Raw genomic sequence first — 71557 nt, forward strand, 5'->3', positions numbered from 1 at the left:
AAAAGACATCAGAGCAGGGGTTTGTATTCATCCTCTGTTCACACGAAATCTCGTGGGTGGCCTATAAACCTACATCTTAAGTTGAAGAAGCAACTGGTGCAGTTTTAAATTCTTGCACCAGTGGAAACATCTGGACAAGGAACGTGTATAAAAAGTGAATGATGTCTTCTGTTCCCCTTGATTATGGTAATTGCTTTAGTCGGGCTAAATGGTAGCCAGCACCTTAAAAGTATGAATATCTGTTACTGCTCCAACTCTGCAGTCAGGAGAATAACTGTATTTTTAATTCTAGGGGTAAAACACACATTGTCTTGTGGTCTGTGTTGAGGTTTTGAAGCTACTTCACAATTATTCCTTATCATTAGTCCTCCTCAAACTGTTCTACAGTATACTGTCACTTTTCTATTGTTTGTGTGCAGAGCTTTTTATAAAGAGTATATGGTGCTTGCATGTCTTTGTGTTCATCCTACCTGGTTTATCTGCAATCAAATTTTATAGTCAATGTCTTTCATAAAATTTTACTGAAATTGCTTTATGACTTTTCATGTGTGTGGCTCATATATATGATTGACTTGATTGCAGAACATTGGTCACCCTCACATTTGTATTAATGTTATTGCGTGTCCAAATTGCATGCCATGTGTGAAGTAGATGAGCTTTTCGCAAGATATATGTTCTCCATGAGCCGTTTTCAAGAAAAGACCTCCTGAGGAAGTTGAGAGAATTGGGTCTGCACTTTCACACGTTCACATGCAACACTGTTTTTGTTTTCAGCTCACTGACACCGGTTGTCACTGACACTCTGACTTCTATGTGTTTGGTTGCACTTGTTCATCTAAAGATATTTGTTTTCTTTTTCATTTTTACTACTGTCACGAATTAGAAACATCATCAACATGCCCACTTGCTTGCGGCGAGTCCTTTGGAGGATCTCCTGCAGTGTTCTCCCATCGGTGCCATCTCCAATTGGCCCTCTGTATAAAGTCTGCAGAAAGTCCGGAAGCTCTCATTTGGACATTTGCATTCACACATACTCCGGAAACGTCTGGAGGATCTCTTGAGTTCAGTGCAGATCTGAAAGCAGCTACACTTCTTTTTAATTTCCCTGAGGGAGTCTTCCCAAAGGGATCAGTAACGTTCTATCTAATCTAATCTAATCTACACACAGACAGACAAATTACATGAAACACGACTTAAAATCCCATCTCCGATCAAAAACACGGCTGGTATATTTGCAGAATATTGCCTATAACCAAAGTTCACTTGAGGGTAAAGCATGTTTCCAAGCCTTTACTTCTGCTGTACCCACACCACCAGAGGGAGTATTCATCTGAACAAACAAGAGCAGGTTTAACTGTGCAACAACTGGATCCTCACTTTACTTCATTACAGTTCCTGGGCTCAGTTCTCAGTGTTGCTTCACTTTTGTAAACTACGCTCCAAAGTTGTGGAACAGACTCAATATCAGAGAAGCTTCAGTCTTTAAAAGAAAACTTAAAACATGTATCTTTGCTTCAGCCTTACATCTTACACTGTGCTTTTAAATACTTATTTAGAATCATTTTCTTTCTTTTATATTGTTATGCATTTTTTAATTTGTATTTATTTATTTTTTTCTTTCCTTTTCTTTTAAATGTCATTTCCACATGTTCTTGTGTTTCTTAAAATCATTTTAACATGTTTTCATCTTTACTGCATGTAAAGCACTTTGGGCTGAATGTCTATAAAGTTGTATTATTATCATTATCAATCTCATTATGGCTTCTTATTTGAATGTGTCACCACTCAGCCCTCGGTTATAGGATGGCAGCCTGTCAATCAGGAATGGGTTTATAATTTTAAATAAATAATTAAGCTTATCTTCTATTTTATTTATTATTGTCCATTCTAAAGAAAAAGCAGCTTTACTTTGACTGCAGGAGTAATTTGTAATTTCAGAGTCAGATTGTAAAAACAGTATAAATATGCGCAGAGTAAGTGGAGGGATAATAACAACCAGACAGTGACAGATCAGCTCAGTGACATACGGATGCCCGTGTGGCCACACTCATGATTGTCAGCGGCTGGGAGTGAATGGACTCGCGGAGAGAAGCGGCTTCATCTCGACCAGTGGGAGTCATGAACCGCTGCAAGGTGACACGTCCTCTGATTTCCACCCAAACTTCCACCTAGACGAGCCGCGGTGATTTATCGACGAGCCGCCGTCTCCGGCTCAAACCCCCGGGATCGGGACACAGGAACGGGACCGTGTTGCGCAGCGGGGTCGCTGGGAGCGGAGCAAGCGGCGGCGGCGGCGGCCACTCCGGGGAATGTGGACCGGCCGTCAGTCCTGACATCGGCCTCTTGTGATCTCAGCCAAATGGGGTAGAGTACACAGACACACACACACCACACACACACACACACACACAGACACACACACACACACTCTTTTCAAAACACTGTCACCACCGAACCATGCTAGCTGTCTCCCCCCGCAGCTGCCTCATCTCTACGCGGGGACTCGTCTAACTTTCACCGCCTTGTTTTTCACGGAGGTCGCTAGCAAAGCCATCAACAAAGTTCAAATCCCGTTAGCTAGCACTGCTGTGTGGGTGTGTGTGTGTTTGTGTGTACGTGTATCTGTGTGTACGTGTATCTGTGTGTGTATATGTGTGTACGTGTATCTGTGTGTGTATATATGTGTATGTGTGTATGTATGTGTGTGTGTGTGTTACAGCGACGTCGGCAGGCTAGCGCAGACATGAATTAGCATGCTAAGTTAGCCTCGTGGAGTCGGAGCTGGCGCAGCGAGTCTCCGCTCATGAGGTTCACGTCAGGGGCATGTGTCCTCGAATCCTCCCCGCTACTGTGCCGTGCTTTAGCTCCACTCTGCGCCCGGACCCGCTCCTCCTGCCGACCACACCAAGCCCCCGCGTCCAGATGTGCAAATTAGCTGGACGGCTACAGCTATAGCTAATCTGTCAGACTCCAGCAGCAGCGTCTGAATGTTGTTTTCCTGAAGCTGAGCAGCTAAACCGTGTTCAGTCAGAGTGTGTGAGACACCTGTCACTTCAACACAGCACCCAGTGTGTGTTCATGACGGGATCAACATGTTTAACACACTTTACTGTCCCTGTGCTCAGCTGCTGCTCCATGTAAACAAACTATACATACATGTCCTGTCAGGAGACTTTACTTCCATACACACTTCCTGTCCCACTCAGACTTCAGGCTATGGCAGCTCAGCTGTGCTGTCAAATAAAGTTAATTGCCCCATTTAATATATTTGTCAAAACGATTCAATCTAATATCGAATTACTAAATCTCAGCCGATATATCAATTGGCTGATAATATCGCTTAATATAAACCTCTCATACACATGTTGGTAACAGACGTCAGGCTATGACAACCAAACCGTGCTGCTAATTGTAGTTAAATAAAACATATCTTAAAACATATTCAAATTGTAGATCTATATAATTTCATAGCTGAACACTAGACCTCGACATATATCGATCTACCAGTTGGCCGATAATATCGCTTGATGTAAACATCTCACGGCTTACCGAATGAAAACTTTTCTTTTACAGAATAAACAGAGATGTCATGTCAGGGTATTTTACTTTCACAGACATTTCCTGTCCCACTTCACTGTGATTCAGTCCCACACAGACATTGTTCTATCAAAACTAAACTGCGCTGTCAATTAAATAAGTTATCAAATTCAATAAATCTGTCACCACTGTTCAGTTTAAATATCGAATTATTAACTCAGTACGGGCCTGTACCGAAATGAAATGAGGGTGGGTGGGTGGTCTTGGTCCAGTATGATTATGACAACCCATGATCGTGCTAGTTCAGCCTGTTGAATATGGTGTGATAATGCTGCTCTTAAAACCTGTTCACAGGAAGAGATACTGCAGCTTCTCTCTGTTGGTACACACTCAGCCTGTGTGTGTATCTATAATATCTTGGTGAGCTATATATAGCACCTAACAGAGTTTGCAACTTGATCTGAATTGTCTTTCAGGGCTACAGTAGACTGTGCATTGCTTTCCACTGGAAGTGAAGTATCTCCCTCTTCTCTTGCTTTTTATTTAAAAAAAAAGACACTTCTCTGCCTCCCTCTTGTTTTTTGTGCAAACCTGTTTTATTTTGTGTTTCGTCCTCAGGGGGCTCCTGTAAATTAGATTGTTGTGGATAATGATGGAAACTTTGTGCAAAGCAATCGATCCACTATGTCAGGACTTAAAATGCACAATATTATTTTGGTGTTTATTTTAAATACATGTGGTTGGGATAAAACAACTGACAGAAGGGGTGATGATGAAGCAGCCTTCCTGCAACAAGATGACAAGTGCATCAGGCAAAATGTTTATATTGAGATCTTCTAGGCGTGAATGAAAAGTCTATTTCCTGCCTACTTTGCTCAGTCAACATCCGATTTGAACAAAAACGTATGCTGCAGCCGCTGCATGTCCACACAGACTGCTCGAGTGCAAGCAGAGACAGATTTGGTGAGCTGCTGACAAAGTGTTTCTTATCTGGCTAGGTGATCTGAGAACTTTGGGGTGAGTTACAGGGAGCACTCCTAAGGTGAGCTATGAAAGAATAATGTGATACTGAGAACGTTTCCACATAACAGAATACACTAAGACATTTAAGTACTGGACTAGTGAACAAAGCAAGGCCCCAGTCTAACCCTGAATAGAAAGTGTTTGAACTGAGCATTTTTTTCTACAGCACTTGCATTATGGTTCACATAAATGTGAGAGTGTCAGTTGTGGTTCTGTTTCCTCCTACGTACTTTTGCATATTTTTGCATATTTCCCACCACAATGCTACTGGTACTTTGAAATGACATTAAAGGTCCTATATTGTAGAAGTGAGATTTTCACGTCTATTTTTAATATTAAGTAGGTCAAGGTTAGGGCGGGGTAATAAAACGATTAAGATAATTGTTGCGAAATACGTTTTCTTCTGTAGAAATATAGAAATAAGACATGGGCCATACAATGTTGATAGAACTCATTCTATCCATGTTTTGACAGAAAACACAAACAGCCAATGATAATGATAATAGTGCTGCACCGAACCAATCATGTGGCTGGAAGAGAGTTACAGCTACATTGCTTGATTAATCGTGTGCTAACCAGTTAGCAAGTTAGCTGTTTTTTCCTTGCACTGTTTGTATCGGTCACTTGGAATTAGGATTATTCATTGCTGTTTGGTGAAAAACATGAATGAAACTTAAATATATTAACTCATCTGTCAACATGATTTGCACCTGAGTGGTGTCAGGTACATAGTCTTTTATTACTGTTGATTGAGAGAGCTATAGCAGCCAAAGTTACATATTGTACTTTTTAAGACTTTAATTTTGACTCCTCTAACCTCTTGACCAATTTTCGCGAACATTCCGTTATTTATTTTGTCTTGAATATGTTTATATGTTTGAAATGTGAAACAATGTCTTGATTTGAGACGGTACATCCTTTCTAAGTGATAGGGTAGGTTTTGTATCACTTGTGTTAGACACCAGCTTAAACTTAAATTCTTTGCTTCATCACCATAGACCTTGGTTTGACTTCTAATGCCTGATATGTGAATGCACAGGGTCTTATGTAGCACAGTGTGGCTTCAACAGTGTATTCCATTGTTCTCCCTAAGCGGCGTGCATTGCAAACACATACGAACGCAGAAACAGGCTCTAACTGGGATTCTTCATCTGAATGCTGCATCTGTCAACACCTCTATCCCCTTTGGCTTTTCATGTGCCTTTCTCTTTTAAATTATATGATTATTTACCGTGGGTATGTTGTAATGAAGTTTTGAAGACACTTACTATTTTACAGAACAAATATGCTTTAGCTTAACAAGTGCAAACAATGATGATCTGGAGGTAATTTCCCACCTTGTTTATATCAATCTCAGTAATTACAAGTTTTCCTGTCCAATAATCCAGGTGCAATTTCTTCTTGGCATTTATTCATCTCCTTTTCATCTCTAGCTTTTCTCATCTTGCATCACTGCTCCAGTCTACAACACTCGATGATGATCTCAGTTATGACCAGTTTTAACTCCTTGTATTGTCAATTTGGTATGTCTCATTTTTTTCCTTTCCCACAATTTTAGGCTAAATATTTCAGTTGTTTTTCGTTGAAAATGCTGTGTATAACCCCAAATGCTCCTTATTTAACATCAGTTACACTTTCACCTCTACTGTACTGATACAGGGTGAGATGTGAAAATGGTTTGTATGTTAAACTATATGTGGAATGCATTCTTACACTTAACTGTAATGAAGAGGATCAAAAAACTATGAGGGGAAAAAACAAGACACAATATCTGTTGGACGGACCGATTGCAGACTGTGAGTTGTGTATTCAGATTCTGTCCATCAGCTTTCCTTATTCCAATTTGCCTCTGTGCCGTAACGCCTGCCTTCTGTCTGTGCTAAGGTTGCAGTTTGATCTTCTTCCTTAGCTAGTTGGCTTTCATCCCAGAATGTGCTGGAGAGGATACAACCCTTGACCCTCTGTACAAAATGAGCCCATGTGCTTCTCCGTCACTGAGTGGAGGCAAAGCCATGAACTAGTGCCTACAGACTTCTTACCACATTTCCAACCTGTTGTGGAGATCGTCATTTTTCTTTTCTCTGGAACAGCCAACAAAAGCCAAATATCTGTGCCTTCAGTAAATATTCCACTAATCGAGAAGACATATGTCTCGAACATGTCCAACAGAAAGAGTTCATAACTCTGTGAAATCTGTTGAGGAGTGTTTGCATAATCCTGCTCAGAAAAAAAAAATCACAAACAAAAAAAAAAGGTGCGGGTCAAAAAACAGAACCTTTTTGCCTCAAAGGTCCAGTGTGTATGATTTAGTTGAAATGGATCTATTGGCAGAAATTAGATGTAGAATAATCCTTGTGATGTTTTCACTAGTTCATTTCATCTAAATGATATGAATTGTAGTTTTCTTTACCCCAGAAAAGGCCCTTTATATTTAAATACTTTATATTTACATTGAGGGGACCCTCTCTACGGAGGCCGCCATGTTTTTTTACATTAGTCCCGACTGAACAAACTAAACACCTTTTGAGTTTTTATGACAATTAAAGGCTTCCACAGGTTCTTTTTCACTTTTGGAAGGAGAGGGTGAGGTGAGGGGTGTTCAGCTGTAACATGCAATTTCAACACTAGATTTCACTAAATTCTACAAACTGTACCTTTAAGTGAATCAGTTGATCTTTTCCTCCTCCTGTTTAACTCCCTATACTTTGTGAACTATTCATGATACTTTCCCTTGGTGTAAAAAGGAAAGTGCAACTCAGGTCATACCCTGACACCGTTTAGAGAGGCCAGTGACATCAAACGACAGTGGTGCTCTGAGATCTTCAGATTCTTTTTTTTTTTTGTGGCCTTTCCTCTGTGGCAGGCCTCTCTCTCTCTGCACATTGCCTACTGGCTGGACTATATTTACGCAGCCCCGTGACATGTTTTGTTGCCACAGCAACCTGCCACAACCCCCACTGTTGTTTACAGATTTTATTATTTGGCTGTCACCTGTGTGCTGTCCCAAAATGCACTGCAGTTTACCCCCAACAAGAACTAAGAAGAGACTAAGAAGTAGAAAGCTATGCAGATCACAGAATTGTAAACAGAGTTTTTTTATTAAATTATTCCAAAAGTAAAAATAAGTTTTTTTAAATCAAGGCTTCACATAATAGATTTTAGGACTGATTCAAAACCCTCTAATTTTTAGGTGTTTGTTCTAATAGATGTTGACCTGCAGTAACCTTGTGCAGAGTAATACATTCCCACAATACCAGGCTGCGGTAAAACAAACTTGATGCTGCATGGGAGAAATAAAACAGGCAAATGATAGAAGGAAGGACAGTAATTCAAAATGTTATGGCAAGGATTATAAAGAGCAAGCGGAAGATATGGCTATAGGGTTGAATGTGGTCACTAATCCATGTCTGGTACACTCTTTGCAGACCCACTGTGCTGAGTGCTCTGACCGAAAAATGCCAAACACGCAGTCTACTTTCTATTTTTTTCCTCCTACAAAATTTTTGAACAAGTTCCAGTTGTGTCCTTTCCTTGCCTGCAGCCCTGACGGCATTGCAAATGCAGTTTTCTCAAACATAGAGTTCTGAATCCCACTCCCTCTGTGCAGAAAGCTTTCACACTGGCTGCATCAATACCAAATTTATTCATTCGTCCAAGATTAGTAGTAGTTTCTCAGTTCCTAATCTGGAATCAGTTGCTCTATTATCAGACACAGATGGTTTCTGCTTTCCAATTAAGTGACCTTTCAGTGATCACAAGAGACCCGTGATTGAAATATTTTTCTTAGACATTGGTTTGGATTCTAAGCGAAGCATGGAAAATCAGAAACTCAATTTATCAAAGACAGTCTTAAGGCTGTAATTTATTGGGTGCCGGCACCAATAATCACTCCAAATGTCTGGGTGGTTCAGTGTTTCCATAAAGATTCTTTTCACCACCAAAGGGGGATGGGGGGGTTAGAATGAATATCATAATAAAAATTGAACTTGATGTATAATCTTAATGTTGGTGAGTTTAATCTTTTTCTGACCTCGCTCTCTGCCTCTACCCCTGAACTACAGTTGCATACATGTGCATGCCTTGGCTGCTTCATCACATGGCTCGATTCAATTTAAAAGCACTTCGCTGTAGTCATGTACTTTTGGCGTGACAGTGCAGCGGCGGTGATAATTGGAGATAGTTTCACATTATTGGTCCCAGTTGGATTCCCTTGAGTGAAAGTTGGCAGGGGCTTGATGGCTGATTCGACATCTTTACAGCGAGCAAGACTCAATCGTCATCATGTTTGTTGATTTTCTAAAGTTGGGCGGCTTGCAAATCAGTTCAGCTCCAATGACAGAAGAAAAGCTGACAGAACAGTTCAGAGGTTCGCCTTCATTTTCTCTCGAAAACATGATTTTACTCCAGCCCAAACCAGTTCACTACAGATTTCAAATCACAGACGTTAGCTTTACAGTAATTATTACTTGTGGATGTTTTTTATTACATGTTATATTATAGCATTATTTCTAAGGATGGGATTTGCACTACAGGAGACAATGACTGTACTCTGCTGTATTTTGGGTTCACATGTAAAATCTAAAATTGGCTAGTCTTAGCTTTGTTGTCCTTGGCACTGCAGAGAAACTGAGAATCCTCAATTTCAGTTATATCCTTAAGCTGAAAGTTCTGTTGGCTGTGCAATGAAGGATTGCATGTTCAGTTGTTTGTATGTGTTTATCTGTCGCAGATTGTAGTTTGGGAAATTTCAATTTACCAAGCAGCTCGGCCAGTGACTGAAAACATTGTATTAGCAAGACAGTTTGTAAAAATTACAAAAATCTAAATTCCCACAAATTTACGACACCATATTCCACGTTTGATAGTGCTGACCATTTGAACTGTTCTCTGCCGCAGCCTAATGTGATCATGTGATGGTGTGGTTATTTCTAAGTCCCAACATAAGAGTTGAAAGCTGTCCGTGTCACATCACATTTCATAAAATTTGTCACGGTCCACTTTAGAGTTGAATCATTTATTAGAAGGCCCACAGGTAAATTCAGCAGCAGAAACTCTGAAATATGCAGGAAGGAACTCCATGGAAAATGGTCAGTGGTGATAAGGGTGGCAATTTTGGGCTTGTTTGAAACCTTTATGTGCGGACATGAAGGGAGTCATTTCACCAGCCACACAGCCCACATTACAGTGTAACACAAAAGCAGGCGAGCAAAAACCCACAAGAGGTGTTTTGTGTTTTTCATCTTAAGCAGGTTGTGATAAGTTTTGCGCTTGACAAAAATACTGAATTTAAATATCAGTTAATTAAAAATACACTTCATTTATTGGTGTTTATTTGTGGCATTTGGAAATATTGGCCACCTTGACAAATGGTTATAAAGCTTTTATACCGTGATATAGGGTAAAGAAATTTGGATTTGCACCCACTCATAGATTTCAGTCACATAATATGCTAATATAATAAAAAAAAATTCAATCAAGGTCCATGAATTATCCCCTTGGAAACTGATTTTCCCCCGAACTATGCTAAAAAAAAAGGGTTCTTTCACGTTCCATGTGTAATACTGGTGACAAACCAACTGACAAAAGTGAAAACATAACCTCCTTGGTGGAGGTAACACTGACCCATGTGACATGTATGTCATCGGGACTTTGTTACTGTGGCTCCATCTTAATATATGGTCTACGGCCTGTACTCACAACTCTGCTGCTGCAGTAGCTTACACCAGCAGCGTATGTTGGCTAACTAGAATGTAAGCTGAATGTCATTGGGCAATTAATTCAATCTTTACTGTCTTGCTCCCACTTCCATCTTTCTTCCACTTCTCCTCTTTTCCTCGTGTCCCTTGCAAAAGAACGAATGCTCCCTTTTGCTAAGTGGCTGGAATAGTGGGAGTCCCTTTATTTGTTTCCCATTTACAGAGCCCATTTTACTAATTAAAATCTCCTCTGATGAACCTGACATGGACGTTCGTGTTGTTTCTGTGCCAGAGCCACATTATTAGAAATAAACCTGTTTTAGCTTTAATTGTCCTTTATTTTGTTAACAGTCACACATGTTGTGTTTTCCTAAGTTAGAGCGCTGCAGGGCCTGAGCACATTTAAGTAATTTTCCTTAGGCTACATTTCGACTGGCGCCATGTGCAAATGCAGTTTGTTAAATAGCCAATGTCAAAAAAGTCTCAACTGTGCACCTCTGTGTAACGGTGCACTCTCCTGCGTCACACACATTACTCATTCATCAATACTGTTAAACACTTTGGCCTGAGTGTTTACTGGTGTTGATCCACAGAGCAGCACTGTGGCATTTGTGTTTTGGACCAGTGTTCGTATTTTGTTCTCACTGTTGGCCCCGACTTCCCAGGCTTTCTGGGTCTATTAATACCAACTTGCTCTAAAAATACAGAGTACTGTGTGACCCACTGGGACTAAATAGGAGCGCAACCTCTTACCGTAAACTCACACACACACATACGCGCTTACGGACACACAAAGTTATAAATTCTGACCTGTACTACAGTTGCTGTACTGTTATTGTACTGAATCCTGGAAAACAACATTGTATGGTCATCTGAAAAAGAAATAACAGAACAGAATTTTCCACAATTAAAGGCAAATACCTTTTAGTAGCTTGATCATGCATCAAACCCTGAGGCCCTAACTCAGAACAGTGATGTTTGTTTCCAGCGATGTTGAAGGAATGTAAGGGTGTGTGTTTGTGTGTGTTGGCTTGATTTGTGTGTGCATACGGACTTATGGCCCTAACTTTATGGGCTTTATATATAAAGAGCATGTGCTATGGATTTTAAAACTCATTGAATTATTTCCCTAATTTGTTTGTGCAGTGATTGGATGCATCTGGACAACGTCCAACCATCAAATTGAATTTGTTTCCCAAACAACCTGTGAAAATGTCAACTGAGAAAAGGGAGAGGGAGAGCATTTATGCAGTAATGCATTTGTTGATTGGATAATAGCAAACATTAGCATAAACATATGCTCATCTGCTTTAACAGAAGCGTCTCCTGCAGCATATTTCATTAAAGGATTAATAAGAGTCGCACATACCTAATTGAAGTCGATAAGAAAAAAAACCTGCCAGCCCACGTTTTTGTTTTCTCTTTTATCGCTGGATCCCTTGCTGTTTGTGAGTCCGTCAAAATAAATGGTAGAAAAACAATCTGCTAATTTAATGTTATTTGTAATAGTACCTACGAACTGATTATGTCCCCTTGGTGAAACAAACTAAGACAATAACACAAAAAAAAAGTGATAATTAATGTGGTTTGATTTCAGCTCATCTTAAATCAAATCTACATTTGTTTTAGTCGTCATTTGTTTTAACAAGGTTTTGATTGTTATTGCAGGATTGGAACATGCACAGCTTCATACCATAGAGTCCTGGCATAGCGTATATAGTTATACTCTAATTCTAGGAAATAAAGTAGCCATACCACAAACCTTACATTGCAGGCAGTGTGGCCCTACTTACCTTTTGTCCTATCATCACAGATCTTTTGCTGTTATTCTTAACAAGGCTTCTGTAGTAGTGCAGCATCAGCTCTAACAGGCTAAGATCAGACTGAGTCACAGCTTTACCGAGGGCCCATAATGAGGATAGGCCAGCTTGAAGTCAGAGGAAACCTATGAGCAGACATGAGAAGAATGCACAGGTGGAAACCAGTCAGATTGTTAGCACCTGGAGAGAGATCCGAGGAGGGGGTGAGGGGCTGAGGGGCTGAGGGAGCCGAGAGTAAGGCAGGAGGGAAGATAAACACATAACAAGCACTTTGCCCCTGCCTGGCACATAACAGACCACAATCAAGAGAACAGCCAGTACTGGACAACATGTTAATTTGTCCTAAGGCCAGAAAGATTTTTCATGAAATATGACACAATGTTGAACAGATTTTGCAAATAAATGGTCTGCTGCTGCTGTAAGTCAACAGAGAGCTGAAAAAGACAGTGACTAGTGGATATGCCAATATAACAAAGTCATACCATCACAGATATAGATAAAGTATAGAGCCTTAAATGTGTGTTTCTCTAATTCTTGAAGGTGTGTGTGCCTCATACTTGGTGCGATCGCCATAACAACAGCCCATCACAGCTTGTATAATAGCTATTTTCAATAGCTTGAATATTGCCGCCACAACTAAAAAGTTGAGCTTTTCTTCATTTGTAACTCGCAAAGCCCCCAGGAGATTATGGACCATCAAAGTGTTGCACGTTTGAACCTTTAGAAAAGTCCTACACAAACAGTAATTGTCTATTTGACTGAATTCTGTGTTTTATAAATGTTGTTTACATCATGGACATTAGCAGCATTTTCCTCAATCAGATTTTTTAATTGTGGGTATGTTTCTGTGAACTGTACCTGGTTTGTTTGGTGTAAGACAATAACTTGACTGTTACCACAAAAAGCTTCCTTGATTCTATCTGATCCAGCTGCAAACCTCCATTATCTCTCGTGCCTCAGTTGGAGACATATTTTTCAGTAGTTTTGTAAAACAACAAGCTAGAAATATAAGTAACCTGGCAACTATTTTTTTCAGTATCTTTTCTTCCCCACCTGCTGCACGATGAAGGCTGCTCTGGATAATACAGGCGTCAATTTAAGACTTGAAGCTGTCTTTAGTCAGAGTTACTGATACTGATGGCTCATATCTTGTAACTGTGTCCAGTCCAAATATTTTCAGGTGTAGTAACCGAAGCTGAGAGGTTTACGGTTGTTTAGTCCACAGTAGACTAAATAATACATCTCACTATGATGCACTATGGATGTCATTGAATCATCAGCTCTTTAAAACAATTTTAACAGAAACTGAATATTGAATCCATCATAATACTGTGATAGACTGCATCACTGTTGTAATATACCATTATCCTTAGCTACGAGTGTTATTTTCACAGCATCAGTACACGAATGTGTAGTATTTTTAATTGAGACTCATAGTTAGTCACTCTTAGTTTACATATCGTCTCAGAAAAATGTGTTAGTTGATATTCTCAGATGACTGAGCAGATGCTTGAATGACAACTACGATAAATTATCTGGATAATTTGGTTTTATGGAGGTTGGTATAATATTTCTTGTTAAAAAAAAATGTTACCACATAATAACTGTAAAAGGAGTTAGAATTTATATTTAGCACAGTCACTTTTTTTAAAAACACAAACTCAAGTAAACATTTAATTTACTCCCTTTGTCTGTGTCCTTGCCACACTTTCTTTTAATGTTGCACTAGAAGTTTTTCAAATCTGTTTACTTTTGGTTTGACAGTTTTGGCTGCAGGGTGAACATGTACGCAATAACAGTAAAAGCTGTCAAGTCATTGGCAATCTTAGTGGATTAAATACAGTTTTATTTCGCATTGTTCCATGGATACATGAAGGTTACTGGCTATTACACACCCACTGTGTACTCTTTTACATCACTTCCACATATTGCATGACAACACCTTTTTTCTGGAATTGTATTCACATAAGTTATTGATATGAGTGTAGAGATGACTGATTCCTTCTTAAAAACTACCCCACGTCGCTCCATTAAAAACCCATAGTGACTTTATGTTCATTATGTACCAAATATCAGGAGATCTTTGCAAACTCAGTCAAATACACAACACATTCACATTTAATAGTAGCCTTACACATAGCAGTGTTATAACCGGTGTAGCCAGGTACTGTGTCTCTGCCTGTTTTTTCTGGGCATCTCCATGCGCAAACATTACTACAGTCGACTGACAGTCTCTGGTCTGTTCCTGTCCAGACTCCTCTCCTTGTTACAACAAGGTACTTCACAGTCCTGCACCCATCTGTTTGCACTTTATTATAATGTGCTTATTTGTATCCAGCTCCTGTAAACTTGCATGGTTGTGTTATTTACTGAGCAGTGGTCATTGACTAAATCCAAGAGTCAAATGTCATGGTACTTTATTAGCTCTAATTGTTTTTTAAGCTTTTAGCCACGTTATTATTATTAACATGGTTTGTTTTTAGTTTGTCTTGTCAGTAACTGGTCAGCTGCTTGTCAGTATGAGTGACACCATATTGCCTTGATTAGTCAGTCTCTGTGAACACCAGGTATGTTTGATTATTCACAGGAGCCAGTGCCCTTTACTTAAAGGTCCAGTGTGTAAGATTTAGGTGAAAGGGAACTATTGTCAGAAATTTAATGTAGAATAATCCTCATGATGTTTTCACTAATTCATTTCATCTAAATTGTATGAATTATAGTTTTCTTTACCCCAGAAAAGACCCTTTATATTTAGATACTTTATATTTACATCAAGGGGACCCTCTCTATGGAGGCCGCCATGTTTTTTACTTTAGTCCAGACTGAACAAACTAAACACCTTTTGAGTTTTTATGACAACTGAAGCTACCACAGTTTCTTTTTCATGTTTGGAAGGAGAGGGTGAGGTGACGGGTGTTCAGCTGCAACATGACACTTCAACACTAGATATCGCAAAATTCTACACACTGTACCTTTAACAAGCTAAACTTGTGTTTGTACATTTCCAAATGTGTCAGCATGCTCTATCGCACAGTAAGACTTGGGTCTTAATCAGGTTTCATCTATTGATCGATCCATCCATCTATCCATTTCCCCTCCCTGCATGCTTTTCAGGCTTTTGGGGCCTGTTGCCTCAGCTCAACCTTGGTGAGAAAGACTCTAATGCCTGGTCCCAGATGTCTGTCATTTTGCGTCTGGAAATAGGCATTTTGGACCTGCAAACCTATAAAAGCAACACATTTTCCATTGATAAATATGTAAAATGAATGAAAAGAAGAGGAGAATCTTTTTCTCTATGAACAGAAAGAGAGCTGAAACCTTGTCAACATAAAAACAAACAGATGGAGTGAACAGAAATGTTCAAATGTGCTTTTGCAGAAACCGTTTGAGTAGATATGGGGGGACGGAAAAGGGATAGCAATTCCCTTAAGGGACATTAACTTTGATTTTACCACCTTGATTTTATAGTAGATTAATGCCACAGCAGCCGGGGTGATTTGATTTGATTCATCATTCAAATGTCATCATAATTAAGTACTAATCATTTTTCAAGATTAGCTGTTAAATGTCTTGTTGTGTTCATGTGCTGAGGTCAGGATGTAATGAATGCAGATGACATCAATTAAGTTTAGTAATGGCGCTCCAGCTTTGCCTGATTCATTAATGCCTTTTTCTCAGTAAAAATGAAAACCAATTGCACCAAATACGAGACAGATTTTACTTGCATCTGTGCTATTATACTATTGGATTTCATTTGATTTTGATTAACCCTAAAAAAAAAAAGTCAACGGAAAAGTGAAACGAAATAGTCATACATTTATTTGCATGAGAAAACAAACATAGAACAAGTACAAGTAGTTTTATTAATCCTCAAATGAATAATTTGTACCATCCTAAGTTAATTGTTTGTAAACCAGACCTTCCATGTCACAGGTTTAATCTAAAATGAACTATTATAAAATATTATGGCTTATGATATTTAATTGTGATCTCCTGTCTGCCATGCCCGAAGCACTTTTCTCCTAATGTTGTAACACAAACTGGGAGTTTTTCCAAATAAAATAATGTTTCAAGTCTGCAAACAGCACTGCACAAATACACTCTTATTTCTTGGCTTCAATGGTGAAACCTGCTTTTCTCAAACCTGTGACCGCATAACAGTTTTGTTAAACATTAATGTTCCGACTAAAAATGGCTAGTCACAACAGCATCCCATGACGCTACTGCTCCAGAAGGTCAAAGAACAACATCTTATATTATATATTCATTAGGGCAGATTGGTTTGGCCACTTTTATCGGACTGAAAATCCACTATAAAACTCATCCAGTTCTCTTTTCCCAAGTTGCTGTAAGTGTAATGTTCCTTGTGGCTGATTGCATAAATATAGACTCCATACATGTGGCAAGGAGTGTGGATAATGGAGGCGTGACGCTTGTAACTCCTGGTGAAGTAAGACATCCTTTATAAGACCCTTCGATGACTTCTACCTACTGCAAATGTCTGCAGTATTTCTGCTGGGCCTCACCGGACTTCTTCAGGCTTTTCCCTTTTCACCATGTTGATTATGTCGAACACAGCAGAAAGTAGAATGGCACTGAGTAGAACCATTCCTCCGCTAAGGCCCAACAGTCCCCTTAAATTAAGTCAAGCCACTTCACATTGCACACACTCAGTCCCCTCAATATGCCTGATTTTTAAAGATATGCTGGGAAATTGGTCAATGTCTTAAAATGCCCTATCTCGCAATAATTAAGTGATTAGAAAATTAAAGCTAAATTGAAATGGTTCTCTGTCAAGGTCCCATCCTTCTACCAAGTTTCATGGAAATCTGTGTCATTGTCAATGCACAATCCTGCTGACAAACCAACAAATAGATGCGGGTGAAAACAACCTCCTTGGTGGAGGTAATGATTGGGAGTCTCCTTGATATCTACCAGATTGGTATGCTCTTTAGATAGACCTATCTTTGCTTAACTGTCCACTCAAAGGTCAGCGTCTCACCATACCAATAATCTGCCTCCTCTTTGTGTTACACAAAGCAAGTGAGTCACACTTTGTCAACAGGAGTGATGCCTGACTGTCCCTGTTTGAGTTAATGAGTGTTGAGTTCCCCTGCCAGAGAACAAGGCACCTTTCTGTGCTGACTTGAGCCTGCGTTAGTTAATGACTAATTGCAGCAGTGTGTTTACCATTACCCGTCCAAGGTGAGTGAGCAGTACAGATGGATCTGTAAGAGCATGACAGCTGACCTGACTAACTAGGCTATGTGCTGTGCAGGGATGTGTCATCGGCCAAAAATGGAACTCGATGGAAATATTTACATGAGATCTGCTGCTTCACGTCAGCCAAATATCTGGGCTAGATGTCTTTGAGCAGGCCGGGATGAGTGTTTTGACCAACTATTGTTCACCAGCAACAGGTGTGGGGGAGTCGTGTTGAGACCTGCGAATACTGAGAATTGTTTAATACACTGAGCACAACCAGCTCTGAGGGATAGGCATCAAGAAAGGTTGTGTACAACTTGTGTTTGTAGATTGCACATAAATTCTCCAACACAGAGAGAAAGCACACCCCAGTTAGTTAGGGTTAAGGACACAGGCATGTGGTGTCAAGAGGGCGTCAGCTTGCAGCTATGGACTTGAACTCAAGATTGAAGCCTTAAACGCTGAAGAGTGTCCTTCATTCTGAATGCTGAGCTTGAATGCTGCTCGTCTGAAAGCAGTTTTCTCCAGCAAACCATAAAGCAGATATCAGAGGCTTGAGGTGAAGGCCTAATCGTCTGTGCTTTCAGGTCACATTAAAATAGTTTTTAAAAAGCGTATCATTCTAATGAAGTCTTAAGTTAATGGTGTGGCTAACTAACTGTAAAAACTAAAGTCTGTAATAGGCAGCTAATGAGTATTTGCGTGTTCATGCTTGAACTTAAAGTGTGCAACAGAGTGTGTGAGCCTGGGCGGGAGGGAGAGACAGGTATTGCTACAGACAGTGTTGTGGAATGTGTGGTGTCTTTGTGGTTTGTTAAGTGTTTGGCTGGGGGAGGGACCTGAAACACTGCTGAGCTACTTCTGAGTTTCAAGTCACTCCCTACCTCGGTCATTGCCCTCTGTCGCTTAAAGGGACAGTTACCTCACAGTGTCTCTGTGGCCTCACACTCCTCTCCTGACAAACTTATGACTTCTCTCTCTTCTGTCTTTGCTCATGACGTTGATATTGACCCATGGGCTGAACACACACGAGCTGACAGATAGCACTGACTGTAAAAGTTGCTATCTGCCTCCTCTGATGACGTTACTCTCTTGTTGTCCCTCAGGTCCATGTGTTGTAAGTGAGGGGTCCTGCAGTGCAGCATGGCAGTGTGTCAGCTGAACATCTGGGTGAGATGAGGTGAGTGCATGGGCTGAAAAGGTTAAAGATTAAAGCCCTAACCTGAAACTGGAACTAGAGTGTTGCCAAACACAAACTTTGTACAGGGTCAAGATTCAAGCTTTATTTTAAAGGACAAAATAAGCTAAATACTTTACTTTAATGTGTGACAAAATCTCTCCAGTAACAATTTAATGATTTCCAAGTGCTGCTCTGATAGTTGTCAGATTCGAAGCCTTAAATTAGACCATATGAAGAAAACTTAATGAGTTTTATTATGAAACTCTGATGATCATGATTTTATTTTTCTCCACCAGTGTTTGTAAGCAATGTGAGCTCCACTGACAAACTGGCACAGCTATTCTCCATACCGGACCTCCAGCTGATCAAATGCTCCAAGACAGTAAACTGGCCAATCATGGCAAGCAGGCCACCAGTGACACCCGATCCCAGAACCCTGGCGTAAACCCACAGGCACAGCAGCAGGGAGCTGCCGGCCACCTGGGTTCAAAGGGCGTTGGTGCTGGGAGCCATGGAGTCAAAACCAACCAGATTTCCTCTGGCAACCCTGTGCTGAAGGCTGTCAGCCAATCGGTGAGCAGCGTCGGAGGGATGCTGAAAACCAAATCCAAGCGGGAGCGGAGCGTCTCCATTGACTCTAGTGAATCGAGAAATGCCATTCCCCCAGCCCTGGAGACAGATGCCAAAGGAGGTAAGTTATGCATCGCACAGACGGAACTGTGTCAACGTCTGGGATTTATAGACTATAGAGTGTTTCTGTCTGCTAGAAGGTAGCAGTTCACTTCCTTCACATTTTTTATCAGCAGAATCTTTACCCGAAACACCAGATTACGTGAATTCACCGCCTCCTCAGCAGGAAGTGAATATAAGGACTGAGAGGACACGAGCTCTTGTTTTCTCTCTCACTGAAATGCCCTGACCTTTCAGCGAAGCATCAGAATTTCCCCCTGGCTTTTGATAGTTTATGCCATGTGTGCACTGCAGTGACGTGCATCAGATGGCTTTCTGTAGTGCTCCGAGGCAGAGACAGGTCATGAGGTTGTGAAAACCTAGCAAGCCCAGAGAGGTTGTTATTAAAGTAAGATATGACGCGTGGGCGGAAGGACATAAAGCTCCTTTTTGAGAGCGTAAGGGTAATTATTTGTGTTCACGTGGCTCAGTACAAAGTGTTTAATTTGCATTTGATGGTTCTGCTTATTAGACACATGTTCACCTGAGGGTTTAACTGCAGATGAGATGAATTTTATTTCATGAAACTCATCCGAACTGGACACAACTTCAACCTGCTGGTAAACGTCACACACTTAAAAATACACACATACTCACGCTATCAAACACAAACGCACAGACTCATTTGACACACTCACAGGGAGAGGTGTGGTACCAACACAAAGAACGACAGAGGTTGAAAGAGAGGGTCCCCTCTCACACACACACACACACACACACACACACACACACACACACACACACACACACACACACACACACACACACACACACACACACACACACACACACACACACACACACACACGTTCCCTGAGATCTTATTTCTGTGTGTTGAAAAACAAAAGTGCTTTCTAATGAAATACAAGCTTCTCTCCTCTTCACTTCAAACTACTCTGCTACCAAACCTGGAAACCTATAGAGAGGCTGACAAAAATAATCTGATCAGGATGGCAAACATGGTTCAACAGCTGATTTACTTATTAAAACAAATCAGTAACTTGTGGTAACAAAAAACAGAAAACAAGAGGCCGCTCTGTGTTGAGGCAGCAGCCCTCCCTCTGCTATCATCTTCCCTGTATTGTCACTGCAAACTTTCTTCCTTCGTCACTCTTGTGTACATTCATAGTTCATAGCATGTTGAGTATAGGACCTGAAAACTCCAATCTGGGATATTGGAGTTTAAAGCCACGTCAGAAGTTGATCTCTCTCATGCTGCGGGATACCTCGTGGAAATGTTTTTAGGTTGCAGAATGTTTCTTGCAGCTGTTTGCACAAACTGACAGCTTGTATATCCACACAATTATTACTCAGGGTTCCCAAGGGTCTTTTATATCCTTGAAAGTTTGTGAATTTGAGAAATGTCAAATCAAGGCCTTAAATATTTTTGAAAATAGAGATAAATAGTCATGGTTATTTGCAAATGCTTTAATCTTTGGTGGAAGAATACAAAAATAGAGATATATTCGATATATTTTTTACCTTGGGGTAATAGGCTTTGTGCCACTGCCTGCATTTGTCTCCTCTTGCTGTGTGACATTCACACATTCATATGTATTTTTTGTCTTGGAGCCTCTGTGAAGCCTGCTAGATGTCATTGAAAATATTGGTCCTTGAAGTCAAGTGAATTGGGTCTTGAATTCAATGTTTAAGAAGTTGTGGGAACCCTGATTACCCAGATTAGCATGCATTACATAATGTTTATGTCCCACAAAGATATGTTGAAGTGCAAGTGATAATCATGTTTGTTTTTCTAAAAATATTTTTGGCTCATTTAACAATGTTTGTGTATATCTGGCAGAAAAAAGCAACTTTACATGTAAATCATTACTGTTATATGTCCTATGACAGTTGAGTGAGAATGCAGAAAATATGAGTGTACTTATGTTCAAGCCCTGGCAAAAAGAAAATGAGACAGATTATCTATGATTAACTTAACCCATTCTTTGACCATGGTACATTTGACTAACTTGAGTTTTTTATGCTAGAGAACAGGGTCCTATAGATTGCATCAGGTAAGTCGATCTGTATTAGAATAGATAGTATTACATTAGCTTCTGGCTCTTGAAAATACAGTGGTGTGTCAAGACCATTAGTGGTAAAAGTAAAAAAAAAAACTAATACTGGTAAAACCCCTTAAAGGGACAGTACTGTGACAGTTGTTATACAAGTGTTGATGTGTGTGTGTATTATTCTCCAGAGGGTGTTATGCGCAGTAAGCGCCGCTGTGTCCTGGAGAAGAAACAGCCATACAGTGGAGATGAATGGTGCTCTGGACCTGACACAGAGGAAGATGAAGACAAGCCACACACTACGACCCACCGTGAGTCTGTCTACCTCCACTGGAGAGGAAAAACAGTGCCATTTGCTGTTATCTGAATGTACCGCTGGGCTCACAAACAATGGTGTCATTGTGGCCACAACTGTGAAGGCAGGATGAGTTACATGTAGAAATCCCCTGCCATGTCTCAGTTTAATTTGTTCTGAAAACAACAGGTTAAGGCCATAAATTATCCATTGCTGTGTTCAGATCCTGCACATACAGTGAAAGACAGAGGATGTCAGCCTTGAATGCTGTACTATCCCTTTTCACCAAGCTGACTTTACATGTGTCTTAGCTCCATCTAGTGTTAGGATGTAGCTAGAACGATGCACTGATGCAACAATTCTGAACAAGGAGACCTCTTAGGATGAACCAAACAAATGTGCTGCTGGTTTTTCTTCAGGGGAGCGCGGGCTGGCAGGTCCTCTCCAGGGCCTTTCTGATCGCCTGTCAGTAGGGCCCATGCCTGAACCTGGGGGTCCTGTAATGGGATGTGGACTGGGACCAGGGCTAAAAGCAGAACCACCTCAGTCTTCACAGCAAGTGGTGTATGTTTTCACAACCAACCTAGCCAACAGGTGAGAACTGCTTGCAGACCTGTCATGCGGTGAAAAATATCTAGATTGTCTTTATCTATTTTTTTTTTTTTTTTACCTGAACATTGAATCATGCTACATCAGTCCTCATTTAGTTTGTATTTTTCCTCTATATCTTTGACAGTGCTGCAGAGGCAGTAATTAAAGGACAGACGGATTCCATTCTTCTGTTTCACCAGCAAAATGTTCCACGCACCAAGTTGGAGCAGGTCAGACTTCTACAGCTTAGTGGCAAATTAAACTAAATTTCAAGTTTGTATTAAACCTGTTCAACCACAGGAGATTAAAAGTGTTTTCCACAACAAACACCACAGGGGGAAGTATTTGGTAGGGGAATTTATTTAGCTATGTTGGTCTCGGATAACTCTTTGTTCCTGTTTCCATTAGCAAGTGAAATGCACTGTTTTTTTTTTTTTGCAAATTTATATATTATAATATGATACAATATATATATATATAATATAATTAATTCTACTACTATTAGTATTTATGTAATTTGAAGAGTAGCAGTAGCATTTAGGTAGCTTGTTAATAACTTGTTTCTTTCTTTTCTTTTGTTTGCTAAAGGGCCACCCATTAGCAAAGCTTCCTAACATATCTGAGAAGGTGAACTCCAACAGCTCTCCACCAACAGGCACCCCAAAATCCCAAAGTGGAACTCCGCGACCAGCCTCCGCAGGAGTTGGAGGCCCATTGCACCGTGCAGGGACACCATCATCAGCAGGACATTCTGATAATGAATCCTCTCAGATCAGATCAGGCGGTGCCTCCAGCAATAATAGCATCGTCGCCCATAGGTCAGACGGAGGAAACTCGGCCACACCGGCAGGACCAGTTCCAGGTTCTGGAGATGGGGAAACTACAGGGGGTATGCCTCTTCCTGTTGCTACAGTTTATCCCTCAGAGAGTCCCTCCATCCTATCTGCACACTTACAGGGTGATATAGGCCAGAGGAGTGGCCCAGGGAACACAGATGGTCTCTCTAAAGAGCAGCTGGAACATAGGGAACGCTCTTTGCAAACGCTGAGAGACATAGAGAGACTGCTACTGCGCAGTGGGGCAAGTGGAGGCCCTGGAGAGACGGGTGGCTCCAACAACAATGCTACTAATAACTCTTCCAATCTAAATAATAACAACAATACTGACAGAAGTGCTATTCTTGAGCATAGTGATAATGGTACTAATAACCCTGGAAATTGCAGTAGCAGTAATATGCTATCGTCAGCCTTGGCTCCGATGGGAGGGATAAAGAAATATGAAGAACCCCTCCAGTCCATAATTTCTCAAACACACTCCCTTGGTGGACCTGGCCTTGAAAGCCCTCAAATGGACTCTCACCATAACCTACCACAACACCCCCACCACCAGCTGTCTTCACCTGGGGTTGATATGGGTCCGTTACTTGGACCTGAAGGGCTGACCCCTGAGCAAATGGCGTGGAGGAAACTTCAAGAAGAATACTACCAAGAGAAGAGAAGACAACAGGAAATGCAACCCCCCACACATCCACAGCACTTTAGAATGGTGACTGAGATGGGCGTTCATGGAGGTCCCATGATGATGAGAGGACCCCCTCCTCCCTACCACAGCAAGCCTGGAGACCAGCAGTGGGGTCCTGGCAATATGATAGGAGGAGGAATGGGCGGAAATGCACGAATGATAGACATGCACCAAGATGGACCACGTGGCCCGAGGTTCTTGGGACAGATGCAGAGAGGGCCACCTGGGGGAGGGGCCTTTCCTGGTAGTCCAGGGGGAGTTTTATCAATGGAGGGTCTAGGACCCCAAAGGCCCACCAGGCCAGGGATGATTTGGATAGACGACATAGGTGGAGGAGGTCCTTTTCATGGCTGCTATCCTGGTGGGCCTCCTCAGCACTTACAGGGAGAGCAAGAGCATCTGTTAACACGTGAGGAAATGTTTCGCATCATGGAGAAACGGCAAATGCAGGGGCTTCCCCGGTTTGAACTTGACCGATTAACAAAACAGCAGCAACAGGACAACCTGGGCTCAAGAATGATGGATAATCCTGGCGGCCCAGACTTTTCCAATTTGGGAATAGGTCGAGGCCCACCCTCCACCAGAGGAGATCCAATGGACTTTCCTGGCTCACGGGAGATTATGGGCTCTCCTGGTGTGGGTCCTCAGATGAGAGACATGTTGGATTCTCCTCTGGGGAGCAACCTCACAATGAACATGAACCCACAAATCAATGTTCAACAACAGCAGCAGATGATGCTATCTCAGAAGCTCAGAGGAGGAGCTTTGGGCGAGATGTTTAGTCCTGGAGAGATTGCACGAATCAGGGCTTCACAGAATGGAAGAGGAGGAAATAAAGGAATGATCCCAGGACCTGATGGTCCATTCCAGTTTCCCAATCAAGGTCCCTTTACCGGAGGACAGGTGGAAGGATCCTATCTTCAACAACCCGGCCCTGCAATGTTTGGGTCCGACCAGCAAGGACCTAATCATATGGGAGGTACGTCGCGGCTCAGTCACATGCCAATGACTGGAGGCCTTAGGGGAGCAGATCTTGGTCCTAGGCACCCCTCTGACCTATCAATCAATGTTAAGCCTCTGACATCTCCTTCAGTGCCTCCTCCTCATCAGCTTAAGTCACCATCCCTCAATCAAGAGCCATCTCCTCTTCTACTTTCCCCCTCTGCTCCAGGACTGAAGTCACCCTCACAGATCTCCTCTGCAGGCCACCACCCCCCTCTCCCCCCTGCATCTGGTGCTGGGACTCCGTCCTCTTCTTCCATGAAGTCTCCCCAGGTAATGGGTTCTTCCAACCTTGGCTTGCACTCTCCGTCTGCCTCTCCTGGACGTCTTAAGTCCCCAGCAATGGCTGTGGGTTCGCCAGGGTGGTCATCTCCTAAAACAGCTCTTCCAAGTCCAGGTGGTCCAACCAGTGGGAAAGTAGTGGGCAATGGAGGAAGTAGTATTACTGAGACAGGTATGTTTAGAATAGATGACAGTCTAAACACACATCTGTGTTCCCAGCACTGATATCTGATCATAATTCATGCTGTTCCTCATATTACTATTGCTGTAATATTCATTGTTTTTTATGTTCTTTGCAGGGCAATCACTTCACCCCAGAAGTTCCAACTCTACCCCCATTAGCCAGCCAAGCTCTATGAATCCTAGTATGCCATTTACCTCCTCTCCTGATGCCCCTCCATCTCAAAATCCTTTATCCCTTATCATGTCTCAGATGTCCAAGTATGCCATGCCCAGTTCTACTCCTCTCTACCATGAAGCAATCAAAACAATTGCCACTTCCGATGATGAGATGATGCCTGATCGACCTCTTCTATCTGGTGTTAGCATTGGAGGTAAGAAAACAAAGATACGTTGTGAAGCTCCCTACTATTCTGCAGTATGAGGAAATGAAGCAATGCAATAGCTCTGGGTCATTGTGTAATTTGAAAGAATGTTGTGTTCATTCTTAAATCTGTATTTTTCACTTACAAAATCATTCTGTTATTGTAGTAGTACTGTTTAAAAATATGAATAGGCATTCATTTAATATTTCATGAGTGTATCATGTTGAGAAAGTGGAAGTCCATTTTAAATATTTCATGGGATTTTTCATATGCTGGCCTTGTTTAATCAACAGGAAACATTGGAAATCTCCAGACCTCCCAGATACTTGTCTCCCAGGGCTCCATTGGCCCGCACAGTGATCCACAAAGCCCCATGGGTATTGTAAATCAAGGTCAGCAGCACCTGTCCCATGATGCTTCAGGACCTGTTCTCTCTTCTCCAAACCAAATGGGTCTACCTGCCATGAATTCTGCCATGATGGGAGGAGGCGGACGTGATGGAATGGGGCCATGCAATGTTTCCCCCATATCTCAAAACCAGATGGCAGGTTTTCCTCGCATGCAGCCACCATCTCATGGGCCCATGCACTCACCTATTGGAGGAATGTCACATAATTTCTCTCAGTCTAATGAGGATAGTCTGCCACCCCAGCAGTTACACCTGTTGAGCAAAGGTCATCCTCACCAACGACCCTCTCACCCCTCAGACTCTTTTGCCTCTCTGCCCATGGGGGAAGGCCCAGATCTTAGTGAAGTCATACGTCCCACTCATATGGGGATCCCTGAATTTGACCTGTCCCGCATCATTCCTTCTGATAAGCCCAGTAGCACTCTTCAGTATTTCCCAAAGAGTGAGCAACATCAGAATCCACATCAGGGGCCACCATCCCAGCAGCCTACTCCCCAGCAGCTCCTCAAACAACTGTCTTCTTCTGGTCCTTCATCCAACCCCCATTTAGCAAACCTACAGAATATGATGGCTGAACAGCAGCTGCCACTTCACCCTTCACATGGTGGGATACGCCAAAGCATGGGTATTCATCAAGGGGGCTCTAGGGTTATGGTTTCGGGCGGGGGCATGGGCCCCATGTGCCCCCCTGGACATATGATGGGAAGGACAGGCATGGTACCCCAGCAGCAACTCCAGCAACAGCAAGCCATGATGGCCAACAGTCTTCTCCACCATCCTTCCAATCCATATCCTGGCATGATGACCTCTCAGCAGCACCCACACAATCTGATGGCACAGCAAAACATTATGATGATGCAGGCTAAGCAGCGAAGCATGTCAATTCCAGGGGATCCGTTCGGCCCCCAGGGTCCTCTGATGTCCCCTCAGGGTCCCATGATGGCCCCTCCCCATCCACAGTCAGGTATGATGGGCCCCCAGTCTTTAAGACAGCGGGGAATGTCTCTGGACAGTCCTATTGCCTACGGCCCTGGAGGCATGGCCAATATGCCATTCTGATCCAATTTATATAAGCTGTTAAAAAAAAAAAGAAGAAGAAAGTGTCCACAGGTTACGTCCCCCATCGTGTCCAAATTTTTTCATTAATGTTATTCTTGCGGCTGTTTGAAAAGAGGAATGTAAAAATAATGTATCAGTGATAATCTTAAAATTTTGGATAACAGCTGATAAAAAAATGTAATATTTAAAAGCACTGTATCATGGTTTAGTCCCAAATCTGAAGCCATTTTCTAAAATACTGTAACATATGTATATTTATAAGATGTGTGTATTTGTTGTGGGAACAGAATGGCGGTCAGGAGAGGAGTGCCTCAAATTTATATTTGTTTTAATATCATTGATTTATTTTCTCCAACTACCAAACTGTTGTGCAAAGGAGTTATATATGTATATATGTATGTGTGTATGTAAGTATATATACATACATACACATATACACACACATATAATATATACTTGCTGTATATAAGATGCAATTTGTGATTGTTTGCAGTTGGTCTGTATAGCTGTGTTTTAATAGAAGTCTAAAAATAGAATAATACTGATCTCTAAGGTGGTTTCCATTATTGTGTTGTCAGTTACTGTTGTTTGATAACACTGACGAGGGGCAGAGTGGTTGTATAACATATTCAATCTTTATTAAATTCAATTTGCAGCTGCTAAAATACAAGCAAAAACAGATTCAACCATCAAACTTTTTTTTCTTTCTTCATTTCTGGGAAAATAAAACATCTGTAAAATACAATGGGTACTGTATTATCAAAACATCTTGGAATATTTTAACATGATTTATCATTACATGTGAAATATTATCGAAAAGAATCATTGTACAAGAGTTTATTTAGATTTGTTTTGTTCAGATATTTGTGCTGATGGTTGCTGCTCCATCAGAAATGGATGGTCGACTTTGACCCTGACTTCTGATGAACGGAAGACAAACAGGGCTGCAGCCCAGTTGACGCAGTAACCGACTCAACTCTTTTCGAAACTGCACCCCAATGAAGGCATAAAGGAAGGGGTTCAGGCAACAGTGTAAGAATCCCAGACTCAGGGACACATCGAGGGCGGCTCGCAGCAGGGCAAAAGTTTGACAGCTTTCATAGTGGATGACCTCCAGGTCTGACAGAGTTTTTATCAGTAAGGTGATGTTATATGGGAGCCAACAGAGGCAAAAGACAAGAGTGACAAGTAAAGCCAGTCGCATGGCTCCTTGCTTTTGTTGGCTTTTCTGACTGTTGCACAAAGTAACTACCACTGCTGTGTAGCAGTAGCTCATGACAGCCAGAGGTACGAAAAAGGAAATGTGATCGAAGACTCTGTTGGTCAAAACCCAGTTGTGTCCATGGATGTCATGATGATAATAGAGACAGTAGAGGCTGGATGTGTTAGTTTGCTCCTCTCTCACAGAAAGAAACACAAAATTTGGAGCTGATAAACCCAAACAGACAAGCCACAGTAAAATGCAAGTTACATGCACTGCTCTCGGACGCCGATTTCGCATGCTGGGAATGGCATGAACGATAGCCAAATACCGATCAAACCCAATGCAAGCTAAAAGGAAACTCCCACAGAGGAGATTGAGATGTTTCATCAGGCCCATCAGCTTGCAGAGAAAATCCCCAAACAACCAACCAGCGACGAAGTCGACCACATCGAAAGGGAACGTTAAAAGGAGCATGAGGTCAGCCAGGGCGAGGTGAAGTAGGTATATCTCAGTGATGCGCAGGAGACGCCAACGTCTCAGGAGGACTGTTATCATCAGACCGTTCCCTACCACACCCAGCAGGAAGATCAAGCTGTACAACACAGGCTGGAACACAGTGCCGAGGGTCTGCAGGCGCTCCTCTTCTTCTTCACAGATATAGACTGGGAGGTCGGAGACGTTCTGTTGACTATAGTCTGTGTCATTCTCATATTCTCCGTAGTCTGTCGGCTTTAAAATATAAAGGGTGGGTGTTAGTTTTAAGGATCTCATCACATTACACACATTACTTTGAGTGATGTGGGATAATACACAATTGTACATTTGATTGAATTTGGCTAAATTCTAATAAGTAGTTTTGATAACGAAATGAAAAAAAAAATACTTTGAAATGCTTTAGAGAATTACTGCCTTGATGTTTTGGTCTGCCACCTTCAGTATTCTTAGTCAAATTATTCAGGAAACACTGAACAGGACACATTTTTTCACTTCCCCTTCACAGTCACGAAGAGAGCAAAAATAGCAAAACATATTCACTATCTTGTGCAATTTTCTAAAATAAAAAAATCCCTAGTTGATAACCCAGTTAATAATATGTCAGATGGAGAAATCACCACTAGGAACCTGTAACTTTAAATGAAGGGATACAAAAAAATGAGTGTTCTTTCTAAACATCTTTTTTTCATACATAACAAAAGTGTAAAAAAACTAATTAAAATTAATATATAATAATAATAAATATATTGTCCACATATATTCATAATTCCACACATTACACTGAATGCATCCTCATGAACTTCACTGCATTCCAATATAATGTTATAATAGAATAATTAACGTTGTTGCTTTAGAATAAGACAGATGAATAAATATGATATTAAGATATATTCATAAGCCTCTTTTTGTAAACCAGATAAACATCTTATGAGAGAAAAAATAAACATGATATTCCAATAAACGCACTATATGAATTAATTAGAATTAAGAAGTTCATGACTGCTTCATTTTAATGATATCAGAATATTTTACCATATTTTCATCATGTTTTGTCGTCTACAATAAGTAAATGTATACATTGGATTCACTTTGTAATCAATGTATATCATTAGAGATAAGAACATTTTAAAATACTGTATCACCCTTCTCTCAACTCAGGACAAACCGTATAAATAGTATAAACAGTATAAATATATATTTCAGTAATTTTCATCTCACTTATTTCCTTGGAGAGTTGACAGGAAGGCAGCTAAATACACCCAACGTAACTTCCAAACATCTGTTGAGATGCATTTCTTCTTTTTACGGTTCAGTAATTCAGACCAGAGTTGTTTGTGAGTTATGTTTCTCAGCTTTGTGACAATTAAATCCTGAGTTGAAATCTTACTCATAGGAAGAAGCTTCATTTCTCTTGTTACCTAAAAAAAACCTTTTGTTTACAAGGCCAGAGGCTGCAACTGTGACTTTAAAACATTGTTTTGAGGAATCAAAAAAATGCTGTGTTTGAATGTCCAAATTTTAATTTATAGCAGATGTGATAATTCTGAAAAACCCTTATAGCTCTAGAGAAACTAACCACTCACTTTGTCAATTATTAGTCATGTCTTACCGTGGAAAATGCAAAAGTCCTTGTCACTGCCATGTGGATAAATCTTGGTCAATTGAATGTTTACCTCACGCTGCCGTAGTGAAATGTTCCAAACTTCCTGTTAATGCTGGTTCTTATATATTGCTTTGCTATATTTTTGTCTCTAGGGGTTTAGCTGTTACCCGGGGGGCCCAAGCTTTATTGCAGCCTCTCTATAGTAAACATATAGAGCCATAATTCAAGTACAAGTAACTACAGAATATTGTAGCTTTTATATAAGAGACAATTTAACTATCAGGTTTATATTGTTATTTCTCAAATCATATTTGAACACAACATCCAGGCATGTTTTCATTACATTAACTGTAAGAAGAGATACATTATTGATCCCTCAAGGGGAACTTCTTTTTACACGCATTTTTTAAACCCTGGTTTGTGATTTTCTGTGTTTTTGATTGCAACATCATGGAGGTAAGACTTGGCCAAAGCCTATTAATAACTTACCTGCAGTATCTTACATGTCTGTCTGGTTAGTGAAGTGGGCTGATGACCACAGGGTTTAATTATCTGCAGTTGGTTATGCGGGAGATAAGATAACATTTTATTGAGACAGCAGCACAAAGAAATAGAAGTGCAAGGGTAAAATGTAAGAACATTAAATAGGAATACAAAAATAATAAAAATAGAAATATATACAGTAAGAATATGGAATACAGTAGGCTCAGCATGTGCAAAAATACATGGCGCTTATGTATTTGTGCAAAATGTCTCTTTAAGACACTGAAGTGCTTTTGAGCAAAACATCATCGTCATTAAATTCTTTATTATTGTCATTTTCATGTCAAATTTAATAAAACAAAACACCATCTAGCCCTTTAACGATTTGTACAAAGACACAGGTTACTTCTGCAATTGTATCTACACAAATACAACCGAGATATCAGGATCGGAAATCCTTAATTGATCACCGGGATAATAGGGTTTCATAACAGTAAGTAAAACTTATACAGACCTAAAATTATAATAAACAATGATATAAAGCATATATATATATATATATATATATATATATATATATATATTCACCATGAAATATCAAAGGGACAAACAATAGGAAACAATTCGAAGATCACAGAGCAATGGAGCAGAGATGCAGAGAGATTAGAAAAGATATGATAAAATAAAAACATTGTAAACTGATAAAAAAAACTTGATGTCAGTAAAATATGATCTAAAAGAGAAGCCACCTGTAAATGTTTTTCTTTAGTGTCGATTTAAAAGAGGAAATAAAGACTTTTTAGGGAGATAGCATCACGTTAGATACACTTAATGAGTGAACTGTTCTATATATTTACGGTAGATTATTTCCACAGGACACGTTCGAAGTCGGAGCGTTGATTTGAAATGAAATCAGCTGATCATGTGCACGGGGGCGGATTCAAATACGGGTGGAAGCCATCTTGATCCGGCTGGTTGACGTGAGTTTTTCGTAGTCGGCTCTAAATTGATGCCACTTTCCGAACAGCTCTTGTTGACTCCGCCGAAGGTAAATCTGAATTATTTCAGTCAGCGCGGGGCTTGACTCTCCTTTAGCCGAGGCTACTTTCACAATTAACGGCAGCTATCGGTGGGATTTCACCGTCGTTAGCCAGCTTGCTAGCATGCTAGCAGACCTAGCACGACAGCAGGGTAACCGATGTTAATTGGTGGTTTGGTATTGACTCTTATTTAAAAGTGAACCTTGAAAGTGTTAAAACTTTGCCGGCGGCGGTGCAACTTAACAACACACGCGGGTTTAAATGCACTGAATCGTGTGTCGCACCGTCGATTGAAGGAACTGCGATTTAGCACGATGCTAAAGCTAGCGTCGTATGCTAGCCAGTCAGATGTCGGCGTCTAGCAGAGAGGTAGCTTAGCGCTAGTTGTCCTCTAGTAATTCGGGTTAAATTGACAAAGTCCCCCCTTGTTAGCTTCACATTCAGGTGTCTGTGCTTTCAACTCTAAAACTAAAGATGGTTGCTCAGCGGACGGTGGATGTGCTGGGAGACCCCATGTATCTGCGCTGTTTGCACATTGTTAGCAAAGGTTAAGCTAAACGCTATCTCCGTACTTAGGCCAGTCTTAACCGCAGGGCAGCTAAATGTTGACCCGACAGGTGTCACTACCCTCCGTTCACAAGTGTTGCCTTCTCCCCATTCAGTTTGATTGCGTATCTGTGTCTCCTCTTCCTCTCATACGAGTTTTCTAACTGTCACCCTCTTTCTGTTTCAGGGTTGGTAAAAGCGGAGTAAGGACGCGGCGGCTCGGTGAAGCTAATCGGATGGCTAGCTGAGCAGTCGGCTAATGTTTGAAAGATAGTTGAGTCCTCCTGGTGTTTCCCATCGATGCTAAACTCTCATTTTCTAAAGGAATCCATGCCCAGGGGTCCTCTAAACAATTGGACAGAGGATTGAGTTTTTTGACTCACGGTGACAGAAAAACGAACATTATTGAAGAACCTGCTGAGACTGAAGATTTGGACACTTTAACGGTACAGATAGGAAGTCTCCAGAGGGAAGGGCGATCTTTGAGTATTTGTGGGGTCCCAGTGGAGTGGACTCACCATCCAGAGACAGCTGAAGAGGTTTCATTGCTATTGGAGCAGAAAACACTAAACATGAGCACGGCCAGGACGGAGAACCCGGTGATTCTGGGCTTGTCTAACCAGAACGGGCAGCTCAGAGGCTCGGTGAAACCTGCTGGAGCTCCAGGTGGAGGAGGCCCCCAGCAGCAGCAGCAGCAGCAGCTAAACCAGGTGAAAGGCACAATCAACAATGGTAACTCCCAGCCAGCCCCGACAACAAACGCTGTCATCAAGTAAGTTATATGATACTGGACGTACATGATTATGTTTTCAATACTTTTCTGCATTTTGTTTATGAGAACCTCTCCCCCCATCACCACCACCACAGGCCTGGAGATGACTGGAAGAAAAATTTGAAACTGCCCCCAAAAGACACAAGGATGAAAACTTCGGTGGGTACAAGACACATTTCCTGTTATAGGAAGTTGAAATTGCAGATGCCTGTTTACTTGTGGTTTTGATCCGTTTGATAGCACCGCTCACAATGAGCTGTGATTCTGCAAATCTCACAGCCATGCTGATAAATCTTTTCAACATACTGTTATCATAACCAATGGGTTATGCCTTTTGAATATTTATTTTGCAAAGAATCTGTGGCAATATATATGCATCAAGTATTCTCTTGAAACAAAATGTTTCCAGAAGGCTATATCATGATTATGGGGGCTTGACTATAGGTGTGTGATCATTAGCAAATACTGGCAGTACAACAAGAACAGAACCACTGCTGTTTTTCATTCACTACTAATAAAAATAATAAATCATTTTCAAAACATTGTCACCTTCATCTGAATTTTGCTAAGATTTGTGTCATCATTGCTTTGAGAAACGGGCTACTCTTATATCCAATTTGGATGTTTTTGTTTTCAGAAAAGTGATATCTCCATATTCAATGTGAAGCTGGTGACTTTTTATTGTGGATTTGTTTGGATAAAAAAGCCTTTACAGTGGAATTGTGGACACTTTAAAATAGCTTTCTCCCCTTTCATTTTACAGGCTAGTTATCCATTTACATCCTATGAACCAAATGTTGATTAATACACCAATTTTCCTGATTTACAGGATGTGACTGCAACAAAAGGTAACGAATTTGAAGACTATTGCCTCAAGAGGGAGCTGCTCATGGGAATCTTTGAGATGGGCTGGGAAAAGCCATCTCCAATTCAGGTAGACCCAGACACTACTCTGATTTTATCCCCTCTGATAGCTCAATGATTATTAACTATTTAATCAAAGTTTGTTAAAGATGTAAACATTATACCTGCTGAAGATTGCATCATTGAACATTTTTCACACGCTAACATTAGCTTCAAGCTGATGGTCGTGAGAAATAATTTCATCCTGTCACTCCACATTTTATTCTCTTCATCCTACGACATACTCTGTTAGGGCAGACATAATGTGTAGTTGCCAAAGAATGTACTGACTGTATTCTCTCATATAAAGGTGTTGTGTATTAATGTTAGAACTATTTTTTGTAGGAGGAAAGCATTCCCATTGCACTGTCAGGAAGGGATATTTTGGCCAGAGCCAAGAATGGCACAGGGAAGAGTGGAGCCTACCTCATTCCCTTACTTGAACGCATTGACCTGAAGAGGGACTGCATACAAGGTAGATTTTCTCACACAGTTTACTCACTGTAAATGTCAGAAGATTCATCTCGCCTAATTTCAATCAGTCTTTCTAAGATAATGGAATGGAGCAAAAGTAACAGTGAAAATAAAATGATCATAACTAGCTGCTAGTCATCAGTCATGCTGGTATTTGGTACAATATCGTAGCTGACACTTGGTTTATAATTTGATTCAATAGACATAAAATTGTAATCTTGAGAAAATGATTCTTGTCTCTAAAATGTCAGTATTTGTTCTTTTATTTGGTTTCTGTTATAGCAGACTGAACTGAGCTTTAAAATGGACTATGATTGTTAGTAGTTCAAGTAGTTGTTAGTTGTAGAACTATGTGTATGATTAAATGAACAAAAATGATCTTGCACTGTTTGTAAATCACCTTTCTGTTTGTACTGCATGTAGTACCTAATTCAAAACTAATCAAAGAGTAGAATTGCATTTGGATCTTCAGTTTAGATTTGACATCCCAATTTTTGTGTCTAGATTGGTTTTAATGGTTTGGAACAGGTTTATTTATGTGGTGAAAATAAGAATAATAATGTTTAATAAATGTGTATCTCGTTTTTCCAGCTGTGGTCATAGTGCCCACCAGAGAACTGGCTCTTCAAGTCAGCCAAATATGTATCCAGGTCAGCAAACGTATGGGTGGAGTAAAGGTGATGGCAACCACAGGTGGAACCAACTTGCGCGACGACATTTTGAGACTCGATGAAACAGGTAAACATAATGATTTACATAAACAGAGTTTGCCTAACCTTGAGATATGTGATTATTGTCTTTGTTTGTTTCTACATTGAATATTGATTATAGACAAATATTACACTGAATGTGTCTGCGTTTCTTTATTGGTATATGATATTCAGTGCCAGTCTCTTCTCCACAGTCAAAGGGTTTTTTTTTTTCTCTCTGTGATGTGGGCGCAGGATTAAGGTCATACACATACACATAGGAGATGTATTTTGAAGCTCAGAGGATGATTGTTGGTGTGGCACATGTATGAATTGTGTCCGTCTGATCTTGTCTGTGGCATACAGATTATTAAAGGGCAATCTGGCATCGGTTTTATAACCGAATGGTTGGTTCCATCTTAGTCATCATGAATTTGTCCTGATAACTGCGGTTTGTTTTTTAATAATATCTGGTGGTTGTACAGCTACTGTTTTAGTAGGCAAGTTGTTGTGATGTTTTAAGTATGGCAGCCAATACATACACAAGTTCTGGCAGAATTGATATAATAGTTGGTGTATACAGCTTCCTATACTGCACTGTTGCTAGTAATCGCCAATACGATACACTGAAAATAAGTCATTCTGTTATTCAAACCCTGTCTTTATGTTTTCACCAGTATTTTAATTTGTTTTGCAGTACATGTGATCATTGCGACTCCTGGGAGGATTTTAGACCTCATCAAGAAAGGAGTGGCCAAAGTCAATCAAGTGCAGATGATTGTTCTGGATGAAGTGAGTTTAATGGTTCATCGTTGTGTAATGCTTTTTCTTAAAATAATTCTGTTTGATTTTTAAAATGTAACTTGGAGACAACTTAAAGTCAATAATATCCCTTTCCCCTCGTGTCCCTCTGGTCAACAGGCTGACAAACTCTTGTCTCAGGACTTTGTGGTCATGATGGAGGAGGTTCTGGGCTTCCTGTCGAAACAGAGGCAGATTCTTCTTTATTCTGCAACCTTCCCTCTCAGTGTGCAAAAGTTTATGGTACATTTTCTTATTTTTATGTTGGTACATGTCATAGTTTTCCATTAGCTGATGAGAAAACCTTCCTTTCTAACCAGACCATAACAACTCTGTTTTTTTGTATGTTGTAGAATTCCCACTTGCAGAAACCTTATGAGATCAACCTAATGGAGGAGCTGACACTGAAGGGTGTGACTCAGTATTACGCTTATGTAACTGAAAGGCAAAAAGTCCACTGCCTTAACACCTTGTTCTCCAGGGTAAGTGTTGCCTTTGTGTTTCATTAAACCAACTCAGCTGTGTCACTGTAAATCCAAGCAAATGTGAGTGTAAATGCAAATTCAAGTTTTGTTTTCTAGGATTATAGTATGTAGTAAGTAATGTATATAATTGTTTACTGTTCATATACTTGAAACAGATAGCTGAAAACCTCAGTTGAATCAAGGATTTGCTCCTATTCTTTTTTTCAGCTCCAGATCAACCAGTCTATAATCTTCTGCAACTCTTCTCAGAGAGTGGAGCTCCTTGCCAAGAAGATCTCCCAACTCGGTTATTCATGTTTCTACATTCATGCCAAGATGAGACAGGTCAGCTCACAGCACCGCCTCAGAAATACTTGTTTACTAGCTTCAGACCAAATACTCGGGTGGCGATGGATGTTAGATTAGAATAGCAGCTACTATTACTGTCGATGTTTATCCATTAGATGCATCACGTAGATGTCTGTGTGTGCACAGCTACAGTTCACACCAGTACTCTATTTCTGTCGTGCCACTGCCAGTGTTTGTGTTTTTGTCCTAATGAGAAATGGCCATGTTGACCCCTGAGTTATTGAACATGTGCAAACAGACTGTCCTGTGCTATTTGACATCAATTACAGATTGTGTAAAAGGCAAATGTATTCAGCTTACAGCCTTGTCTTGCAGAATGCACCATTTTAAACACTTAAAATGGAGCCACACACAAACAGTTCCCTTCATATGAGGTTTAAATTACATGCTGATGTCTGTCGTTGGCTCTTTTCATACCTGGCATCAACATGCTTCTGAAGTGATGCAATCTTAAGTGGACAGATCCAAGTACATCAGTTTACACATGGTACTGTATATTAAATGTGTCCAGAGTTCCCACTTCCTCACATTTTATGCAAAATATCGGTGCAAGGAATTGTTGCTGTTTGTAGAGAGTGGTGATAGACCGATATGGTTTTTTCAGGGCCGATACCGATTATTAGTAGTCAAGGAGGCCGATAACTGATATTTGGAGCCGATATTCATTTGCAGTAAAAGTGAAAATATTGGCGTCAAAATTTTGAATAATACAAACTCCAACACTTAAATTTGTTTAAATGCCTTTAAAGCATTTTACAGATTTTCAGATAACAGAACATATTAAAGGTTTTTTTTTTTTTCTTAGAATTTTAAAACAAAGATGTCTTGTCTAACAAAAAGTGCAGGGAGTTCCGAGGCTCAGCAGCATGTCTAATAAAGTGAAATGAAAACTTAAACAAATAAATAGCTCCCTGAAGTTTTCAAATGTAAATAAAGTTTACAGTTCAAACAAAAAGAAAAAGTACAGGGAGTTCCAAGGCTCAGCAGCAACTCTCTCACTCACTCACACTGGGGCTATCAACGAATATTCTAAATTCGAATATATATTCAAATCTTTAAAAAAACGGAGATTTGATTGTGAAAATTAATATTCGACTTTGGAAAAAACACATCAGCGGCTGCTTTGTGAGTGGGCGCACTGCATGACGGGACAGGCCACAGGAGTTGCACTTGCACAGCGTCACTCACTGCTGAAAGTGAGACGCGACCAGGGTTTCCAGGCGGGTGGATACAAATCTGGGCTGGTTTCGATCGGTTCATCGGGGTGTTGTAGCCGAAACACGGGCACTTCAAATCCTTCTCCCTGCGACCCTCTCTTCAGCAGGCAGCAGTCTCACTCACTCACTCACATACACACCCACTACAGCTCTGGCTGACGTGCCCCCTAAACTCGTAGCATACACTCCCACTACTTTCAGCTCACGTCAGCCACAGAGACCCGTTATTACCGGACTGGATGTCTAACCCACACACATACGTCTACTATCACAGACTATTTTCATATGGATATGTTCAGCAGCCCGTCTGGAGGGACTGCGAACGAGCAGAGCTGCCACTTAAGTTTATATTACGTTATTGGGCTCACATTAACATTACTGGTAGTTGTTTAGAGGGCTGGATGTTTATTTCATTTTCGGGAGAGTTTTCTGCCTTAACTTACCTTCGAAAAATATATCTGCTCTCCGTAGCTTCTCCTCTCGTCAAAACAGTTTCTCCTCTCTGCCGTGTGTGTGAGCAGTGTGCATGCACAGCTCTCACTGCTGATTGGCTGTTACCTGGCTCTGTGTGTAACCAATCAGATGGTGCTGTGGGTGGGACAATGCTGGAGACAGAGTAGAGACTACAGACAGAGAGGCGTGGCTGCATCAGAGCCAAAACAACCCGGTTTAAAATTAATCTCTTATTGGCCGTCGGATTTAAAAAAAAAAAAAAAAAAAGGCTGATGCCGATAATCGGTCGATCCCTAGTAAAGAGAAAATACATTGTTTTTTGGCAGTGCGTTTTTAGACATCTGTTTGTGCGTGACAGAGATGGTGAGTGGCAGAGAGAATCGATGTGCTATAAACAGCTCTACAGAGAAATATAATTTAAATCATTTCAACTGGTTAAGAAGTAGTCAATTTACTGCTGCGAATGTTGCCACAAATGAATGTGTGGGAAAGTATTTTTGGTTCATTATCAATTGAGTAGGTGGTCTTCAGTGTGGCCCAGTTTATCTCAGATACTGTATATTTGTCACCTGAGACAGATGTTATTGAGTAGTATGAACAAGGCCTTAATGTGATGAGGAAACAGATACAAGATGGTTTCTGAATACATGCTCTCCTTTCTGCTCTCCAGGAGCACCGCAACCGTGTGTTCCACGACTTCAGAAACGGCCTGTGTCGGAATCTTGTCTGCACTGGTAAGTTGTAGCTCTGCATTAATGTTCACCCGCATTCACAAGCAGAATTGTTGAAAATACTTAATAAGGCTGGGTGATTATGATTTCAAATCAATATCACCATTATTTTAAACCTTTACTTTACCTCGATTATTAAAACACCCCCTGTAGAACTGATCTTAATAAAAACCTGCTAAGTTGATGTTCCTGGATAAACAGGGCGTAGCTTCTGCAACAATGAAGTTGAAACCCTGCACTTCATCAAATCTGATTGAACAACGTCTCCTGTCTGCAGAATTGTGTGGGTCACAGTCCTGTGTGTTTGTGTATCCTTGTCCCTGTCACACTTCATACAAACTGACTATCACATTTATTTAGTTATTGATCTATGATGGCGGATCATGACTCCGGATCATTCCGGTCACTTTTACCCTGATGTCCTGGCTTTGCGCGTCATGTTACTTCTCGTGTTGTGTTTGAATTGCGTATGTGCAAAATGTTAAATTAATTATGTCTCCTTTAGAGTGAATCAAACAGGTTGCTCATTGGTTGCAGAAAATTTAAATACTTATTAAAGATTTTACATACCCCATGTGAACAAAATGCATGGTCCAAAAACGGATAACAAGACTTGTGTTTACATCTTTTGTCAGGTTTTAGTGCTTATTGCACATAAATATTACCCTGCTTGTAAGTAATATTTTTGATGTATGGTATGTTGATGTAGGCTTTGATTTCTTGTTTTGTTTCCTTTAGACCTCTTCACAAGAGGAATTGACATTCAAGCTGTGAATGTTGTGATCAATTTTGACTTTCCCAAGCTGGGAGAAACATACCTTCATCGCATTGGTAGATCTGGTAAGAGTCCGTACTGATCAATATTTCTTTTGTATGAAGAATTATTCATCAGCAATTGGTATTGATAGAAAACCAAAAAAACAACACTGTCACCATCCAGGCCGCTTCGGACACTTGGGTCTCGCCATCAACCTCATCACCTACGATGATCGCTTCAACCTGAAAGGGATTGAGGAGCAGCTTGGAACAGAGATCAAGCCCATCCCTGGCATCATCGACAAGAGTTTATATGTGGCAGAGTACCACAGCGAGAGTGGCGAAGAAGTCAAGCCATGAGCCAGTGAGTACACACACACACACACACACACACACACACACACACACACACACACACACACACACACACACACACACACACACACACAGAATTCACCCAAGTCAATATAAAGGATAATGTCGTGGTGATCAGTATAACAACAATAAAAAAAAAATGGCATCATTTGACTTGTTGATGGATGTGCCTGATCTTGGATCTTAATATTGGGTATTTGCAGATACCATGGTTGATCAGATTTTTAATGTCATTGAACATGTATGTTGAAATAACGGGTGTAGCCTGTTTAATTTGACACACTTTTAAGGGGCTTCCTTGTCTAAGTACTGGATTTCCAGATTCCAGAAATATTTTAAATTCGTAGACAAATGAATTGATATCAGTCATTTTCCCAGAGAAGAGTCTGGAAACTGTAGATGCACTTGTTTGCAGTTTTTCAGTGATATTGACACTCGTTTGTATAAAGAAGAGCAGTGCTGCAACACTGATTTGAGGTGGACAAAACTAAAGAGGGTGTCAGTATTTATTTGGGTTAATTTGTCAGTAGTTGAAGAGTATGAGGCCGACTGTAGGCTACATATAATCTATAAACACAAAAGTAATGGTGAGAGTGATTTCACTTTGCTGTAGTTTTAAGTCATCTGTGCATTCATCTGAAACAATAGCCTTGACAAGGGTTGGTGCAGCAGTCATTGTTCAGGCAGACACAGATAACTTCCCTTCTGGCCCCATCGTCTACTTTAGAAAAAATATTATGGACCATATGGTGTTTTTTGTGTGTGTGTGATTTTACCCACATTCAAAAACTCAAGTGAAACAAAAGTTATTAGTCATACAGTGCAATTTAAAAACTACAAAGTAGCAGCATCTGGAGGCTTCTAATCTAAACACACTTTAAGTACAACACTACATCAAGGCTGCTTGCAGCATTGGTTTAAATTAAATGATCCACAAATGTTTTCCAAAAACAACAAATTTATTGTAAAATGTCTGGAGTTTTACAAAAATGTCCACACGTGTCATAGTTACTCTATTAATAATTCGGCATTGTAATCTGGATTAAGTATCTTCAACACCACAGTCTATTCTTACTAAATTGTTCTCTCTCTCTCTTTCCAGATCAGTCCACCCCCCCCTTCCCCTGCATACCTATTTTCACCCCCTCACCCCAGCCAACCCCACACCCCATCTTGGAGTTTTTTCTTTTCTTCCTTTTTTTTTTTTATGTACAGTTTTTGTCTGTCTTCCTTTTTTGGATGCCACAATAAGGAATGTGTATTTCGCTGGATGCATTTCCGAGGAACTCATTTGCCTTTTCATAGGGCTTAAGTGCTGCGCCAACCACACCTGAAGACATAAGCACCGCGGAGGAAAGCACGGGACAAAGTTGAAAATATCGATGCGCATCGTGAAGATTCATATCCACCACTGACACAAAGCCAGCACCGACAGACCCCCCCCCCTAAAAAACGCCACCCTCCCATTCTCCACTTTTAATTTAAGAAGTTTTAAACAATTTGTATCAAGTGCCTTAACAAGCAGTTCAAGTCGTTCTAAAGTAATAACTCTTCATAGTCCTCCATCCTGGTCACTTCATACCACACACTCACCTTCACCCAATTCTCAAGTCGTCACACTAATGTCTGACCACACAGATGAAAGCGTAAATGTTTTTCCGTTGGTTCATCCGTTTGCAAGGAATGGAAATATCTAAATGATCTTTCTGCTGGCTTGGTTGCACTTGAGTCTGGCTGATAAATGAGGACAAACTTGGATATTCCATGGACAGAGATGCTGGATTTTTTCCAAGAGACAGCCAGACTGTCCAGTTGCTTGTGAAGGAGCTTGTGCTTCTAAAAGACCCAGACCCTTTCCTCCGTCTTCAGCATCAGAACACTAAAAATGAACAAGCAGCCTCTTAACACCATGAGACATGAGGATTCCTGTTTTTTGTGGAGTTTAATCGTAGGGAACGCCCTTTTTCTTTTCTCTTGTTGTCCTGTGTTTCACCTCCCTATGGATGGCCATACTTAATTCTGCAAGATGTGCAGTAGACGTGGGGTGCACCATACACCTTTTGTATATACCTTCATTTTAAGATTGTTTTAAACAAGTTCAAAAGGCTGGCTGACGAGCTGCAAAGCTTTTTTTTTTCTCCCCTTTCTCTTGTTAGCACTGGAGACTGTTTCTTTAACTGCCAGTTTGTTTGATCTGCAATATTGGCCTGTGACTTTATTTATAATTTTAAAAATTGCAGAATTTATCGGAATCTAAAACATTTAAATGACCTGTGCGCGCGAAATGTTTTTGGAGGCAGAGTTAATCACTGATAATCTTTTTAGCCCCTCCGAATGTAATGGCTAGTGCAATCCTTTAAAGCGGCACTTATACTAACAACGGTTTCAAACTGTTGCCCTATTCTCCTGCTACCAGTGTTAACAAGTGCTCAGTCTAGGCAGATGGCTTTGTGAAGCTTGTCCATTTGAGTAATGAATTATTTTGTTGTCACCAGCCTTAACTTGTGAAAGTGACTGTCGAGACGCACATGAAGATCTCCAGTTACAGTGAGTCTTGTTGGAAAGAGAAAATATTATTCTATCGTGTAGTCGTACTACTCGCTGCAGTGCAGCTGAATTGGCAGAGAATTCGTTTTCTGGAGGAGGTATTAGCTGTTACGTTGATCTGTGCTCTTTAAGCACAGCTACATTACTTAACAAATGTCGGGTAGGATGCTGTGGTTTTATCCCCCCTTATTATTTGTTTTATTTTATTTTGGGAACAATGTCTGCCCAATGCATCAAAATGAACCATCGGGCCCGAAAATGTAGCAGGAATTCATTCTCTGTGCATTGCAAGTTTAGCTGGCATTCGCTAAAGACCAGTTAACAAAAGAGGCTTTTCTAAAAAACCGACCTGAGCAGGTTGAGCTGCACTTAAACGCACAGAGATGGGTTCCGGCAATAACACTGACTTCACTGTTTTTTGTACACTCATGATGCCCAAAGCAGAGAGAAGTGTTTGTTGGTGCAGAAGATATATAGAAAAAAAAGAATTTGTCATGGAGGGTAATGGGCATGAAGGATAACAAATGCACTATTGTCAGACTGCTTGATTTAAAGAGGAAAAAAAACATGGGCACCTCAGAATTTATGGCTTATTTCCCTGAGCTCTTTTTGCTTTGATGTTTTGTGTGTATGTTTTTGCATTTTCATGCAACAGAACAGCCTCAATTTGCGTTAAAATCTTCTGACCGTTCGTTTGTCCAGTCGGAAGCTTTTTTTGCAAAATGAGATTCCCCTTAATGATGGTGAGATGCTCTCTCGACAGTTCCAATCAATGAGAAGTGTTATTGCACGTTCAATTTAAGCTCTTTTTAAAAGGATAACAAGTGTGATAATGTTAATAAGTTGAAGATTTACCCTTTTATTTCTCATTGGTTAGGACTGTGATCCTTGTTCACTCAATTCTGTTGTCGCCCCAAGATACTTGAACATCTAATTTGGCTGTTAAGAATTTTTTTGGGTGGGTTGGGGGGGGGGTGTGTTTGACTAAAAAGAAAAAAAGTAAATTATTGAAGGCATTAGTTGAGTGAACAGGGATCTAATTGTGCAGGCACTTGGCAGCTGTCTGTTTGTTGTCAACCCACTGTTAGTAACTGCCCAGCGACTGCTTTCAAAGCAGCAGATCAACAATCCTTTGCTGCCTTGTGACAAGACGCTGCTTTACTACCAGTGGCTGACATCGCTGCCTTAAAGACTGAGACAAGAGCATCTTGCCCTGGATCGGGTGACTAATTGGAAAGTTTGTGTAACCAAAATTGTCTCATTCTTTAAGGTAATTTTTCTTTTTAAAATTGCGGGGTGGTTAAATTTGTGCACTCGCTGCCCTGATGCAATCGTTGGTCCTCCCCCGTACACATTTACGAAAACGCAGCTTGCTGCGTACAAATTGGCAACTCCATCACTAATCTGCGGAGGAGGATCTGAGAGGAGTCCCTCAGGGGGTTTCTTTCAAACGGATGCATCAGTAATAACATGGGGAGGAGGAGCCTTTGGTGCTTCACAAAAACAACTCTATGGAACGATCCAAAGGTTAAGACGATGGGTATAAAAATGTTTTGAAAAAAAAAAAAAGTTGCCCTTAGATTTGGATTCTTTTTGTTTGTTTTTCCAAGGAAATGTTCAAGTGGAGTACACCTTATTTCAAATAAGTATCCAAATTTAAGTGAAGATTTAAAGCCTGAGTTCATTTTTTTTTTTTTTTTTGTTGGAAATTTGGTCATTACGTAATTGGCAGATTTATTTTCAGTGGAGCTAATTTTACAGTGGACTTCAGTTCAAAGGATGTCGTGAAAATCATTGGGCACATTTAGTTGGAAATAAAGCTCACTGAAATTTAATGTGTGTTGTGTTTTCTCTGTCTTATCTCTGAGTTTGAGTTCTCAGAGCTCAGTGCGTCCCGGCTTTCAGTTCTGATCATAAACTATTTCCCAGAGGCTCATGTTAGATCTGCTCTCATATTAGATCTGCTCTCAGATCAGGCGCTCTCCTTCTCTGGTGTCACTTCAGGTTTCAGCTCAAGATGAACAGACTGGTGTTGCTTTTTTTTCATCAGCTGCTTTTCTTGCCACTGTAAAGAATGTTTCTCCACCACCCATTTTGGGCCCATTTTACATCAAGTCCAGAAAGCTAAACTGTTCCATGATGACAAATACTTTGTTGACATGAAGCTTAAGGCAAAACCTGGTGAGTAAAGTAAGTAATCTCATTTATTTTTACAAATGTTATTTTATTTCTTTTACAAACCCTGTGCATTGTTGTGTCTGTTCCCTGCAGATGTTGTTTTGTCAGCTTTTCACAACCTTTCAAATGAAATGCCAAACGGGACCGTGCCGCCCGACAAGCTGCAGGAGTTCCTCACTGTGTACTTTGAGAACCCGGGTTCAGAGTTTGAGCCATGGACGCCACCAGACTGGCACGACAAGTGATACCTTCAAGACTCCTTCTCAGCTCTGCTTGTATTTTTAATTGATGTTCGATAATGCAAGTTGACTCGTTTTAACACGCAGGCCAAAGTTCCTGGAAGGAATTGTTGACGTGAAACTACGTGACTGGGCTGAAAAGATTCATCATCTGTGGAAGTCTCTGGGCAGAAAGGTGATGATTTGAGGGTTGAATAATCATTGAATTCACTTTTGGAACAACATGCCCAAAATTCATACATTTAAGTTTCACTTTTTTTTTTTTTGATGAATTTCTGTGCTGTTGATTGGACAAAGATCAAACACCACTGCCAAGGCCCAACAGGTTCCTTAAATTCATATAGAGCCACACCAAATTTCACACAGAAATCAGTCCTTAAATACACATGACTTGTTATTTGGGAAAATCAGGGAATAATGGAAACAACATTCTGAGTTTCCACCTAGTTTTGTGAAAAAGAAGCAAAAAATGAAAATGACATTCAGAGAATAACTGCCCTCCAGCCAACAGTCCCCCAATAAATCCATATTTAAATTCCCTTGTTTTGGATTTTTATTTGGATCCAGATCAACTTTACACACTCAGCTCTAAGAAATTAACAAAATGCGAAGCGCTATAACTCACAGCATTAAAGAAATAGAAAAAGAGATTGTGGATCTGGAAAATGTAATGGGTTTGTCCCTGACCATTTTCACAGGTTTTCCGATAATCCATCCAATATTTTCGCATTATCTTTCAATTAACCAGACAAACCAACCAACGAGCTAATAGACAAAAACATTGAACAACCTTAAATTAAAAAAACAAAACAAAAAGACGTATTCTTGTTGCAGCATTTTTTAACATCCACCAACGTGCATCCTGAGTCCAGGGATTATAAATTTAAAATGATTTTTTCTCCAGATGTCCTCCGGTGTTAAAGATCACCCCGAGCTCTACTCGCAGATTCACATCCCACATCCTTTTGTTGTGCCTGGAGGGCGCTTTAGGGAACTTTACTACTGGTGAGTGAAGGATGAAGCCTGTCAGTCGGTTGTCTCTCAAATTAAAGACAAGCCTCGACAGTGACGAGAGATCACAGCCAGACCCAGAGATCCCACCAAAATGCTGTGTGCACACAGTGACGTTTGCCGCTCTGTGCCCGACAGGGACTCCTACTGGGTCGTAAACGGCCTCATGCTGTCAGAGATGACAGACACGGCCTCAGGGATGATTCAAAACTTCCTCTACCTTGTTAACAGGTGAGCCTTAAAGCATCTTTCATCTCTTAAAGCACCTGACAGGTAGTTGAGCTCACTCATTTTGAATAATAAGTCATTTACACGTTGGAGACGGAGCACTTAAGCGGAGCGGATTTCAAGATTTGGGGAATATATGATTTTTTTCCCCCTCTCTCTTCCAGATATGGCTTTGTTCCAAATGGTGGGAGGATTTACTATGAAAAGCGCAGTCAGCCTCCATTCCTCACTCTAATGGTGGAGAGCTACTATCAAACAACCAAGGATAAAGATTTCCTCAGGTGATATTTAGGCCTGAGCTGATGTCCTGCCAGACGTGTTATCATTCCTCTGCTGCCTTGCAGGGAAGAAGAAGAAAAAAGGAGCCATATTGAACCTCAAAGCATCCCTGACTGCCTGCAGTGCTTTTGTTTTTCCCATCATGCTTTGTTGAAATGTGACCCCCTCCCTATCCTTTGTGTTAAATGATTTTTAATGGCTAAAAACATACCTCCTGTTGTTTGTGCAAACTTTTCAGAGGAGCTTTACCAGCTCTGGAGCAGGAGTACGGCTTTTGGATGCAGAACCGTTCTGTGGCCGTGATGGTCGACGGGGCCGAGCACCTGCTGAACCGGTATCATGTGGAGGTGGGCCGGCCCAGGTACGTCTCAAAGAAATCGAAATCTAAATAACCAGGATGAAGAACATAAACAAAATACAGCAACAATGAGAATGATGATAATGACTTACATTTTTATAGTGCCTTTAAAGGGACCCAAGGACACTTAATATATTTAAAGATGAAGGCAAAGCAAGTTTTTTTGTACAGCACATTTCAAAGTGTTTTACATAAAATACAAAAGACATCATGACAAATAGTAAAAGTAACATAAGACAATACAAAAAAAGCATTGACTACAGAGTAAAATTAAAAAATATATTAAATTTGGAAGTGAACGGGCAGCAAAGGTTCACCCCTGAAACTTTTACGTATGTGTGACTGGCCCCTAATGCTGCTGCTGCTGGAGGCGCGGTCTAATGTTACCTGCCCGCTCTGATTGGATCACTGTACCAACACCCCTCTTATTATTGATCAGTTTTATAAAGACTAATTAACAGAGGACCCAGCATAGAGCCTTTTTAAAAAAAAAAGCCATGTGAATATGTGATCTGGATTAATGGAGTAGAAAGGACGGATATTTACTTATATTTGGTGATGTATTTATATGTACCGGAAAGTAAATCTAAAAGTAAGTAGTATACTATCAAAATACATGTACTGTGTTACATGTCACTGCTCATAGACATCAATCCATCCATTTTGTTAAGATGAAATGTTAGAGCTCTAATGCTTCTTTTGTTCTTTCCAGGCCTGAATCATACACAGACGACCTGGAATTAGCTGAAGGACTCACTGACGGTAATGTCTTATTATTGTTCACACCCCCTCCCCTCATGAGAACTATTACCCTCCGACAGCCATTTCACTCAATGAAAAAAATGCTGTGGGTTCCTTAGTCCTGGAATGAAAGTAATGTGTTTTATAATCAGGCCTCAGCAGAAAAGAGGAATAAATTACCCTGGATTCACGAAATGTCTGAGCAAAACAAATTTGCGCCGAAAATACCTCAGCACTGTGTTGTAATGAATATTTAATGTTAAACACCTTCGTTCTTTCACATCACCTCTGAACACATTGACCATGTTTAATAAAAGCTGTTTGAGGGAAAATGCTGAGCTGAAATGTTTAATATTTCTCTAATTTCTGTTCCCCTTGTGTAGGAAAAGATGCTATCAAAAAAAAGGCAAGGTCATTTAGTTATTTAGACAGAAACATGTTATTCAGATGCAGCAATTTTTTACTTTTTCACTCCCAGTGAAGAAACAAGACATAATGAACAGTCAACACAGAGTAGATGCTGGTTTGTTGCAACACTTTCAGTGACTTTACATCTCCTCTTGCCCTCAGATGATAAAGAGCAGCTGTGGATGGATCTGAAAGCCGGTGCAGAGTCTGGTTGGGACTTCTCCTCCCGTTGGTACATTGATGGTGACGGCCACAACAGTGGCTCCCTCAGAGACACACGCACCAGCCTCATCCTGCCCACTGACCTCAACGCTCTGCTGTGCCTCAACGAGAAAACTCTGGCTTCATTTCACAGGATCCTGGGTGAGTGTTGGAGCAGCCGCTGACCTTGAAACTGTAACTTTGGTCTGCACACTGCATTGAGCTCCCAACTGGTGTTACGTAACTGTTGATGTGCTGGTTCCTGACAGGTGACGGTGAGTCAGCCGCTCAGTATGACAAGGCCGCGGCCCGCAGACAGGGGGCGATGGAGGCGGTGCTGTGGGATGCTGAGAGGGGAGCCTGGTTTGACTACAGCCTGATGACGCACTCCAGACACGTCGAGTTTCACCCCTCCAACCTGTCACCTGTTTGGGCGCAGTGCTATTCTCGGCCCGAGATGGGGGAGAGGGTGGTGCAGTATCTGAAGGTCGGTGCAGACTTCACTGTGATGTCAATTCTTTAATTAATGTGGAGGAATATTTATCATTAAAGGGTCAGTTCATCCAGATAAGAACAAATTATATCAGATATTTTTTTAGTTATTAAGTGTTCTGCGGATTTGAGACATTTCTCTATTTGATATTTGTTTTGCCTCCACCTCAAGTAAATTTCTTATTTTTATGTGCATCCGAACATTTAATTAATTAATCTAATAAAAAATCGACGATATGACATCTCACTTAAATGAGAAGCATGGCTGTCTGCTGTATAGGATATAAATCCTCACCTCCTCCATGTTAGTGGATGTTTTCTGTCATTTTACACCGATCTATGTTCAAATGTTCATTTTCCTGGTAAGTTTGTTTTGAATTAGTTATTGAGGTGTATCGACAGGACCTGGATACCGCAGCTTCACACCACGATCACGACTGCACAGACTCATAATGACGAAGTGAAGCTGAGACATGTTGTCCATGTTTATTTATAGTCTCTGATCTTTACTCTCCAGCCAAAAAAAAATTGTAGGGACTAGTTCATCACATGGAAGTGGTGCCAGGAAAAGAACAAACAAAAAATACAAAACAAGAGGCAGTTAAATACTTCAAAATCAAATTGTGTATTTAGCCTATTTGTGCAAAAGAAGCCTTCAACCTTGATTTATCCAGATGTGGTTGCACCTCTGCACACAGCTGCCCAGAAAAAAACACTTCTGTGTTTTATGAACAGTGCGCACTTGCTCCAGCAGATGGCGCACACACACTACACATCATCCATGCATGTTCTCCATGTCGGGTTCCATGTGCGTTCAGGGGAGTGGTGCTCTTCGGTTTCCCAACGGAGTTCCAACGTCGCTGAGAGAGTCTGGGCAGCAGTGGGACTTTCCTAACGCATGGCCGCCGCTACAGCACATGCTCATCAGTGGTAGGTCGTTAGGAATGATCTGCCCCCAGGAGAATTCCCCATCCTGATGATTCACCAACTGCTGAGCATCTTGCTCTGTTGTCTGTGACCAATATTTTATGGAAATTATTGATTTATTGATTGATTTTTTGATTGATTCCTTTAGATTCCTTAGATATCTTCATGTTTAATTTGAGGCTGTTTACATCCACATCCTTAAAGGCGTTGTGGAATTTAAAACAATCAGAGGTTGTGTTTGCTGATTTCTCATCAAAACATATTGTGTGTATCATGTAGATTAATTGTTTGATTGATTGATCGCTGATCAGGAATCTTGCTTTCCTTGACTTTATGATCATTATCCTGCTGAATTTTGCTGTAACTGGGGACTGTGTATTAACAGAAATCACACAGGATCATGACTTCACCAAATATCTTGTACCCAGTCTGCTGGAGTAGAGACCCGACACAATGAAAATGAAGTTGCTCTTTATGCTTGAAGAAGACTTTCTTGGGTTTGTCTAATGATTGAAATGCTATCGTCTCTCCAGGTTTATCCAAACTACCGTCAGACGATGCTCAACAACTAGCGTTTGATTTGGCCCAGCGCTGGATCAGGACAAACTGGTTGGCATACATGAAGTACGACGCCATGTTTGAAAAGGTGACTCTTTTAAGGTTTATCAGTGCTGGTGTTGCTTGGTGATAGCACAGCTGGCTCAGGATCTGTGTTTTTCCTCTTCCTCCTGACAGTACGATGTGAATGGAGATGGCAAACCTGGTGGTGGAGGAGAATATGAAGTTCAGGTATTTACTTTCATGTGTTGATGCTGTAAAACCAATGTGCTTAGATTCACACTCGTCCTTCTAATTTTATGCAAAGCCCTGTCAATTCTCTCTATCTCACTTCTTAGCTAGAACACATTTGCATGCTCATGTGCATATAAATATATATAAATATATATTTAGATATATAATCTCACTCCTCCGTTCTTCTTTGTCGCTTTTTACCTCCTCCAAGCAGGTTATGTTTTTGCCCTCATCTTTTTGTTGGTTGGGTTGTTTGTTTGTTTCTCAGCAGCACTACACAAAAACTACAAAAACACATTTCTGTGTGCAACGACGGAACATGAGCCAAGAAAGAACCCATTACATTTTGGCACAGATCCAAACAAAGGCCATGATCGTTTTTTGCATTTTTTTCCTCTTGCCCCAGATCATAGAGGTCCCTGGTTCAATACCCAGCTTGGCCAGGCTTCTGGGTGTAGTTTGCATGCTCTGACTGTTCTGCAGCGGCTAATGTTTCTTGTTTGAGCTCTTAAATATGTTGTTTAACCTTGAAACATGGTCTCTTGTCCCTACAGATTTTAACCAGCCATTGTCTCTCCAGTTGCAGATCAGTTAAGAAGCAGTGAAATAAAATTTGTCAGATTCTCAGTATTTATGACTCTTAAAGGTCCAGTGTGTAAGATTTAGGTGAAATGGGTCTAGTGGCAGAAATTGAATATAGAATACTAGATTTCACCTGTGTGATCATCTAAGTTGTACAAATTGTTCTTTTCTTTATGGTCCCTTTATATTTAAATACTTTTAATCAGGAAGGGATCCTCTCTACGGAGGCTGCCGTGTAATTTTGCAGTAGTCCAAACTGGACAAACTGCAACATGCAACTTCACCACTAGAGGTCAATTCATTTTACACACTGAACCTTAAAACCTTGATTACAAAAAAGGCTGTGGAGTGAATATGGTCTATTGGAGACAAAACTGTCTGTAGGTGTGAGTGTGACCCTCAATGGATAAGAAGTAAATATAATGGATAATACATGAATATTGATACAAACCAGCCAGTTTAGGGAACTGATATCTATGAGTGTGTGTAGTTTGGTTTCATAGAGAGTAGGGATTTTTTCAGCTGCTGCACAGTAATAAATAGAGCAACAAACCTGTAACCAACACCAATGTGTAGCTCTGGTAGGATTACACTTCACATTCTAGTTGCCTCCACCAAGGAGATTGTGTTTTGTCTGCGTTTGTTTGTTCATTAGCACAATTAGGTAAAAACTTGGTGGATGGATCGATAAAGAACCCATTCAATTTTGATGCAGATCCAGATCAGGGTGCAGATGCAGGGATTTCTCTTTTTTTTGCTTTCTTTAACATTTCCCTTTTTTGTGCAAAATTCATGGATCTTAATTCTCAGAGTTTTCAATGACTTATTTTATCCTTTGCTATCATGCTTAATGAAACGAAAACCATCCCTTGCTCTCCACTGTGTCACCCCGTTGTGTAGCTGGGTTTTGGTTGGACCAACGGCGTGGCCCTGCAGCTCCTGGAGCAGTATGGGGCAACGCTCACCTCAGGAAGCCAGCAGGTGTCTCCTGGTGTCCTGCTGCCTCTGGTCATCTCAGCCGCTCTCATGCTCCAGTGAATCACAGGTGACAACAGAGTCTGACTGGTCGTTGGATTTTATTATTCTCTGGTTTCACTGCACTACATCACTTCTGTGCACCAACTGACACAGTGACTTTAGAAATAAGATATTTTGTCCACATCCTTGAGGAAAAGGAACAAAAAACTTTCATTTGCAAAAGGAGCAGGATGTGATTTATAACGGATAATCTTTTTAGAAAGAAATTTGATCCCTGGTGTTGTTGGAAGACGCAGATTATTCAGGGTTTTAAAAAAATATGACATACTAGGTCTGAAATATATTTAAGTAGGTCTAAATGATGTTTAAGATTATTAAACGCTAATTGAAAATGAGTTTCTTCTATTTTAAGAGAAAATGTTCTGGCAGCATGTAGAGTTTGTAATGCTTGTGTGTGTTGTAGTTCTTTCTCATATGCACAGTATATATGCAATAAAACCACAAACAATCGTCTTAAATTTTATTTCTTTTTGTCCTAAAAAGTGTTAGAAAGTCTCAAACAGATTGAACCTGCAGAAACCTTGTATGAAAAGATTCCGATAGAACAGATGTATGCATGTGTTTGAAGGTTTTGTGCAAAACAGAAAACACAACACTTTGACTGCAGTGACAAATACAATGGGTTTCTTGTCTCTGCTTGAAAAAATAAAAGCTTTCCCTTTGTCTCCCAGCTGTGAGCTTTTAATCCTACGAGCTGTAGGATGTTCGGTTTTAGTTAGAGGTAAATTAAATAGCTCCGACACGGTGGAGAGAGAGAGTTCAATAAACCGTGAGACTGATATCAGTGAGATCAAATTACACTGGATTACAAACATGTTGTTCTGTGTGAATCCCTGGTGTCACTAACAATTGTAGAGAGGAAACAGCTGAAAGCAATTGTTGCTCAAAAACTCACGACAATGAAATGATAAAGGTGATCATCAACTTATTTTTGTCATTTAGCAAAATGTTGAGTTTCGTATCCAAAGGTCTCCACAGTGAAAGAATCAACAGCTGCTGCATATTTTTCTATATCAGGGGCCACAGTTTACACAAAGGGGCCAATTATCTGTCCAACATCCAACTCCTGATCCAGTAATTCCGCGTTCTACAGCACTGTTGGTGCTATAGCTTTGACAGAAGTCACACATCAGTAATGTATTTTACAAATTGTTCCTGTTCAAGCACATTGTGCTATTCAAAAAACAAATGACTTTGTTTATGTTTTTTTAAAGACCACTGACAGGACAGGGCCACTTCAGGGGCCAATCAGATTTGAGCTGGTGCCCCTGGTCGACACACATTAAGGGTTATTGTGTTTTGATGACCATGACCTCTTCAGTTTGAATTGTTTGAAGTCCTCATAAACTAGTTTGATTGTAATTTACACAAAAACATAGTTAATTTGAAAAGAAACAAAGCTCACTGAACATTTGTTTTCTGATTGTTCCTCAGAAGTAACTCGTTCTCTGTCATTTCCTCTTACATCTGAGCTGATCCGCAGGTCGAGCATGAAATGAAGTCTGTATAGATATTCAAATGGCTGTCAGAATAAACGTGATGAGAAAGTCGCTTCTTAAAGAAGAAATTGGATCCGTCTTGGCTTGACTTTGAAGATTTGAGGTCGGAGCAGGGATTGCATCTGACTCTTTAGCATGAGCGCACACAAACGGATTGACTGAGAAACTTGAATGGACACATGGCCTCGGGTGCAGCAGCGCATGCAATGCTGCACATCACACTCTGCTGTTGTGTACTGCAAGTGAGCCTCCATTTACAAGTCTTACCACTGGCATTTATCTCTCCAACCCCCACACACAACTGTGACACCTTTACAGTAGCAGTGTGTGTTACACTGTGTTTCAAGGTTTAAGCAGCAGACAGCATCATTATGTTTTCAGCTCTGTCGGTGATAACTCAAGTAGAACCTGCTTTCTTTGATAAGTCACGCATCAAACTGCTGTTTTAACAGAAATGTGTCGTGTCCGCTTAATGCAGTGGTGTCAAACTAAATCACAGAGAGGACCAAAATAAAAACTGCGACTACGTCGAGGGCCAAACAGGGTCTTAACATTTATTAAACAGGATAGACAGGATATTGGATAAAGTGCAAAAAGAAAACATATTGAGGTGGGCCGCATTCTTCTTTTATTTACATGTGCAAGAGCTGGATGTTTGGCATCCTTTCTTGGCTGTCAGTTCATTAAAGTTTGGGGTTAGGTTTGGTCCGGCGGAAACTCTCAAGATGGAGTGAAGGTGCATCAGTGAGACAACTCCTGGGTTTTTGTTCATCTTCATCGCAGAGAAAAGCGTGTGGGCGAACTTGACGGGGCACAGACAGCAGCACACAGGCACAAGGATCTCTGGAACACTGGAAAAATAATTTAATAACACCAAATAGGATAGTGGAGATTAGGGCTGGCTCGCTCTGTGTGCGTCTAGCCGGGCATTGCGCACTGCAGCTCGGCCTGTGGAGCCTATGCTGCTCGCCGCCTGGCTCCTACTCGGGGAGGGGAGCTTAGGGCTCACTCGCTCCGTGTGTGTCTAGCCGGGCATTGTACACCGACCCGCCATTTAAGATAAACATATGATATTTTATCACGGGCCAGATATAATTGTACCACGGGCCGAAGGTGAGTTTGACATCTCTGGCTTAATGAGATTGAATAAATAAAATGTAGAAAAAGTTGCAGTAAAACAGTGATTCTGTGAAACTAGTGTTTGTGTCTTTATGAGAAACACATTCCATGACTGAGCCGTAAACTGTAAAGCAGCAGTGACGAGTGTGGTACATGATGTTGTGGAAGCAAAGGTCACTGTGTCAGTCAACTGCCACTGCTTACAGACACACATGCACACACACACACACTAAGATGCACACACAACGTTGTGTTTGTCTGTTAGTTTGCAGGATTACGCAAAAACTACAGAACAGACAACATGTTTAAAGACAGCAGAGTTATATTTCTTCAAGTCATCATTTCATTTATTTGAGGCTTTTAAACTCAACATTCCCTGCATGTACCTCTGGCTTCACATATTTTAACATACAATTCTCTCCTCCGCTTTTCCTGATAAAGATAATGAGAGTGAGATGCAGGATGATGAGCAGAAACGAGTAGAATCGTTTGAAACAGCAGTGAAAGTGGTGAAATGAAGAAGGACAAAAGAGGTGGATTCACATCTCTGAATGTGTGTGTGGCTTCAGATGAAGGCCTGTGCTTCATTACTGCTCCCTGGCTCCAGCGGCCCCTGCAGCACACATCATAAAGGCTGCTCATTATCCACTGAGTCCTCATGAGGCCGCTCAGTCCCACTCGGTGCTGCAGGAACCCCGCTCCGCGCCGCGCCGCCAGGATAATCCCCCTCCCGACTCGCCCAGCTCCCCGCAGACTGCCAGGACCCACGGTGGGGACGTGCAGGGAAGCTGTCTGTGTTCTGACGGTGAATCACAGAGACGGTTCCTCAGCTACCAAACACTCCCATTCGATGCACTGTGATCAATAACTCATTGAGGGATCATGCCTGTCTTCCTGTGTAATGTATTCCCCTAATTATGAGCACGGCCTCCTCAAAAATTGGTTTGTCTCTGGAGAAGCGGCTAAATTGTTCAAAGGTTCAGAAAACTCCTTGACCTCTGAACTAGAAGGATTGGCTTCCTTGGAGTTCCATTGAGATGGATCTGAGATAGCTTAGTATTATTGATTCTGCACTGTCCAGAGATATCAGGCATTTTTTAAATAATCGATTACTCTTGAGGAATCGTTCCTATAGAATTTCTTGTGCTTAAGAGGAGAGTTTAAAATCCAATCTAGAGGGACGAGTGAGAGAAAATTAAATATTGTCTCAGTTGATCTGCACACTTGAACTTTGAGGAATCTCTTCTAAACATCCATGACAACCAATTGACTTTGCTCATGCAGTTCGGTTCTGACGTTGTTTTGAATGAATGGCCTGAAATTCTCATTCTGTCTGTATTTGAAATGACAAAGACCCTGAAAACTCCTGTTTAAATTTGAAATAACATGAAAAACAGGGTTCAACTGCAGCAATTGAAGTTAGTAAAAACAGTTTACCTTTTATTATTATTATTATGACTTTTAACTTTGAATATCTGCTTCGGAGATTCTGTGGACTTGGTTTGATCAAGTTTAGTTGTTAGAGCCAGAAACACGAGCAAACAACCCTGACATCGCATTTTTATTCAGTTATGTTTTCATCTGCGTTTGTTTGTAAATTTGCAGGATTACGCAAAAGCTACTGGACAAATGATCATTAAAGTTGGTGGAAGGATGTGATGGGGTCAGGGTAGAACATGAAGCGGTTCCAGTTGAGTTTTGTTCTACTTTCTTTAAAGGTCCAGTGTGTAAGATTTAGGTGAAAGGGTTTTTTGGCAGAAATTGAATATAAAAGAATCCTGGTGATGTTTTCACTGGTGTGTTTCATCTAAATTGTATAAATTCTTGTTTTCTTTACCATAGAATGGGCCTTTATATTTAAATACTTTATATTTACATGGAGGGAGGGGGGGGGGGTCCTCTCTGTGGAGGCTGCCATGTTTTTTTACTGTCGTCCAAACTGGACAAATTAAAACCTTTTGAGTTTTCATGACAACTGAAGTTCACCACAGGTTCTCTTTCATGTTTGGAAGGAGAGGGTGAGATGAGGAGTTTTCAGCTGCAACATGAAACTTCGCCTCTAGATGTCACTAAATTCTACACACTGAACCTTTAACATAGCTAGATTGGGTGTGTCATAAGGGAACACAAGGGAAACGCACCCACTTTAAACCAATGACAAAAGAACAGACAAACACAATCAAAGCAAGTGGACCCAACTTTTTTCTAACTTGGGTAGAAACTAGTGTGTTAATGTCATATCATCATATCGCTCTGAGTAGGATGCTGATGATTTCCCTTTTCTCATTCATTTCTCAGAATTTTACTTTTTTAAGATTCAGTCTATACACCTCAAAATAGGAAATGTAAATTGATATGGGCTTTGAAAATACAGATATTCCCAATAAATCAATAGGAGGGTTTGTGTTTCAGCTGATGTCATCTTCCTCACATCTCAGAAAGATGATCATTTTTGTACAACTCTGCTTTTGTCCAAAATATTTGGGAGTGTTGCCCGAATGTGCCACAGTGAGGCAGCAGAGCTCTGTTGTATTGGACGATCTGCTTTGTTTTCCTCCGTCATGCCTTTTTCTTCTGCTGGGCATATGATCAATATGCACAACAGCCCGTCAGTGTTTGCACTGTGGCACAGTGTCCTTGCTGCTGACGGAAGGTTTTTACCCGACACTTTGCATCGTTAAAGAAAAGACTGATCATCTACTGAGACTTGGTGTTGGAAGGCTGTTAAGTTGTTGTTGTTTGAACCACAAACCCAGAGAATCACACACAATATGTCACACTGATTTTTCTATTATCCAGCTGAGTGGGATGTCAGTGTGATGACTGATTCAGATCAATAGTGTGCTGGTGGTGAGGTTAGATCTCGGGCTCTTCGCTGTACGAGAGGGAGATGGTTTTCATTCTGTCTGAGAAATTGAGAGCCATCACGCATCGTGTAGACTCCACAGAGAGAGCATGTGTGAGGTTATAGCATCTACACTTGCAGAATGCTTTCACCCAAAGACGAAAGCGGTGTTGTGTTAACTGCCGGCGCTTGCAGCGTGATGGCAGGAACATAGTGTGTGACAAAAGTTGCAACACAGTGAGTGTGACTGCATGGCAGCTTCCTCTGTGGGACGCAAACAAGTCAGTCTAACAGCCAGGCAGGGGAGGCCATGCCTGGAGAGAGGGATGAGCCAGAATCAGGAGGGAAGAGAAAGCAAAAGAGTGAAAGAGAGCACATGAGGAGTCCTGCTTATTACAGCTGCACAGATGGTGCAGCAGATGAGATGGGAGGGATGGATGGATGGATAAGGAGTGAGAGTAAGACAGGGAGCGAGGGGGAAAAAATGGCACGAGAGCACATGTTTGACAGTGTACATAAGGAGCACTGGATTGGAGAACTTCCAAGGGAAACGCTTTAATATTTATTGTTCTGTGGCCGCCCGGAAACATTCTTACCCCCTCCGATTCGTCAGCAAGAAAAATGGCTGAGGAGCTGCGTGTGAAATATTAATTCCATCGCAGAGAAAGTGGGAGGCTGAAGGTAGGGAGGGAAAGAGCGGCATATGGCGGGAGATCCTGAGGGAAGGAACAGTGGGATCTCAACTCCACAGACGAAGGGTCGGAGAAGTAAGGGCGCACGAGGAGGAGGAAGAGGAGGAGGGAAATTAAATTACTGAGAGGAGGAGGAGGAGGATTCAGTGGAGCTCATGACTCTGCATTTGCACAGGAGCAATATTTGAATAGGCCAGACTTTGTGCTCTGTAAGCTATTATTCCAGCCATAGTCAATATTCATTCAGTCTGTCACCCGGTGATAAATGCAGAGGTATTAAGAAGAAGATGACATTTCTCACTTGTATTTAAAAAGCCAACCTAAACCAACACAGATGCCTCACAGTACTTGTTTTAAATTCCATCCAATGATCAACAGTGACTGCATATAGTCTGATATTAACCCAATTAAGATACAACAACTACAACAACAAAGTCGGCCAGCGGAAAATCCCAATACATTTTAAATGTTTATTTTACAGTTATATTAATAAGTGTAAAATAAACTTGTAGGTTAAAATCATGTTGAATGACCATATTTCAATGTAGAAATAATCCTGCAGTCAAGTCATAGATGTGTGACAAGTGAGCTGTTGTTTGTGAAAAGTCAGTCGCCACTTAAAATTAGATGCTTGGGGTGTTACGCTACAAGTGGAGCGCCAAAAGAGGAAGAACGCGCCAGTACCGTAACACCTCAGATGGACGAGCGTTAAGTTTTAATCGGCCACTGAGTTGACTGGGTTCTCACACCGCTGCCTTCTTTACTGTTTACCGTTATTGCGTTTGCATGCAACATCTTGGCCACAGTACTGCACCATGCAAACATCAATATAAAAGAATATTCAATTAGCCACTCGTGTGAACACTGTAACAGAAACACTGTCTCATATTCAGAGTAGGTCAATAGTTGGAATATTGAAGTCCATGTTATTTTTGTTTGATTTGAACAAGCTTCTTCATTCAGATTAGCTTCACATCAGAATGACATAGGAAAAGAAGAGAGTTGTGGTATCCAACGATTTGTGTCATTAATGCAGAGACAGAAACTAAAGATACTTTCAAGTGACAGAGAATGAATGATCTCCTCCCACTTGAATTTACAGCGGTGGTGACGAAGCCGAGCATATGGCTTCAAGGAGTGAACCTACAGTACGAATCCCAGGGGCCTGCAGTATCCTCTAAGTGCACATTTACTTCTTTTCAAACCACAAACATGGTGGAAACGTTGCCTGTGAGATTAAACTCATGTAGCACAATGTAGCAAACAACAGAGACAAAGATACAATAATACATTTCCCTGCAAATGTCCCTGAACCCAAGTGTGGTGTGGGAATAATGAGCCAACAATGAAAAACACTGGCAGAGAATATTCCTTTGTTAACATTCTGCTGGCTGAGTGTGCCGAGGGAACAAAGAACCTTGGGAGCGCACCGATGACCCGGCGGCGAGCGAACACACTTCTCCTGGTGTTGATCTTCAATTGAGAGGCTGGATAGCCCCGGAGCAGGACTTCCTGACGAGCATGTTGAGCAGCGCCACGAGCTCTATACTCCACTCTGCTCATGATGAGGTGAGTCACGTAACTGCAGGCCAGAGCTGCCACCTATAGACACAGCAGGAAAAGAACAGTTTTAAAATCTGACTTGCAGATTTCGTTGATAACAGATTTAGCCAAGATGTATAATAACATGCATGTGTGCGAAAAGTGGCCATCGTGATTGAACGTTTGGTTTTCTGATTCGATTATTCTGACACTGAGCTCACAGTGTACCTGCACACAGAGCAGAAATGAATCAATCTGGATAATAAAAGACACAATTTCGATTCCAGTTCGTGTAATCAATACGCAATCAGTGTTCCCGTGTCCCCGTTTATGAACAAATTTGTGTGTCTGTGTTTTGGTGCAGGCTGCATCGCCCTGTAATTAACACACACACACACACCTTGTTGTAGTAGACATGGAAGCTAATTTAATCTCTGCAGAAAAGCAGGATGTGCCGAGGTGATTTCTGTCACCCTCCCTCTTTGTTTCCTGTCCCTCATTAGAAATGCAAAACATCTGAATATTTACGAAGGTCAGGTCAAGACCATCTTTGTCCACTTGAGACCTGTTGTGTCCTGGCAGAGTAGAGTAATGAAAAAAACAATTTCCTCTTTTGTTAGAGCCATGTGAACCATGTAATCAGCAAATCCTGCCAAAAAAACATCCTTCAGGACAGAAGAAAGGAGGTTTTCATTTTAAGGAAATATTGGAAGCTCACAGCTTTGATTGTTATCTATTTGAAATGAAAATTTGCTGGATTTTCAGACACATTATAACCCAGCATCCTATTCATCGCGGCACCTTTGTGATTTTTTTTTTGTATTGGCCCCAAAGAAATGTCTCTCGGTTCCTTTCATCCACTTTAATATCTGATATCAGAACTCAGATAAAGGAAGCAAAAAAAGCCATTTTCTTATCAGATGTCACCTTCACTCTTCACCTCCGGAAGACACTGAAAAGGAAGGTGTGTGAAAATTAATTCTAACGATTAACAACTCATGATGACAGAGGGATTCTTTATAAGTGTTGCTGGGCCAAGAGTTTTTTCCCCCTCCTGATGCTTGCATGAGAATCAGTTAAAACACCCTCCCAGGTGTTGTGCCACCAGATGGACTTGAGAAGTGATGATAATATATTCCCCGAGCGTTTGGCTCTGCCTTTGAAAAATGCTGGTGCTGGGAGAAGATGGCCTTGTGCCGTTTGAAAGGCGAGCCGCAGGGGGGACAGATGCTCTGATATTCCAGCAGGGGTGTAGCTGCGGGGCCTCGGGGCTGTTCACTGCCTCGCAGGGTTGAGTCACGCCCACGCAGCTCGGCAGGGGAAGCCGGGAAAATGGCAGGCAAACGTGCTCATCAGGTCGTCGCATTTACCAACGAGGGTGAGAGATAAGAGCCGATCACCGACTGTACTAACTTGCAGAATGTCGGGACGCCTCTGTCTTGCTCGGTGCATTGAAACGTGCTCATGACAAACACTGATTTTTCCTGACCCTTAAAACAACAATTTATTATAAAGTATTTTAAAGCGAGGGGCTGATAAAATGAAGTTGAATCTGTGTGACTCACACATGACATATCTCTGCATGTGTTTATTAGCTGCATGGTCAGTTTTGTATTTTATTACTGAACCCATCCTCCTGCTCTTTCTTTACTCACTTTTTCTTTATTTTTAGCTGCTGGAAACAGCAGATTTAAACACATCTTCTTTTAATAGCAATGTATTAAATGAGTGTCCGCAGTGAAAGAGGTCCTTGTAAGGATGAACCCACAGAGAATGACCAGCTAACTCTGCAGTTCCTCTAAGAGCTTTAGAGAAACTTCCAGCTAATTGATTTTAAACTTTAATGTTTCGGTTCATGCTCGTTCGTCCCATTGTGAAGTTTTTAGCTGCAGCAAGCATCTGTTTCCTGTGAGAAAAGCTATAAAAAGCCCCTTAACTACTTAATAAAAGGCAGGAAAACAAAGTTAGCAAGTAGATGTTGAACACAGTGAAGCATTTAACAGTCAGTTTCCTCAGGAGTTGGTGGAAACTGAAAAGTGCTAAAATGGAGTGATTATTGGATTAACGCTCAGCAGGTGGAAAGAAACACACGTACAGATGGATGACGATGTCGCTGTGTGTGTGTGTGAGATGTGTAAATCAGTAACTACAGGTTAGATTCAGTACGTGACAGCAGCTCAGTGTTAATTACAGCTTGTTTTCACTGTTCCCAAATTCAGTTATTAAAGGTTCCAGTTTATGTAAAAATAAACTCCTCCCTGCTCCGGACGGATCAGTGTGAATCTGACTTCTGCTTTCATGCACCACATGTTTAGAATCAGCTGGAAGACTTTTTAAACTTTAAAATCTTTCTCCTCTCTGTGCACCTTTAAAATTGATCAAAAAAAGGTTTTCATATAACATTTTTATCCTCCATAATCTGTTTTTGCTATTGATCCTATTTTAAGATAGATAGAAAGATGAATAATAGACAGTATAGAAAGATATCTGTCAGTTTAGGTAGGTGGAACATGGATAGATAGATAGATAGATAGATGTGGGGCAGGGTTAGGAATGGATGGATGAAAAGATGAATAGACTATTGATCCTCAGGGAAATTTCGGCATCAACTTATGTGACAGTTTCAAAGAAAAAGCAGAACACATTAAATGTACAATAACTTACTTCGACCACTAGGGATCATGGGAGTTGTTGTCATCATAACCCTTTCTGCTCCCATAACTTTTGCTTGGTTCCCTGCATGATTGCGCTCTACTGGACAGAATGAGCAGCAAACGGGAGGCAGTACCTCAGTCCATAGCGACTTGGCTTGGGAACCGGAGGGTGGCCGGTTCAAGTCCAGCATGGACGGAAGTTGGAGAGGTGCCAGTTCACCTCCTGGGCACTGCTAAGGTGCCCTTGAGCAAGGCACCGAACCTTCCAATTGCTGATGGGTTAAATACAGAGGTCAAATTTCCCCATGGTTGCATGCTGCATGCTGTGTGTGGGACCATAAAGAGGAATCTTAATCTTAAAACGACAATAAAAAAATCATGATCCAGTACAAATGAGAAATAAAAACAGCTGACTGAAATTGAAACATTGTTACATATTATATCTTTAACATCACAAATCTATGTTGAAGTATGTGTTTTTTGGGTTTTCTTCCCCTGCTTCTATTTTATAAATGAATATTTTATTCGTTGCTACCTATCTTGAGCAGGACTCCTCGGCTGAGGAAGTATTATATCTCAATAATATTTCCCTCCAAAGGGATCAAGTTGTGAAAACTCAGCCAAACACAAACAAAACTCTAACATCAAAGATTCCTCCGACTGAACCTCAGCAGCAGAGATCTGACAGACTCATGCAGATGTTTCTATAACTGGCATCCAAACTAATGTGACCCACATTTGTAGCAGCGTTAGAAAAAAGGTGATTTAGTTGCTTCGACGTTAGAGCTTGTGCTATTTTTTAACACTTTCAGAAATGGCCACTGGAGGCAAAACATTCTTCAAAAGCATTCAGGCTGTATTCTGAGGACACTGATGTTGTTCCATTCAGTTCAAGGTGAAAACCGGTGATTACAGTTAAACTCATTTGCTTTCCAGGAGCAAATAGAAGCAGCTCTTTGAGGAGACTGTGCCTCCTCTGGCCTCAGTGAATCAAGGCCTTGGATGCGATGTGTGAGTTTATCACTCTTAATGAGAGACTGTGCACTGGGCCACACTCCATTACGCATCAGCCACATGATAAATTACGTTCCCCTTCCATGACTCCTTGACCCCAAGGGATGTTTAATTAATCTGAGGCTGGACATGGCTGCCATTAGTTGGAGGAACAGTGGCCGGTGCCGCCCTGGACACGTTCTCACTCCCACACATCATCATTGGACCCTCTCTCCTGGAAGGTATGAAAGTAGAGAATCACATCTTCCCGACCTCAGGGGGGCTGTTACCAACACTTACTGCTATTTGAATGTGAAACAACCTCAGCAGCTAATCAGGTTTGAATAAGAATAATGCCAGTGGTTGGTGGGATGTGTGGGGGATCCAGGAGGATACTGATAATGAAATTATTCTGTTCACCAGAAACAATCTGACCCTCACGAAATCACAATTAGAGCACTGAAGCCGTATTCTAATGAGGTGTCGTCCTCACTGGTATCATATCAAGTTAATAATGACCACAGTTAATTAAGGAGTGAACCAACAGCAGTGATCTTCTGTGTGGCGTCATGGGAAGTCATCAAAGAGGTTAAAAAACAATTCGGAGTCTGTGACATGAAATATTTCACAACCCAAAAGCTTTATTTATTGATTTTATCTAATGAACAGCTAATTAATGAACCTGAACATGACCATGAACGCTTTTAAAATCTTTTTTTTCCTCAGCAGTTTCTCAGTGTGATTGTTTGACTAGAGGCAGATGCACTGGACCTGGGTTGTCACGGTAACAATAATAAAAACAGTAGTAGCTGTGTTACTGTCTGTCGAGGTTTAGTTCCTGATTTTAGCCTTGTTAGCTTTAAGAAAAAAATCATGTTCTAGGCTGTTAATACTTCATTACAGGGTAAGAGGACCTTCGCCATCATGGTTACTGTCGCCCCACCACCACAAACTCACATTGTATGTTTGAATAATATCATATTTTAACATATGTATACATTTCTTTTTGTATCTTTGTATTTTTATTTCAACATTCAATTCTTTTTTTCAAAATCTCCTGGAGCTTCGTCGCTATTTCTTTGTGTTCAATGACAATGAAGAATCTTGAATCGTCACCGGTTTCCTTTGCTCCCGTCATACTTACTACAACCAGTGGAGGTTGTGTGATGGTAAAACAGAACAATGGGTCATAATCATGGTCTTAATCAGCTACGTTCACAGAAGAGCTGGTTGTTTTTTTAGCAGGAGGACAGAAAGTTCTTTTAAATGTATTAAGAGCAAAAAGTAACAAACAAAGTAAAATTTAAAAACCAGTGTTTTTGGGAGTTTGAGCTTTGTAGCTATACAACTTGATGGATTCCTGTAATTTCCTTAAATCAACTGGCAGACATTATTTGGACACAGGTAGTCCTCTGTGCGGAAACCAATCAACGTTTTTAAGCCTCGTGGAAAAAAAAGGAAACGAAAAAAAAAAAAGGAAACACAAAAACATTGTTTGGAAAATGGTTAAGTTCAAGTTACAGTAAATGGGCTAAAAAGTGCAAATGTGTAATACTACTACTTAGAATATAATAAGAGCAAACTAATCTGTTTTCAACCACAACACTTTTTCACACGCTCAGCTGTTTGTGACAAGAATCTTCAGACTCTAGATATTTACCCTTGATATGAAAAACTCATTCCGTCTCCTTTCTCCCCCTAAGAGCACATCATGGCCTTTTAGTGCTTTAAGCTACTTGCTGGGTTTATGATAAAGTTGTCCTTGGCTGGGGCAACGGTTGTAACGACTGGAGTTTCATGACTGTCTGGCACATCAAGGTCTTTCTTTATTCATCATGCGATGATTTATTTTCGTTGACGTACGCTGAATACAGAACGCAACTTTGTGACACAGAAAAACATTTCTTCCGATTATTGTAAAGAAGGAATCAAACCGGCACTTTGTACTACATGTAGATTGTGATCTGCCGCGCTTCAGCACGGCACAAAAAATTCATCAGACTCACACAACTTGAGTGGCATGTTTTCCTCATTCTGCCGAGAGACCCTCAGCGTCTCCTGATGCCGCTGCTTGAGCTTCCCTGTCTCTACTCCTTTGCCTCTGCTGTACATCTGTCTGCACCAAAAACTGCCTCTCACTCTCATGACTCAGGAACACTGTGATTTGACACTGACAGCGGGAAATGGCTGCCAGAGTTGTGGAGTGGGGAAAAGAGGCGTGAATTCAGCCTCAGAATATCACGATGACTGTGTGAACTTGTCTATAATTCTTTCATAACGTCTGTTGTGAAAGGTCACACAGACACGACCTAAATGTGTGAGCTGCAGACTGCCAACTGGAAATAGACAAAGCTACACACCTACTGAGCTCATATCACCTCTGATATCCATTTCTGTTTTCCTGCAGAGCTGCAGGTTACCAAAGTATTTCCCTGCTTGCATTCAACGGCTTAATCCTGAGATATCACATCCCTGAATAACATATAAATTGCAATGATCACAGGTGCATCTAGTTGCAGCCTCTGTGTGGCAGTACGTGCTCACACTGTCCCTCTCGGCCAGTTCTGCATGAACAGCCCTTCTGGCTCCTCTGGTTGGTCTCATCTGCTCTCTGCATGCTGAGCATCTTCCAATCTGGCCGCAAGCGATGGAGGGACTGGCGCGCTCGGTGTCAGCTCTCCTCAGGATTGTCAGGAGTCCTCTGTCAAATCCCCCTACCGGCTGGCCCTGCAGGCTCCGAGGAAATTAACCAGGAGGTGAGACTGGGGAGGGGGTGACACTGACAGGAACTTTTTTTTTCTGTTTATGCTGCAACAGTATTACACCCTGACAAAAGCCATCCTCTGAGATCCCTGCTGCCAGTGGTCATTTCATTTGGGGAAAGAGTGTGAGGGGTGAAAAAAAAAAGAAAAAAGAAATGTACTTCTCTGCTCTGGCAACACAGCAGAACCTTTTTTCCAGCTGCATTTTCATCAGGGTGACTCAACTTGAACCTTATGAGTCAACCGTGCCAAAACATGAACATTCACATCAGGCAAGAAATTCGCTTTTTATTATAACTTTTTCCCTAATGGGCCCAACCTATGGTGGCCAAGAGAGCTCAATGCACCGTAAGTGAAGAAAAGACATGCAAATTGAAAAAGAAAATGAAATGCAAATTAAGAAACAACTTCATCAATTTGACAACACACTCTTTTTTAGGTCCCCTGGAAATTTTCGGTGTTACCGCAATTTGCAACACATTTCTATACTTGCATGTGTTGTGACTTATTACAGCATGTGTGTCATCAAATTGATGAAGCTGTTATCTTAATTTGCATGTTTTTTTCTATTTGCATGTGTTTTCTTAATTTGCACTGTGTAAAACTCTTTCGGCCACCGTTAAAAACTGCTTCCGGACGAATATTTGACTGACCTCCAAACAGAGCTTAATAAACTTCAGCCACAAACTTCACAAGCCTCGAGTTTAACGTCCACATTGATTAGCAGCACAGCAACCTGCTGAATACAACGCACTTTCGGAGAGAAACTTCGATGAAACGCTGCTTTTAATATGGTCCACTTTTCTTTTGTAACTGTGAATTTTGAACCAGCATATGCAGGATTTTTTGACATGCATTTGTTGTTTAAAAAATGTCTGAGTTGAAACTTAAGTGCAATAAAAGTGAACCGCTCTCGACAGCAGTGTGGCTTCCATTGAAGGCTGTATTGTTAAAGTGGAACACTATGATTGACATCGTACCTACCCCCGAAACCTGCTGTTCATAATTTCATGAAAGGAACGGGCCAGCTGTCTGACTAAACAAAATGTGTTCAAGGTCCGCAATTACCTTTCTCACTCACCGGTACAGCTGACTGGTAGATGGGAAAAAAAAAACAAAACAAAAGAACAGCAGTGAAGCAGATTGCTTTAACAGGTAAAAATAAAAAGTAGCTGTGGCAGTTGACCGTGCCACGGGGCTCTCACCACAGCAGCCAGAGACGAACCATTCAGGTTTAAGCAGCTGTATTTCAAACAAATCTCCAAAAGATAAACTCAAAGGGTCCAGCTGTTTCAGCACAGTAGCCTTTATGTGTCACTTAAACCTTTTTATTTTTGCTTACTTTTTACTTACTATTTATATTTAGAATTTCACTGTATTTTGTTGAATAGAAACTTCAGCAAGGCCAGAGCATACTTTAAAACACAGAGAATTCTCAAAGTTTTTAATTAAAACATTCTATGAAGTGAACTTCAGGGACAAACTGGTCCCAGGTTCCAAAAGTAAAAAGAGAGAGACAATCGGAAGCAGAGTATCTGGGAACAGGACTGAAATCTGGTTCACACTCTCAGAACAGTGTTTTATTACATGACTATTATGGTACAAACATGTATCTGAACAATTTGAGATTTACTCGCCAAAGGGAGAATATACCTTTATATACATTTGGTTCATGGAGGATGTTAGTTTCAGACCCTATGGTCAATGGCTATACTTTGTGGATGTCCCTTTAGTATTTCTTGCTTTATTAGATTGCAGACAGTGAATGAATGACAGGACCATTTCATGGAAATATTGGCCTTTTTTACATTGATGAAAAGATGCATCTTAAATCACTACTTTTGCCAAAAAACTAAATTTTCATCTGGTGGCTTTGTCTATAAACAATTTCCCAATTGAGTGCGTGCTACAAATGTTCTCCATCATCATTCAGAATATCAATATCAAGTTATGCACATAAACGTATATATTTTATCCATTATGTGCAAACCTAGTGACTGAGAAACTAATGATTTGAAGTTAAAAGGATCCTCAGAACATTTATGGACAAAAGTAAACAGACACACAAAGATTACAGCCATAAGTCCGTGATAACTCTGCTGCAGCACAACAGCCCACAGGGATTTGCTCCCATTAGGCCAGAGGAACACGAGTAAAAGCATCAGCCACTGATGTTGGGAGATCAAGCTGCTTCCAGTTCATCCCTAAGGTGCCTGATGGGGCTGAGATCAGAGCAGGAAGGTCAAGATGCTCCACACCAAACTGAGGGAACCATTTATTTATGATCCAGGCTTTGGGCATGAGGGAAATGTCATAATGAAACAGAGCCAAACACAAACTGCAAAGTTAAAGCGCACTATTGTCTAAACTATAATTGTTAACAGTAGAATCAGGACTAGTTTGCACTTATTTGCTTTCTTGCATAAGAAAAAATGAGCAGATCGATATCATTCTCCCATGCATCCAATAAAAATGAAGCTCCAGCCAGCAGCTGGTTTAGCTTAGCCTCAATGAAAACAGGGAAACAATGTGGCTCTGTCCAAACCATAAAATCCAACTAACAGCACATCTAAAGTTTGTTTAATCTGCACCAAATTAAGGTATTGAAAGAACGATTGTGGTTTACGGGGAGTTCAGTCAGACAACTCACGTCTGACTGTTTATTGCAGCATTAGAACATAGTTTGTGTTTGGAGTCTAGGCTCCGACTCATCACTCCCCCGATATGATTACACAGATATGATGGGAGTGACGAGCAAATACTCGTAACCCTCCCGCGGAGGCTACAGGTGGTTGCTGGGGTGGTGGAGGGGCTGAAGCAACTAGTAGCGATACACCTAATAAGGTGGGTGTGTAGAATAGATGATTGGGGAGAACAAGGTATGTCATATGATGTGTGTCACATGATTGGAGCTGAACTAGCTCGCAGGGTTCGCTCCATTTCTGTGTAATTCAGGGAAAACTCATTTTCACTGGTTTTCCTTCTGCCTAGAAACTAACAAGCCTCTGACTAAAAGCATAAAGGAGGTTTCCACATGCTTTTGTCCACATGCATGCACCATTAAACATATACTCAGGAAAGAGATAAAGTTAAAGACTGAATCACATTGAGTTCTTAGACCAAAAACGAGCATAATGGCAATGCATTACAATTACGCTGAATTCCTTTATGTATCCTAGAAGTAAATACTAACGCAGTTGGAACTAAAGTAATTTCTGTAACACTTTAATTTCAATCCCACCAGCTACTCATGTTTGCTTAACAGCGTCTATAACATAGAAGACTAACTGGCAGTTTCCAAAAAAGGGGGCTAAACCACCAGGGGGTAAAAAGCCGATGACAGAGATTCTCTTACAGATAATTACAGTGACAGTGTAAGATCTATGTTTACTTTCCACAAGACCACAGCTTTACAGAAGCAGTTTCTAATGCATTTGTGCAGGATTGTTCTCTTGTTCACGAAAAGGGGGGATTTCAATCTGTAGATAAAAGTGAATAATTGTCAGTCACCGTGCCCCCCCATGACTTCAGAATGAATTCTGAATAGAAGTTTGACCATATGCCTCCTAATGCATGACTCTTATTTCCAGCTGTTAAGAGGCTGCTTTTCACTGATTATAATGAAGGGGAATGTTGATAAGGAAGATGAGCTGATGGAAGATGGAGGAGAAACAGGTTTGATCTTGAAGCAGGGAAAGGGCGCAGGAGTCCTCGGGGCCTCGACTTCCTAAAAGGTGCTTGTAGCCTCCAGGGAAGATGCTCGCTCATTCCCTCTCTTCCCTCTCTGCGCGCCTTCATCCTCATCTCCAACCGCCCCCGCTACTCACGATCAATTATGATTGACAAGCGCTCTGGTTCAGAACTCGTTTAAGCCGCTTGATCTGCGGGTAGATATCAGCCCCCTGCTCCCAACCCGCAATACCCCTCCCAATTTCCTACTCCTACATCCCGTCGTAAAGCCACTCTGAGATCATGCAGAGTACCTGAGGAATTGCTGCTTTCACTGAAGTCCTTGCTGCATGTTGAGGACTGTTAACTCAAGAGCACTTTCAGTGACTTGTGCACCATTTTCCAGGTCAAGTGAAGGTGCCATGTCGACTTGGAAAAGTCAGGAAAATTGTTTTTCCACATTTAAATGTGTTATTTTCATGGTGTGTTACACAGAGCTGTGAGATTTGAGAAGTACTTGAAGTTTGTCCATTTGTTGGAATGTTTACTTGATGTTTAACATGATCACTATGACAATACTAACATGATTATCATGCTAGCATGATTACAACGACGATGCTAATGCATCATGATAGAATTGCTAACATACTCACCATGATATGATGTTTTTTAGCAGCAACTTAGCATGGCGATGTTGGCCTGTGCACTGACTGCTAACGTGGCTATTAGCTTAACAACAGAACGGCTCCTTCGTGTGACCAACATTTGATTAAAATTTAAAAAGTACAGTTAATGACAGCACATGTGAATAATCTTTATTAAGCCCAAACACTTATTGCTAATTATAGTAAAGGTTAAAAGTAAGATGTAAGATTTTTACAGCAGTGTATTGGGAATTCCCCGTGAACTCATATTACATTTTTAATTTAATTTACACGCCTCTTCACTTCATTTTCTGCAGATTCTCTCTTATCAGTGAACGACTCTGCAGACGAGCTGCATTGTTCTCACTTGTAAACAAACCTACATAAAACATAATGAGCCACATAGTGACCACTTCTTAAGTCACACAGAATTCTCCCTGAACTGATTGCTGTGAAATTAACTGTGATAGGAGCCACTAATACTTTATTCTCAAGCTTTTCTGTCCATACACTTCATTATTTCCCACTGCTTTGAACGTGTGCCCAGTTTTACTGGAAGGGATTTCATGGGGAGACGAGCCTGATAACTCCCAAATTAGGCCAAATAAAAGCACATAGCTCATCACTGGGGATGTAAGTAAAAAAGTGCTGAAATTAGACTTTTCTGAAAATGAGACTCATCAGAGCCGTTTCAATGAGAAAATCTGCAGCCAAAGCTCTGCAGCTCTTGGTTTACACACAATCTGATTATATGAAATTCAGTATTCAGAATTTTTTATACATTATCAGCACTGACGTTTCTATTTATTCAGTCTCACAATATCCATCAGCCTATT

General features: G+C 40.9%; 4 protein-coding genes across 5 annotated transcripts; 3 read left to right on the plus strand and 1 right to left on the minus strand.

Moving 5' to 3' along the window:
• The first annotated feature begins 1990 nt into the window (after positions 1 to 1990).
• bcl9l (bcl9 like) lies at positions 1991 to 27651 on the plus strand. The gene is made up of 9 exons (XM_020088393.2): positions 1991 to 2364; positions 18388 to 18461; positions 18758 to 19152; positions 21391 to 21513; positions 21917 to 22091; positions 22234 to 22318; positions 22677 to 25065; positions 25193 to 25447; positions 25732 to 27651. The coding sequence occupies exons 3-9, from the start codon at positions 18831 to 18833 to the stop codon at positions 26904 to 26906; spliced, it is 4524 nt and encodes a 1507-aa protein (XP_019943952.2). The 5' UTR covers positions 1991 to 2364; positions 18388 to 18461; positions 18758 to 18830; the 3' UTR covers positions 26907 to 27651.
• LOC109630285 (C-X-C chemokine receptor type 5) lies at positions 27523 to 30374 on the minus strand. Its single transcript, XM_020088395.2, has 2 exons — positions 30215 to 30374; positions 27523 to 28839 (listed from the first exon to the last, which is right to left on the minus strand). Exons 1-2 carry the CDS (start codon positions 30245 to 30247, stop codon positions 27763 to 27765), a joined length of 1110 nt encoding a protein of 369 aa, XP_019943954.2. The 5' UTR covers positions 30248 to 30374; the 3' UTR covers positions 27523 to 27762.
• Positions 30375 to 31487: 1113 nt separating this feature from the next.
• On the plus strand, positions 31488 to 44663 carry ddx6 (DEAD (Asp-Glu-Ala-Asp) box helicase 6). Of its 2 annotated transcripts, none has more exons than XM_020088335.2 (14): positions 31488 to 31671; positions 32465 to 33049; positions 33145 to 33208; positions 33879 to 33983; positions 34298 to 34427; positions 35018 to 35164; positions 35813 to 35907; positions 36037 to 36159; positions 36270 to 36398; positions 36609 to 36725; positions 39090 to 39153; positions 39889 to 39990; positions 40091 to 40270; positions 41384 to 44663. In XM_020088335.2, exons 2-13 carry the CDS (start codon positions 32850 to 32852, stop codon positions 40264 to 40266), a joined length of 1452 nt encoding a protein of 483 aa, XP_019943894.2. In that variant the 5' UTR covers positions 31488 to 31671; positions 32465 to 32849; the 3' UTR covers positions 40267 to 40270; positions 41384 to 44663. The 2 variants fall into 2 exon arrangements, with proteins under 2 accessions (XP_019943894.2, XP_019943893.2); XM_020088334.2 differs by having other exon boundaries at positions 31599 to 31739.
• A 103-nt stretch (positions 44664 to 44766) lies between these two features.
• Positions 44767 to 52753, plus strand: treh (trehalase (brush-border membrane glycoprotein)). Its single transcript, XM_069533762.1, has 14 exons — positions 44767 to 45009; positions 45100 to 45247; positions 45333 to 45420; positions 46150 to 46250; positions 46395 to 46487; positions 46649 to 46765; positions 47002 to 47124; positions 47834 to 47883; positions 48433 to 48633; positions 48741 to 48958; positions 49782 to 49893; positions 50424 to 50536; positions 50626 to 50679; positions 52165 to 52753. The coding sequence occupies exons 1-14, from the start codon at positions 44988 to 44990 to the stop codon at positions 52300 to 52302; spliced, it is 1578 nt and encodes a 525-aa protein (XP_069389863.1). The 5' UTR covers positions 44767 to 44987; the 3' UTR covers positions 52303 to 52753.
• Positions 52754 to 71557: the final 18804 nt, after the last annotated feature.

The sequence above is a fragment of the Paralichthys olivaceus genome, chromosome 11 (genome assembly GCF_024713975.1).
Source record: "Paralichthys olivaceus isolate ysfri-2021 chromosome 11, ASM2471397v2, whole genome shotgun sequence".
Classification (NCBI taxonomy): Eukaryota; Metazoa; Chordata; class Actinopteri; order Pleuronectiformes; family Paralichthyidae; genus Paralichthys; species Paralichthys olivaceus.

Excerpts from the sequence above, each read along its gene's own strand:
- treh (XM_069533762.1), top strand. The coding sequence starts at position 44,988 with ATGAAGCTTAAGGCAAAACCTG. Across the intron at positions 45,421-46,149 it reads GGAAGTCTCTGGGCAGAAAG|ATGTCCTCCGGTGTTAAAGA; the intron begins GTGATGATTTGA and ends TTTTTTCTCCAG. Across the intron at positions 49,894-50,423 it reads ACAGCACATGCTCATCAGTG|GTTTATCCAAACTACCGTCA; the intron begins GTAGGTCGTTAG and ends TCGTCTCTCCAG.
- LOC109630285 (XM_020088395.2), bottom strand. The coding sequence starts at position 30,247 with ATGGCAGTGACAAGGACTTTTGCATTTTCCACG. Across the intron at positions 28,840-30,214 it reads GGACTTTTGCATTTTCCACG|CCGACAGACTACGGAGAATA; the intron begins GTAAGACATGAC and ends TATATTTTAAAG.
- bcl9l (XM_020088393.2), top strand. The coding sequence starts at position 18,831 with ATGCTCCAAGACAGTAAACTGGCCAATCATGGCAAGCAGGCCACCAGT. Across the intron at positions 19,153-21,390 it reads GGAGACAGATGCCAAAGGAG|AGGGTGTTATGCGCAGTAAG; the intron begins GTAAGTTATGCA and ends ATTATTCTCCAG. Across the intron at positions 22,092-22,233 it reads ACAACCAACCTAGCCAACAG|TGCTGCAGAGGCAGTAATTA; the intron begins GTGAGAACTGCT and ends TATCTTTGACAG.
- ddx6 (XM_020088335.2), top strand. The coding sequence starts at position 32,850 with ATGAGCACGGCCAGGACGGAGAACCCGGTGATTCTGGGCTTGTCTAAC. Across the intron at positions 34,428-35,017 it reads GAAGAGGGACTGCATACAAG|CTGTGGTCATAGTGCCCACC; the intron begins GTAGATTTTCTC and ends TCGTTTTTCCAG. Across the intron at positions 39,991-40,090 it reads TCATCGCATTGGTAGATCTG|GCCGCTTCGGACACTTGGGT; the intron begins GTAAGAGTCCGT and ends GTCACCATCCAG.